The sequence below is a fragment of the Solanum dulcamara genome, chromosome 11 (assembly GCF_947179165.1).
Source record: "Solanum dulcamara chromosome 11, daSolDulc1.2, whole genome shotgun sequence".
NCBI lineage: Eukaryota > Viridiplantae > Streptophyta > Magnoliopsida > Solanales > Solanaceae > Solanum > Solanum dulcamara.
In genome coordinates, this window is record NC_077247.1 from 59,353,695 (window position 1) to 59,422,591 (window position 68,897).

The 68,897-nt window shown below is 33.3% G+C and overlaps 12 protein-coding genes and 1 pseudogene across 17 annotated transcripts in view; 3 read left to right on the forward strand and 10 right to left on the reverse strand.

Moving 5' to 3' along the window:
* Positions 1 to 5,983: 5,983 nt before the first annotated feature.
* Positions 5,984 to 9,085, reverse strand: LOC129875130 (PI-PLC X domain-containing protein At5g67130). Its single transcript, XM_055950562.1, has 8 exons — positions 8,792 to 9,085; positions 8,408 to 8,530; positions 8,181 to 8,318; positions 7,964 to 8,062; positions 7,557 to 7,860; positions 6,812 to 7,035; positions 6,417 to 6,503; positions 5,984 to 6,217 (listed from the first exon to the last, which is right to left on the reverse strand). The coding sequence occupies exons 1-8, from the start codon at positions 8,879 to 8,881 to the stop codon at positions 6,179 to 6,181; spliced, it is 1,104 nt and encodes a 367-aa protein (XP_055806537.1). The 5' UTR covers positions 8,882 to 9,085; the 3' UTR covers positions 5,984 to 6,178.
* A 4,071-nt stretch (positions 9,086 to 13,156) lies between these two features.
* Positions 13,157 to 13,991, reverse strand: LOC129874342 (uncharacterized). The gene is made up of 3 exons (XM_055949602.1): positions 13,816 to 13,991; positions 13,596 to 13,684; positions 13,157 to 13,498 (listed from the first exon to the last, which is right to left on the reverse strand). The coding sequence occupies exons 1-3, from the start codon at positions 13,837 to 13,839 to the stop codon at positions 13,345 to 13,347; spliced, it is 267 nt and encodes an 88-aa protein (XP_055805577.1). The 5' UTR covers positions 13,840 to 13,991; the 3' UTR covers positions 13,157 to 13,344.
* Positions 13,992 to 17,355: 3,364 nt separating this feature from the next.
* On the forward strand, positions 17,356 to 19,936 carry LOC129873021 (COBRA-like protein 4). The gene is made up of 6 exons (XM_055948006.1): positions 17,356 to 17,628; positions 17,742 to 17,821; positions 18,211 to 18,667; positions 18,743 to 18,890; positions 18,987 to 19,264; positions 19,653 to 19,936. The coding sequence occupies exons 1-6, from the start codon at positions 17,571 to 17,573 to the stop codon at positions 19,934 to 19,936; spliced, it is 1,305 nt and encodes a 434-aa protein (XP_055803981.1). The 5' UTR covers positions 17,356 to 17,570.
* Positions 18,768 to 24,860, reverse strand: LOC129873020 (protein COBRA-like). 4 transcript variants are annotated; one of them, XM_055948004.1, is made up of 8 exons: positions 24,559 to 24,854; positions 23,021 to 23,100; positions 22,057 to 22,513; positions 21,633 to 21,792; positions 21,267 to 21,544; positions 20,758 to 20,884; positions 20,205 to 20,274; positions 18,768 to 18,856 (listed from the first exon to the last, which is right to left on the reverse strand). In XM_055948004.1, the coding sequence occupies exons 1-8, from the start codon at positions 24,656 to 24,658 to the stop codon at positions 18,836 to 18,838; spliced, it is 1,293 nt and encodes a 430-aa protein (XP_055803979.1). In that variant the 5' UTR covers positions 24,659 to 24,854; the 3' UTR covers positions 18,768 to 18,835. The 4 variants fall into 4 exon arrangements, with proteins under 4 accessions (XP_055803979.1, XP_055803977.1, XP_055803980.1 ...); XM_055948002.1 differs by lacking the exon at positions 18,768 to 18,856 and having other exon boundaries at positions 19,995 to 20,274; positions 24,559 to 24,860; XM_055948005.1 differs by lacking the exon at positions 18,768 to 18,856 and having other exon boundaries at positions 19,995 to 20,274; positions 22,057 to 22,478; positions 24,559 to 24,577.
* Positions 24,861 to 26,807: 1,947 nt separating this feature from the next.
* LOC129874397 (uncharacterized) lies at positions 26,808 to 31,155 on the forward strand. Its single transcript, XM_055949679.1, has 6 exons — positions 26,808 to 27,133; positions 27,967 to 28,348; positions 28,722 to 28,918; positions 29,091 to 29,238; positions 29,851 to 30,004; positions 30,771 to 31,155. Exons 1-6 carry the CDS (start codon positions 27,075 to 27,077, stop codon positions 30,794 to 30,796), a joined length of 966 nt encoding a protein of 321 aa, XP_055805654.1. The 5' UTR covers positions 26,808 to 27,074; the 3' UTR covers positions 30,797 to 31,155.
* Positions 31,156 to 31,849: 694 nt separating this feature from the next.
* Positions 31,850 to 35,382, reverse strand: LOC129873955 (uncharacterized). 2 transcript variants are annotated; one of them, XM_055949156.1, is made up of 7 exons: positions 35,269 to 35,382; positions 35,054 to 35,175; positions 34,759 to 34,811; positions 34,467 to 34,530; positions 34,280 to 34,322; positions 34,133 to 34,180; positions 31,850 to 32,485 (listed from the first exon to the last, which is right to left on the reverse strand). In XM_055949156.1, exons 1-7 carry the CDS (start codon positions 35,350 to 35,352, stop codon positions 32,327 to 32,329), a joined length of 573 nt encoding a protein of 190 aa, XP_055805131.1. In that variant the 5' UTR covers positions 35,353 to 35,382; the 3' UTR covers positions 31,850 to 32,326. The 2 variants fall into 2 exon arrangements, with proteins under 2 accessions (XP_055805131.1, XP_055805132.1); XM_055949157.1 differs by having other exon boundaries at positions 35,093 to 35,175; positions 35,269 to 35,378.
* A 1,707-nt stretch (positions 35,383 to 37,089) lies between these two features.
* On the reverse strand, positions 37,090 to 40,208 carry LOC129873016 (receptor-like protein kinase FERONIA). The gene is made up of 2 exons (XM_055947996.1): positions 38,287 to 40,208; positions 37,090 to 37,989 (listed from the first exon to the last, which is right to left on the reverse strand). Exons 1-2 carry the CDS (start codon positions 40,145 to 40,147, stop codon positions 37,253 to 37,255), a joined length of 2,598 nt encoding a protein of 865 aa, XP_055803971.1. The 5' UTR covers positions 40,148 to 40,208; the 3' UTR covers positions 37,090 to 37,252.
* A 2,606-nt stretch (positions 40,209 to 42,814) lies between these two features.
* Positions 42,815 to 44,082, reverse strand: LOC129872759 (receptor-like protein kinase ANXUR2; annotated as a pseudogene).
* A 5,420-nt stretch (positions 44,083 to 49,502) lies between these two features.
* LOC129872266 (receptor-like protein kinase FERONIA) lies at positions 49,503 to 52,525 on the reverse strand. Its single transcript, XM_055947184.1, has 2 exons — positions 50,584 to 52,525; positions 49,503 to 50,395 (listed from the first exon to the last, which is right to left on the reverse strand). The coding sequence occupies exons 1-2, from the start codon at positions 52,469 to 52,471 to the stop codon at positions 49,659 to 49,661; spliced, it is 2,625 nt and encodes an 874-aa protein (XP_055803159.1). The 5' UTR covers positions 52,472 to 52,525; the 3' UTR covers positions 49,503 to 49,658.
* Positions 52,526 to 55,252: 2,727 nt separating this feature from the next.
* On the reverse strand, positions 55,253 to 55,612 carry LOC129872760 (uncharacterized). Its single transcript, XM_055947664.1, has one exon. The coding sequence runs from the start codon at positions 55,610 to 55,612 to the stop codon at positions 55,253 to 55,255; it is 360 nt and encodes a 119-aa protein (XP_055803639.1).
* A 3,414-nt stretch (positions 55,613 to 59,026) lies between these two features.
* Positions 59,027 to 64,059, reverse strand: LOC129873212 (uncharacterized). The gene is made up of 10 exons (XM_055948256.1): positions 63,837 to 64,059; positions 61,892 to 62,021; positions 61,515 to 61,653; positions 61,221 to 61,433; positions 61,002 to 61,140; positions 60,329 to 60,479; positions 60,143 to 60,252; positions 59,969 to 60,066; positions 59,784 to 59,853; positions 59,027 to 59,510 (listed from the first exon to the last, which is right to left on the reverse strand). Exons 1-10 carry the CDS (start codon positions 63,927 to 63,929, stop codon positions 59,421 to 59,423), a joined length of 1,233 nt encoding a protein of 410 aa, XP_055804231.1. The 5' UTR covers positions 63,930 to 64,059; the 3' UTR covers positions 59,027 to 59,420.
* A 2,253-nt stretch (positions 64,060 to 66,312) lies between these two features.
* LOC129873294 (60S ribosomal protein L39-3) lies at positions 66,313 to 67,177 on the forward strand. Of its 2 annotated transcripts, XR_008762704.1 has the most exons (3): positions 66,313 to 66,453; positions 66,546 to 66,794; positions 67,049 to 67,177. XR_008762704.1 is itself a non-coding variant. In XM_055948360.1 (2 exons), exons 1-2 carry the CDS (start codon positions 66,451 to 66,453, stop codon positions 66,696 to 66,698), a joined length of 156 nt encoding a protein of 51 aa, XP_055804335.1. In that variant the 5' UTR covers positions 66,313 to 66,450; the 3' UTR covers positions 66,699 to 66,979. The 2 variants fall into 2 exon arrangements, 1 of the variants encoding a protein (XP_055804335.1); XM_055948360.1 differs by lacking the exon at positions 67,049 to 67,177 and having other exon boundaries at positions 66,546 to 66,979.
* A 471-nt stretch (positions 67,178 to 67,648) lies between these two features.
* The window catches only part of LOC129873293 (protein SPIRAL1-like 1), a 2,180-nt gene continuing 931 nt past the window's right edge, over positions 67,649 to 68,897 (reverse strand). Inside the window, exons 2-3 of the mRNA XM_055948359.1 lie at positions 68,559 to 68,822; positions 67,649 to 67,969 (exon numbers count right to left, since the gene is read on the reverse strand). Coding sequence (XP_055804334.1) covers positions 67,886 to 67,969; positions 68,559 to 68,807 — 333 coding nt within the window. The 5' untranslated portion in view covers positions 68,808 to 68,822 and the 3' untranslated portion in view covers positions 67,649 to 67,885. The remainder of the gene's footprint in view (positions 67,970 to 68,558; positions 68,823 to 68,897) is intronic.

Genomic DNA, 68,897 nt, shown 5'->3' on the forward strand with positions numbered 1-68,897 from the left:
TTGAGGGATAATTGTAAATTGTTGTTGAGTACGATAGGTCATACATATATATGTGAAAGATCAACATCCAATCTTTTTGAATTATGTATTTAGTGTGAAAAAGAGGGTCGAGGCAGCATGTGATCCGGTGACTTCATGGCCACTATAAGAGATTAAGAAACTTAGCAATTGTGGGGTTTAAATTCCATAATGTATAATGTGTTATATATATATAGTTATATAAATGGATGTCAATGTCGGCCTCAAAAGTCCGACTGAGACAGTAGCAAGTAGAAAAAACGAGAAGCTGGTGAAGTACTGGAGCAAAATGCATGTTACCCCCTCGTGGGATTATCCCTATATATCCCATTGTCCTTTACTTTCTGTACGATTTTTATGTTTTATCACCCACAACATAACTCACACTTATTATTGCCTTGTTTTAATATATATATTTATTTTTATTTTTTTTGTCTCCTAGCCATATTTTTTTCAGTCCCCAATTAACATGATAATCTATTCCTCAACAAATATGTGTTCATCAAGCAAAGGACTTCAGTTTTTTTCATGATGGTATAATAAGTACTCCCTCCGTTCACAGATTTATATGATTTAGTTTGACTTGATACAGAGTGTAAGAAAGAAATACTAACTTATGGTCTAAAATAATTTATAGATGTTTGTGTAAATATAAATCAATACAATGGGTATATTTATATACATCGTAGTCTAAGATAAATAGAAAAATAATAAATACATGTATAGGAGATAAAATCCTATAGTCGGATAAGTAGATGAGTCCTATAAGTTGGCGAGGTTTGTGAATCTCCATTTTAAATTAAACATCAGTTGGTAACTTAGGTGGATCTATTAGGACTTAAACTTTATTGTTCTTGATTCTAGGACGATGCATTCTAAAGTTTTAGAAACTGAGTTCTAACTGTATTTCTTGTGCATATATATATTTATACAGTGAATGTTTTAGCACGTATATAGAGTCTGAGTCAAAATTACAGTATTCTACAAAACTTATATGTTCAAGCCTACATCAATCCCTGGTTGGTAACCTTATCAAAATGATAACTAACTTTATTGCTCTGTGAGTTTATATTATATGTAACTTAAACCCTTTCTTTTTTTAACGTTCAAAACATGTTATCACAAGTGCGGGGTGTATTGTACCTTCAAAATCAAATAGAGCTTGGTGATGAATGATGAATGATGATAGTTCCATTATTTATTTTTGTTTTTTGGTCTAGTTATTTTCACTTATCTTGTGAGAGGCCAATTCCAATGTTCACGTTTCTTTGTCTCATCTTTTGCACTTCATCTTGATATATATAGTATACATATTATATACGTGGCAACCTAGAATGTGGGGGACCTAAATATGAAGTTCTTATTGTTCTCAATAATCCAAAATTTATAACATGCAAGCAAACGACCTATTGAGGACTTTTACCTTTCCTAGCTTTGTCACTGTTCAAAGAAAACTGACCTATAAATATACAAGTGATCATAAGTCAACATTACTCTCTCAATATTCACGAGACCACATGGCTTACAATTCTCCTTTGCTTAGCTGTTTCCGTAATATGATCCAAATTAGATTCCCTTGAGGAAAACGAAGTAGAAATCTCCGTATTCAAACAAGTGAACTTATTATCATAGACGCTTAAATTTAGTACGTTTTGATGATTTGGCTAAATAGGTGGCTCGATTCAAATGCATAAATATGAATTAAATAGGCTATGTTAAATGAATCAGATAAGCAATTTCATGTTTTAATCCAGAATCCAGCCTAGAGCGGTACTCTCAGAATGAAGGAGCCTCTGATAATTGGTGGGGATGAGATCGATTTAATCTCTGATATGATAACATGTTGAAATGTGTGATTATCTAATCTAAAAGAAATTTTAGATAAAACAAATTTTTATTTACTTAATTATATTCTCGTCAGACTTGTACTAACAAAAAAGTAATTCTCGAAATTGGGAAAAGAAAATGTAATTTTCAATTGTGTGTATATATATATATATATATATATATATATGGAAAGCCATTATTCACTCTCTTCAGTTTTTAAGGAATTTCTGGGCTCAAAACATTCTTTACGCAATAAATATACAAATTAGGTAGTAGTAGTAGATTGCATGTGTTGCCATTGCACACTATAGTCAATGAACTTTAAAACAATAAAAAAGGACTCCACAAACGTCTAAGCAACCGGCTGCGAACTTGGAAAAAAAAGCGATATATGAATATTTGTTTTAGAATATGCTTTTTTCAAAAATTTTAAAGGTGCATATGATAATATATCGTATATACCAATAACATGAAGCCCACTATTCTCGCATAGAGAAAAAACGAACGAAGCAACGCTTAGAAAGGTTTGATCCACTTTATTTCTTAATTAATTAATACGAGTACTAATTAATGTTAGGTTAATCATGTTGATCTGATGCCTTATATTACTTTACTAGCTAGTATTATTTATTGATTTAAAAACATATCTGGATGATAGGAATTAATAATAGTGTATAAGTAGAACTTGTAGCATGTGTTAGATACCTGAAAACCCACCTAATCACATGCTCCACACCTTAATCAAGAATGAAGTTTCATCAGAAGTTTCTCTATGCTTAATTAATATATCTAGCAATAAGGGCTTAGAGTTTTGAATGGTTACATGTAATCTGATATCTATCGCTTTAATTATTAATTTGGATGTGTTAGAACTTTAAACATTTAGTATCAGAAGTTAAGTGCCAAATGACATTTTCAAGTAGCATTTCGACGAATTAATTGCATAAGCTATGTAATAGAGACAATGCAATAGTTTTGGGCCAAACAAAGAGTTATCAGTCGAGCAAGGGACAAAGGTCATCCTCACTGATCCAAAAATTCTAGTAAATGAAAGCTCATCCTAGCTAGCTCACAATAAATGATAGCATAATAATTTAATTTATATATATATAATTATATTTCGAATCAAATACAATTACATTGTCACTCTTTATCAAAATAATTTTTGGCTTGCTTAGACTATGAAAAGAGTTGGGTCTCCGCATAAATTGACGTGCTGAGAATATAATTAAATAATAAAAATGTGACTGACATCATAAGTAGTTTTAGATGAGCCATGGAGCAAAGCAACATGTTTATTGAATGTCCTTTAATTACCAAACTTCCGTAAATAACATTGCACAAAAATGCATACAAACTGGCCTCTTAGTCAACCTCCCACCCACCCACCACCAAAAGAAAATACAAAAAAAAGAAAAAAGAAAAAAGAGATTGGATCCTTTATATGCTTTTCTTTCATATTCTATTCTAAATTAACATCTTAATTGAATTAGTGAAATTTCAATTGGTTACGAGTTGTAATTTTATTAGTATAACACAAGTGCGTGATTCATAGTGTGATATCGATATACCTATAATTGCATGCACTCTCCCACTTCAAGCCTGTTAAATTTGATTATAGTTAGTGTTCCGCTAGAATTTATCAAACTTAATTTATGTAAAATAAACTTTATAAACTCTAGCCCTTCTTCTATACGTGAATACCATACACGAATTCTTGTATTAAAAAAAACTATAAAAGTAAAATCCCTCATTAATATTAATTCATGTTAGTTCTCCCATGAGATGGCGATTTATCAAAAATAATTTTTCTGCCTTATAAAAATAAAATTAAGGTTCATGTACAATATCCTTCCTCTAGCAGAACTCCCTTGTAGAATCAATTAGATATGTTGTTGTTGTTAGTATTCCCCACAACAATTCTAAGGTATCAAATCCTAATCAATCTATTTTATTCGTGAATCAGACAACTTTTTTCTTAAATTAGTGTTCAAATGAAAGTAGAAATATAGCTTTGTAGTTGGCGCTCATAATGAAAATCATAATTCTCCATCTCTATGTTGTTGGCATGTGATCTGGACGAATTGAAGGATAAAAGTATTGGATTTAAAATCTTAACACATCAATATAAAGTGCCTAAAAATAATACTCTTTGGCATATCATAGTTAATGCATCACTTTTTTAGAGTAGTAATTTTAAAAAGATAAAATAATATATATATATTAAAAGTAAAATAAATCACAATTTCCTATAATTAAAAGATTTAAGGGTCAAAAACACATGATCTAAACTATCCCATTTCATAGAGATTCATACCTGAATTTCTAAGAGTGTGAGTTTAATTTTCAACCAGAACTATCATCTAATAGTTAGCGAAACTCCTAGACGTTGACTAGACCAATTGTTTGTCTAGAAATGCTTCTAGGCATGTTTGTGCATAAAATTTTCGTCCACCTGGCATATATAACAACTGTATTTGCTGATATATTTATTTTTTAAAATAAATTTTTAATTGACTTCTTTAAAATCATAAACTCTCCCCTTTCAAGTTCTAGACATCGATACATTCTTTAAATTTATATGGTGATATTTTTAACCTTTAACCTTAATTTAATCAAAAAGTAATTTATTTAGATTTTCGATGGTGGTATTATTTTTCCACGTGAAATGCAATGTCGAAGAGTTTTTAAACAAAAGAGAGAGTGTACACACATCATCAGAAATTAATCGAGGTGTGTTTTGCTAACTATTAAATGATAGTTCAAGTAGGAAACTCACAATATTAATGATTCAGGTATGACACTCAAAAAAACTGAATAGCTTAAATGTATTTTTGATCCTTTAACTCTAATTAAAAATATTCAAAAGATATTTCAAATACCAGAAGAGAGGAAAAACCATTTGACTTCCGAATGGAGAAATGGTATCACATATTATAGGATACTATTAAATTAATTGGAGAAGAAGCAAAGAAAAAATGACAAAATTATAAATAAATAAATAAATAAATAATTGTGAGGAATGCGGTTCAAGTTATCCAAAGAAAAAGAGAAGTATATTATTGAAGACAAATGAACAACTGCCTTTCACTAATTCCTTGTAGTACGCTAGGAGGTGCAAATCATTGAGTAGTCCACCAACAAATGTTTCAATTTTGTAATCTAAAAATTGGGGGGAAAATGCTTCTATAATAACTTAGTAATTATTATAATAATATATAATTCATAATTCAAAACCCAAATTGCTGCATCCTGTACCCCATTCTTCACACAAAACAGTGTGCATAATATTTTGACATTATAAAAAAAAAAGTAAAAAAAGTTAGTGTTTGTAGTAATCTTAATTTTTTATCATGGATATCATAGTTTATGTCATGCCAGTTGTACGTGTCTCTATCTCTTTGAACATCAACAAAATACATCAGACCACTTAACTATTTCATGCACAAAAAGTATATTTGTTTAATAATGAGTTCCACCTTTTTTGTGTGTGTAACGATTGTCAGCTTTAATTTACAGCTCCTAATGACAAATTTGGTCACGTTAAAAAAATTGTTGATAACTAAAAACAAATACAAGTTGTCATCAATAATGTTGATGGTGAGCAGAACGTTGTTGAATCATAGAAACATCATAGTATTATGGTGTGATCATTGAGTATCAAAGATTGTGCATAATTGTAATCAGAGACTTTTTTATTCCAAACAAGAAATTGTATATCAATTACTATATAATGAACTACTGTGTAGGGTTGAATTTGCATGGGTCAAAATAAATTAAATTAATAAATAAATAGATTATTCATCTGTTCAAAAGTTACTTGAATTTAAATAGGTTGAAAGACAGTCTAAACTTAACTCATCCAATTCTGATTATGTTTTAATTGTTTTATTTATTTTTTCATATTTTATTTTTCGTTTTTATATTATGTCTATATATAACATATCAAAATATTTTGATAATATTTCTTATGAAATAATTTGGGCTAAATATTAGCGAAACTTTTGATTGGATGAAATGCCTAAGAAAGTTGGTCAGGTTATGATTTCTTGGCTAATTTTATCTATTCTAATTGATGGTAGTCTTTTAATATGTTTTAGAAAAGTATACAATGAAAACACCACGTATACCATAAGACTAACGGATAAAACAGACCTTTTTGTGTTCATTTATATTTCCTCTTCAAAGGTACAAAACCTTCAATTGTTGCTCATATCATATACAACAATTCCATGAACATCGAGAACTAACCATGCCCATTATTTTTTTTCTATAGATTAAAATTAAAAGAAAAGAAAAGTGTTTATTTTTTAAAGATTATTCATTTTCCTGGTCATGATCGAGAAGTGCAGCTTCCTGGGGTAGATCCCTTCTGCAGCAAATCAAGAATTGACATCAGTCACATATTTACTTAATATGACACATCCACTATATATACTCTTCATAAAATGAAATCTTCACTATAAACTCATCCAAAGACCATTTTTAGCTTGGCAACAAATTAAGTATAGGCATATATAGTTACAGAGTATATGCTAAATTAGTCACAATTAATTTTAGTGTTCACTCACCGCACAAGAATGTACGTCACCACACTGGCATAATAGCTGCCCATTGAGAGTATCTGTAGCTAAAAATGCACCTCCTCCTTCACTTCTCTGTATCATTCATTCCAAACAACAATTTTTTAGCGAAAAATGTCAATTCATGGCCTCTGAAATTACAATTAAGGGATAGACATGCAAGGTGTTACTTTATCGGTTTTTAATTTGTTTATCTTACTTTTCATTTTAACATGTTTCATAAAAAATACCTTCTTTTTTTTTTGTCAACTATTTGATTTTAACTTTTCACCTAATATGTTTTAAGAGCATTAGAGTCAAAAGTTTGTTTTATTTTTTTTAACATCGTATCAGATTAAAATCAGATAAATAAATTGAAACGAGAAATAGTAAAAAAAATATACCTTGTAAAAATCAACTGCAATGAAATTAGCCCAGCGATTGGCAGCAGCATCGTGACAACTCATTAGCATGTCAAGGAGGTCCCCTGAGTTTTGAACACAAGCTAATGGCTTCAATGGAAGTGACCTAAAGTAATTTACCAACACCAATGATTTACTTTTATCATTCATTGCTGATGACTCTGCCCTATTAGGGCAACTTCCTCTTTCCATTCCTCCATCCCCATCTGCACATTCCACAATATTTGTGGCATTTACGAGAAAAATCAGAGTATTAAGTTTGAACTATTAACATATTAGTCGTGTAAAAGTTAAAACTTTTATGTACAATCACAGTTTGAGGGGCTAAATCGACCTTTTATTCCCAGTAAACGGCTTAATCTGTCCATGTTAAAACGGGTTAAACCCAAAATGACTCATCAAATTATAGGATCAAAACACATTTTAACCAAATAAATGTTAAGTTGAATCATGTCTCATTAATTTATAATCATGAACTAATCTGACTTAAGTGACTAATTTGTAGGTAAACTACTTGAACTTGAATGACTTTATTGATATAAAACAAACATAAGGGAATTTGCTATAGTTTGATGACTATTTAAGTTGTTCATTTCAAAATATGGGACATGTTGAATCATGACGCATGGATTTATTCATTTTTAACAAGCTCATGTTTCACTTAATCCGTCCAATTGCCATCTATATAGGTAAATTATTCACGAAGCATGATTAGTGAGACACTTACATTGATTTTCGACCATGTAATTCCATTGGTAAGCAATCCCTTCACTCTGTTCTTTGGATTTGATGGAAGTAAAAACAATTAGTCTTTGGTTATTAGCCACCATGTCACTCACAAGGGGCCAGTCTTGACCACTTTGGGGCATTTTTGCCACAGGAAACCAATATTTCATTAGTCCTGCATCTGTAAACACTTTGGTCAAACCATTTGGGGTCTCTACATAATCTTCCAAGATTAAAGTCACAATTTCTGATGGATTTGCTGATAAAAAGTCTGCAATTTCCTTCAATGTGTCTATTGCTGGTTCCTACTCAGCCAAATTTCGTTGAAACAAGACACTAATTTAATCGATTGATGTAAATATGACCGGAAAAAAAACACGAAGGGTCGCGAAATGAAATAGAACTTACAAATGCAGTATAATCGTGACAGTGGCCTCCGAATGAGTGGCACAACCATATATTCCCATCGAAATCATAAGTATCAAGCATTAAACCCCGAACACCATTCTAAAAATTTAACAATGTTAAAGATATGATTAAGTAAATAAAATTCACTCGATTCGACTGTTATAGCAGCTAAAAACAATATTCAATTCAAGCAATTTTGAGTTAAAAGGAAATGTACATTGAGTTGTTGAGTAATAGTATCTTCTTGATTGGTGGGGGTTACTCTGGGTATCCCAGTGTGTGATGGCTCTCCCTCAATGGCAAAAGCATTATGGGTCGTCAGAAATGCATACTTGTTGAATGGTAGAGAACTATTCTGTAAGCCCAATTATAAAATCCAGTAAAATTCAATAGCCCAATTACAACATAAGCCCAATTATAAAATCCAAATGTTTACATACATACCACTAACTTAAACGGATTTGTGCCAGTTGATCTAACACATCTGTCGCCTTGAAAGGATAGAGTACAAGACAAACAATAAAGCCCAGGCCCACAATCTGCGTCTGATGAACATTTATCATCGAGCTGAATGAGACATTCCAACCCAAAAAAAAAGAAAAAGAAATAAGAAGTACGAAATTTAAATTTTGAATTCGTCTCTTAGTAAATGAATTAATTGGAATCAGAAGTTGAATGAAAAAAAGAAGCGGAAGCAGCGGCCTATGAGTACGATCGACCACACTCCCTGTCTTCGACTCAAACACATACAAATATAAAAATAAAATTAATTAATTTTTTTAATTATACCGACTCTAAATCTTGAATTTATAACCTGAGAAATTGTACCTTGCATGTTCCATTAGAGCAAGCGGCAGCGACAACGAAGAGTATGGAGAAAATGAGCAATAAAGGGGAAATGTTTTGTTGAAAACCCATAATTATGAAGATGAAAACAGAAGAGAGTGGTGAGAAAGAGTTTAATTATTAGAAGAAAAAAAGATGAAACAAGAAAGGGTATTTAAAGTATACTAAAATATCTCTAAGTTTGTTTTGAGGATTGGCTGAGATAACAAAGCCATAATTGTGGAGAAAGAAACTGACAGCAGAAAAAGCATAGGGATATGCTCTCTATACTATGATAGTGAAATGTGAAAATGAAAATGAAAGACTTTTCATGTTATTTATGTAACGCCACGAAAGCTTTAATTAATTACTTTTGGGATTGAAGAGATTATGGAAATTTCATAATTGGAGAATAATCTCAAGAGATTTACTACAATGATAAATGTTGACCAAAACAAAAAAGGATAGAGTTAATAAATGATATATATTACTCACTCTATCAAAATATTTGTCAAAGTTTTATTTTTTGCGAGTTAATTTGAGTTATTTTAGTAGGTATATTAAATTAAATTAATTTAATATTTTAAAATTAATATTAAATATTTAAAAATTATTCAAAAAATATTATAAGTTGTAATTTTTTATATATTAATATGATGGGAAAATATATATTAAAATATTAGTTAAAGTATATGTAATTTGACTTTTGAAAAATAAAATATGACAAATAATTAGAGACGGAGAGAATAGTGATTAGTGATACAGCCGACTCCAGGCTTGTTTGTTCAGCAACTCATCCTAACTTATTACTTTTAATAATAGTAATATTTAATTTGAGATGATGAAGAAGAGGAACCTTATTAACAATTAAGTACATTAAAATTGGCCACTTTCATCAGTGTTTTCACTTAGTAACAATACACACTGGGCGATTGAATTTAAATTACCTATTCAATTTATTTAGTCCGGTTAAGAAAAAAATATTTAAGGTCTGTTATTTCAGATTAAATTATTTCTTATTTAAGATGTAAGAATAAGTACATTTATCTGGCATGAAATCAGTTGAGGGAAATAATAGGGAGAGACTTGGGGCCTATACAAATTATTGGGTAATCATAAAATTATTACCAATTAAAGGAAAAATAAATAAATGAAAGATCGTTAAGTTTAGCATCCATAGTTTTGGCACTACTCATTATTCAAGGGAAAAAAACTATTCAGACTCAGTGTTTATATTAATCCAATGAATCTGTAGTGTATGTCATTTACATAAAATCTTATAATTTAATTATGATTAATTTAAAATATAACTTTTATTTTAATTAGGAAAAGGCATAAATCCCCCTTGAAGTTGTACCGAAAAGTCAGTTACAAACTTAAATTATCATGGCGATTTATTACACACCTAAATTACTTAAAAGTGAAACTATTACACACTTGAACGCATAACACCACTCTCATAGTATGTGATGTATTACACTCGCTGTCACGTGGCGCCACGTCAGAAATTATAATTTTTTATATTTTTTCTTTTCTTTTCTTTATTAATTAACTTTTTTTTATTAACTATATTTTATACTAATTAACTCCTAATTAATTATTAACTATTAACTATACATCCAATTTTTTTATTAACTATATTTTATACTAATTAACTCCTAATTAACTATTAACTATTAACTATACATCCAATTTTTTTATTAACTATATTTTATACTAATTAACTCCTAATTAACTATTAACTATTAACTATACTCCTAAATTATCATGGGTGATTTTTTTTATTTTTATTTTTACTTTATAGAATATCTGACAGCGTTTTTTTTTGTCACGTCAGTTGTAGAGGATAATAGCTTCACTTTTAGGTAGTTTCAGTGTGTAATAAATCGTCATAAAAGTTTATGTGTGTAACTTACTTTTCAATACAACTTCATAAGAAAATTTATGTCTATTCACTATTTTAATTCATCATTTACCTCTTTAAATGTGATTTAATGTGAACACGGCATGTCTATTTTTGTTTCCTTGTTTAAAGTCTTGCCTACTAACAATGAATGTATCACATGTTAATTGTAGAAAATATGTACAGTACATTAAAAGAGCGATTTGGACCGTCCAAGGAACATATCAACCCATTCATTCATCTTGGACTTTACGTTTTATTTTCCTCCGACTTTTCGTTCATCATTATATTCATTTTACTTTTAGTAGTCACCACTGATATAAAATTTTAAATTTTGTGATAGCAGATTGGTTGAACTGCTTTGTCCCAACATGAATTAATTACGAGGCTTTAATTAGGCGTTTGTACGACATTTGATGGAAATTGAAAAATATTTATTTGGAGGTTAAAAATAGCATTGCAAATACTTCCTCATATATATTAAAAACAGTTGTCCTAAAATAGTAATTAATTTAAACAATTAACAGAAAATTAATTATATTTTTTAACTTTATCATTAGCATTAATTATTCTAGTATTAAGAGGCACGTAAATAGATAAAGATCAAAGAATTAATAAGGGGTATATTAGTCAAATAACGTTCCTAATTAATGTTTTCTTAAGGGTTTTACAAAACCTTATCACGACAACTAAAATGAAATAAATGGAGTACTAATTTTAAGTATATTTACAAATAAGATTCCTCAATTTTATTTTATAAAAGTATTTGATTGAATACGAAATTTAAGAAAGGAAGAATACTTGTGGAACTTTTGTTAAAAATTCAATGAGATTTATGTGGCCAACAAATCATGTTGTTAAAGATTAAATGAGAAGTTTTTTAAAAATTAAATTATTATTAAAATATAGAAAGATGACACTTCATAGTTTATTTTTATTTGTCTATATTTGACTTAGCACACTCCTTAAAAAATAGTGAAAATTTCACAAATAGCTACTAGAAAAATTTTAATACGCCGAAATAGCTACGTAATAACATTTCGTAACTATAGCTATAACAACTTTTTATATAATTCGCATACCCGTTTGTATAATTCGCTGGCAATATACAAACATGATAAGTGTATAAAAATTCTATATTTATACATTTTTTAGGATTTTTTCAAAACTTATACAAATCAAATGTATAAATATTATAATTATATACATGATAGGGTAAGTATATACAAAATCTGGATATATTCAATTAGGAAATTCTGATAATAATAAATAAAATTATTAATTTATCATATCACTCTTTGAATACAACAACAACAAACCCAGTATAATCTCATAATGTGGGGTCTGGGAGGGTAGAGTGTACGCAGACCTAACCCCCACCTTGAAAGGTAGGGCGGCTGTTTCCGAAAGACCCTCGGCTTTAAGAAAGGACAAGATAAAAGGTCAGAGAGAGGCAAACATATAGAAAACAAGATGAAAACAGAAATAGCAAAAGGAAAAGTCGTGGTAGAGTGGTACGGGAAGAAAGAGGCATAACTACAATAAATAAATAAATAAGAAAAGATAAGATAGATAAGACAGTCAAAGTACAACGGCGCCACAACTATAAACAGCAATACAATGCAGAAATCAAAAGGCAATAAACAATGAGCAGAACTACAACTACTATGGTGCAAAGGATGAATCACTTAGCCTTTTATCCTAATCTGAGTCCTCCATAAAGGAAATTATAGTGCGCTAATGCGCCTACTAATAGGGTAGGATAACGCGACTATGTACTAACCTTCTACCCGAATGCGGGTCCTCCACACACTCCTATCTGAGGTCATGTCCTCGGTAAGCTGTAACTGCGCCATATCTTGTCTAATCACCTCTCCCCAATATTTCTTCGGCCTACCCCTACCTCTTCTGAAACCATCCATGGACAACCTCTCACACCTCCTCACTGGGGCATCTGTGTCTCTCCTCTTCACATGCCCAAACCACCTAAGTCGCATTTCCCGCATCTTGTCTTCCACTGAGGCCACTCCTACCTTGTCCCGAATAGCCTCATTGCTAATCCTGTCGCTCCTGGTATGCCCACACATCCATCTCAACATTCTCATCTCGGCTACTTTCATCTTTTGGACGTGAGAGACCTTAATTGGCCAACACTTCGCCCCATATAACATAGCCGGTCTAACAACCACTCTTTGAATATTATAATAAATTCAACATATGAGAAATCATTATATCACACTATGATAAATAATTTCTAGATTTTTTAAATTAAAAAATTTAAAATAAATATTTATTTTAATATAATAAATAAGTAAAAGTAAAAGAATAGAGTACCCAAAAAAAAAAATAGAACCAAGTGATCAGTACTCCCTCTTTATGGCCAAACGGGTGCAAGTCCATAAATTTATAAAGTGATTGTGACATCTCTTAAAAAAAATTACATCCTTATAGAAACACTGAAATTACATAGACCATCATGACTTTATATATATACCAGACAAAAATAAAAGAAAAAGGAACAAAGAAGTATGGACCAATGCTCGATTTTGGATTAATCGGTTCTCATATAAATATCAAACACGGAATAGCAAAATAAAATATCATGAGAAGCCGAAAGACAAGAAATATATATGGTTATTGGATTGAGATATGATCATTTGTTGTCGATATCAGAGAAGAAACGGTTGATAGATGGCATGATTTGCGGTGGACGAGTGCGTAGAAACTTTCGAAGGCTGTGTTTTGCATATTTCTCTCCTTCTTCTTCATTTTCAAGTACTCCCATGCTTCTATGAGCCTTATTGATCCTACAATTTTTATATACTAATTAAATTAATATTTTTCTTTCAAATTAATAATGACTCAACACACTTGACATGATTATAAGATTTGATTTTTTAATACCTGACATCAGGATTTAAGAGAACATTCCTTGTTAACTGGAAAACACACATTCCCGTTACAAATGTCATAGCCGCCATCAGTGGATATACCTGCATAGCAATAAGTTCAAAGTATTAATTCAATAATTAACAAAGGCTGAATCCATCAAATTTAAATCTTAAATAACTTGAAATATATATATACATACGTATTATAAAAGAGGGAATTAGTTGAGTATTACCTCGGGTCTAATCCAGCGCCCCATTTAGCGTAATGTTATGTTCTTGTATCAACTGGTTGGTACTGAGACTTGAAAAAAGAAAGAGCTTATAAGTGCTTGTAGTAGATTGATTATATATACGTTGAAGGTAGATGTCGTGTACGTTTGTCTTGTGTATTTCATTCGTTTATATAGCACTCCCTCAATCTACCTCTATTAATTACTAGTATTAATTTCTATACCATTGGAAAATTGGAAAGCAAGGATTGGCTGGATTAATTATGGACGTTTCCACCAATCCACATATGACAAGCTGAATGTGCAAGCTACCGAGGGCTTTGATTAATTACTCCATCATGTTTTATTATTATTTAATCCTCGTAGACCTGACACACTAAGTGTTTTATTAATGATGTTTTAAAACTCTAAATTTGATTATAATTATTTTATATAGTTATTTAATATTTAAGGGTAATTTGAAGAAAATAAATTCTTTTAATTTACTAAAAATGAATAAATAAAATAAAATATTTATTTATTCTTATTTTATATATTTGTCAAGTGAAATGATAGGAAGGGAATACACATCTTTCAGTGGGCTGGTTGATAACTAATTAGTTTTCTCTTGGAAAGCAATAAAACCAGGTGCGCCTGTAGCCTCTAGTTTTCAAGTTGACCTGCTAATTTAGCCATCTCATTTCTTGTTCTACAAGCCTCTTGACGACGACAATTCTATGATTAAAAAATTGCAAGTAATTTTTGGTTCATAAACTAGAAAGACTGCCGGTTCAAATCGATTTCAGAGACCATGAAACATAGCAATAATTTCACTGAAATTAGAGAAAATCTATGGGCACTGCATCCAAACGAGGGAATTTGATTTTTATTTATATTTTGACTTGGTACCAAAGCCAACTAGATACACCTTAATTAATAAGTCATATAAGGGTTCGAAATATAAAAAAAAAACATGAATAGATCAAAGAAGGTTCAACATCTACATAATTTTAATCATGTATAAATAGTGTAATTTTTCACATCATATAGATGAATATATATATTTTTTCTAATAAATATATTTCCCCCAAAAATTATATAGACTTTGTGTCAGATATATCATTATTAAAGTGAGTCAAACTGACCCGTGAGGGTCATATTGGAATAATTTTTAAACTGGGATGAAATCAATCGTTACGAAATTGTGTACTCAATAACCCCTTCCTTTGTTCAATTTTGGGTTGTTCTTATCTTGAGTTAATTAGATGAGTAAGAACAATTCATTAACATTCCTTCACCTGATCCTATTTAAATAAAGAAGCAGCATGAATAAGACGATCTATTGTGAGAAATTTTCTCTTCTACTTTTATTTAATTTTAGACTAAGAAAGTTAAAAGAGAAAATTACGCGAATTTGCAAACATATACTAGTTAATTAGCTAACTTAGCTATAGTTTGAATTAATTATGGCTCGCCGCTAACATTTAACTATAATTAGAGTTTGAGTTTTGTATATTTCGCACGATTATACAAACGTTGTGCGCAATTATACAAACATTGCGCGAGAATTGTATACCGAAATATACAAACACTATGAATTGTATAGCGAATTAGATAAACGTTGTGCACGAATTGTATAGTGAAATATACAAACGCTATAGAAAAACTGCGAATTGTATAGCGAATTATACAAACGCTGAGTGAATTATATAAACATTTCTATAGATATAGTTATAAAATGTAATTATCTAAACTATAGTTATAGAACATAATTAAGATATTTTTGAGTGGCTATATGCGAAAATTCTTCAAGTTAAAATTACAGAATAAATCCTTCGTTTGAGTAGTTTTGAACATTATTTAGATACCAGGCCCTATAGAATTGTCTTCAATCCAAACCAATATATTTGGGCCGGAAAGGGTGCCTCGTAAGTTAACAAACTGAAATATGGCCCAGTAATATCATGAGGCCTCCATCACCTAAGGGAAGATCTCCAGACCGTAGTCAATAAATTACTAAATACTAACTGTTCTCATGGAGAAAATTAACAACCCTCAAATCATATAGAAAAATTAGAAAGAACAACCAACTCACAAATATTCATCAATAAAATCTTTTTTCATCATATTTATTTATGATTGCATTTTATTTCCATCACTTTTAAATTTAGTGCAAACCGTCTTAATATAAGACATGTTGAAAATAATGCTGTATGTATCCGATCAAATGTATTTAGTAATCAATGCATAAAATGGAGTCAAACAAGAATATAACTTTGACGTCATAATTACAGAGCTCTACATCATTACTTCAAATTATGGTGAAAGAGTGTTTTTTAGAGAAAGAGGAATATGTATTGACGGTTTGTTGAGTGGAGTATTATAGAAGCGTTACGTTGATATTGATAGTCCCTTGCAACTCACTGCACACGCCAAACCACATGCAAACTCATATATATTCCGTAACTGGACTCGGAAGGACCTTAGCAACATATTCTTTTGTGTCTATATTTCCTTTTTTATCGCTTTTTCTTTTTCTTTATTACACATTTGATAGAACTACAATAAGAATTCATCTTTTTTTGCGCTACGGTATGACAAGCGAGGTCTGCTCAAGTCGTTGAGTATCTGCACCATTAATCGGTAGGTTGAGAGTTTGAGTCATACTGAAGAATAAGTGAAAACACTATTGATCATTTTTCTAGAGGTGAATGGGAAAAAAAGTATGTGTGGGGTGTAGTTGATGAATCATTGGAAACTAAAGAGACTTTGGGAACGTAACTTAGTTATTATATATGTCATGTGTAAGAAGGGGACTTGAGGTGAACTTTTGCAAGGTGTAACAACTTCTTCACTTTCTAATTTTGACTCACCACGTGAGATCTCTCTCTCTATATATATATTTCAAAATACTCAACAGGAGTATCTTTTTACATCATCAAAATACTCCCTCCGTGCACTTATATTTATCATTACGTTTCAATTTACGAGAGTCAATTTAAATAATCGTCAAAGTTACATTGAATTAGATTAGCTCAATTAATATTCGAAAAAATACTATAGTTTACGATCTTTCTCATATTAATAGGATGAAACATACATTCTACTCTCGAAAAGTCTAATTACATGACGAGTAAAAATGAAAGGAGGGAGTATATAACTTAAACTCGCCTAACTTATTATACCCAAGTATTCAACCATAAAGAAAACTACACTAACAAAACGATAGGATGATTAGACAATGGGGTTAGAAACTCTATTTCTATATATAGTCTTAACTGTATGTATAAGTCTAAAAGCTTCGATTTGCTTCTTAAACAAAGAGGTCATCTTTTCTTAGCAGGAAAATCACCGTTAGAATGTTATAATCACGTACATATCAAGGAAGTATTTCATTGAAAAATAATGAAAAAAAAAAAAAAGAGCTTGCTGCGTACATGTGACATATATATCACTTCCACTGACCAAATTAAATCCTTGCTTCAAGATTCAGAAAGTAGTACTCCAGCAACAATATAAATATTAGAGCTAAATGAACAAAAAAAAAATGGAACAAACGAACTGCACCATTTCTCCCTCATCTTGCTACGTACCAACAGCCAGTTGGTACATAAGAAATTACACATACTACGTACTTATATTAATTTTTCTCGTACGTCTACTCATATATAATTCCAACTATCCACCACTTATATTATTAATTATAACCATTTTGTAATAGATTGTGTTGTGAAGATCATATATATAGGCCTTTAATTTTTTTGTTTTGACAAATAAAAATGAGAAGTTTGATCGGAGTAGCTGGCTTCTTCTTAATTGCTCTCATTCCTCATGCAGGTCTTTTAAGTCTACAATACTCAATTTGTACTCAATTTTCCTTCTATTTTTTTTGTTTATTGCTTCTTTCTTTCCCCCTCAAACATAACATTTAATTTGTTTCATTGATGCAGTTGCATTTGATCCGTTAGATCCTAATGGGAATATCACTATCAAATGGGATGTTGTGTCTTGGACACCAGATGGCTATGTAGTAAGTTTCTGTTTTAATTGGACTTAATTTATATATACTTATAGTGTAAATTAGTGAATTTTAAAGTGTTGTAGACGTATGTGTTGCATGTTCTATTTTTCAACATTCTAATTCCATATATTATGACAAATATATGAGCGTGAATTATTCAAAAGTTGAACCCATTTGTTGTTTTGGAACTTAACAGTGAAGAGAATAAATATTTAAAATCACACCAGCTATGATTAATTAATCTTGCTCTAACATGTTGAAATACATGACGATTGTGTAAAAATATATCATCAGTGTATATAAGTTATAAGAATCTTTCGTTTTCTTAGCTTTTGCAAGTGGTTAATTAATTCCTAGCTAGATGACCATTTTTTACACATTATTGATGATACTTGTAGGCCACCGTAACGATGAACAATTTCCAAATGTACCGGCATATCATGACCCCAGGTTGGACCCTAGGATGGACATGGGCTAAGAAAGAAGTGATCTGGTCTATGGTGGGTGCACAAACCACTGAACAAGGTGACTGTTCTAAATTCAAAGGCAACATCCCTCATTGCTGCAAGAAGAATCCAACGGTAGTAGATTTACTCCCCGGAGTTCCTTATAACCAGCAATTCACCAATTGCTGTAAAGGAGGAGTCTTGGCTTCTTGGGGCCAAGATCCTCAATCTTCTGTCTCTGCCTTTCAAGTTAGCGTGGGCCAAGCCGGTACCTCGAACAAGACCGTTAAACTTCCTAAGAATTTCACTTTGCTTGGTCCTGGACCTGGATACACTTGTGGCCCTGCTAAGATCGTTCCACCTACCAAATTTTTCACACCTGATCTTCGACGCAAAACTCAGGCCTTGAGTAAGTCATGTTCATCAAGTTAATTTCACATATGATCATTGAACTTTATCCACTAATCACTGATCCTTTTTGCAGTGACATGGAATGTAACATGCACATACTCCCAATTTCTAGCACGAAAACACCCGAGTTGCTGTGTCTCCATGTCAAGTTTCTACAATGAAACCATCACTGCTTGTCCTTCTTGTGCTTGTGGTTGTGAGAACAAAAACAAATGTATCAAGTAAGTCTCTACCTACTTACAGACATATATTCGCAGAGCAAAAAGATTTGATTTCTCATATAGTACTGCACTTCTTATGACAAATATAATGTGTAGGAGCGACTCCAAACTACTGAGTGTGGTTGGGGTAAACACTCCAAGAAAAGACAATGCACCGTTGTTACAGTGCACACACCATATGTGCCCAATTCGAGTGCATTGGCATGTAAAGCTCAACTACAAGGACTATTGGCGAGTCAAGCTTACTGTGACCAACTTCAATTACAGGATCAATTACACACAATGGACTCTTGTTGTTCAGCATCCAAATCTTAACAATGTCACACAAGTTTTTAGCTTTGATTACAAGCCTCTAGTTCCTTATCAATCCGTCAGTAAGTACCTAATCTCTATTTAATCCAAACCAAAACATACAAAATCAAATTTACAGACTGCGAGTTATGTGAATTTGAAGAACTTAAGCTAATAATTTAAGAAAGTACATTAACTTTTACTTTTTTCGTATAATAAAATGAAAAAGGGGAGGTTGGGACATTTTGGACAGGTTGGATTATGACCCATTATTTATTTATGTTTTATGTATGACCCACTATTTGATCCATGATCCAAGCAAACTTTGAGAGGGTTGAATCATGACATTTATTTATTTGACCAGTTCTGACCTGCATAAGTTTGACCCAACTCGCCCATTCACTATCTCTAAACAAGATCATGATATGGGCAAACATATTGATCATGAGCCAATCTAAAATTCATATGCAGATGACACAGGAATGTTCTACGGCATGAAGTTCTACAATGACTTACTGATGGAAGCAGGGCCATCGGGGACTGTTCAATCAGAAGTGCTCCTCCAGAAGGACAAGGAAACTTTCTCCTTCAAGCAAGGATGGGCATTTCCCCGGAAAGTCTACTTCAATGGCGACGAGTGCATGCTTCCACCACCAGACACTTATCCATACTTACCCAACTTTGGCCATCATAACCCTGTTGTCTTAACAACATTGATATTTTCCCTGCTTTTCCTTTTTATTGTACTCTTTTGATCTATTCTCTAGTTTTGTCAGTCATTGAAAATTTTGAAGCTAAGCAACCACAAGCTTCCTATATATTAAATTCTTTGAAAGGACAAATTCGGTGTGTGCATAGGAATAACACACTGAATTCCACAGGGTCATTATAGGCATCGATATACGTATACTTCATTGTCATGAAACGCTCACAGAATGATGTTACATTGCTTAAGGAAGAGAGTTTACAGAATATAGCATTCACACAGTAATATTTAATTGAATACTGGAAAAGAAAGTGTACCTCAGCTGAGATATACAGCAAAATCGCATCACCATAGATCGAACAAAATGCAACTCCTTCTGCAAAGTATCTTTTTTACAATGTAGAAAGTCATTACAAGGCAATAGTGGAGAAAACAAGACTATCAAAGAATCTAATACAAGCAATACAACACTATGAACTTGACAAACCAACAAAATACAAAAAACATCTGACACAACTGCTAAAGGAGACTATGGTAACAGCCCTTTTAGGATGAAACTAATATATGCACACCACCAATGAGAACGCATGGCCATTGCGCAGCCATACCAACTCGCACGCCAATATTGGCAATAACACGAGTGTCAACCCAAAGATAACTAACTAAAACAGATATACTTTGCACTATACACAAATGATAATTCTTTAAATGTATGTAAGGACAACTGCCATCGAAGACGTCAGTGTCACCACTACTTTAATCAGAGAGACCTCCCATCGTGAACCAGCATTTGGCAAGTATGGATATGCATCAGGAGGAGGCATCACACAGTTATCAGCATTGAAATAAATTCTGTGAGGAAAAGCCCACCCCTTCTCAAATGTGAAAGTTGATGCATCCTTCCGGAATAGTAGCTCTGACTGGACATTTCCTGAAGGACCTGCTTGCATGAGCAGATCATTGTAGAATTTCACACCCCATAGCATAGCAGTGTCATCTGTAATAACATCCATAAGGTTAGTCGTATCATTTTCAATCTCTCAGCTGATCCTGTAGGTATATCTAGGTACCAAAAATTAAGTGTTGTAACAACCAAAAGTAATGACAATGTAGAGTAAATAAAAAATGGAGAAGCAGATCTCATTTTAGGACATTCCAATCTTCCAATTTTAGGTGCCTCAGAACAGCTCTTAGAAAGCCTTTTTCTTACATAAGGAAATAGTGGAATAAACATGAAATACTTCACTGCGTACCATATGTGAAATAAGCTATAGCAAGAATATTATTAGATGGACAGAAAAGCTGCTAATATATCTAATTCACAAATGAAACAGTGGCAGCTAAATGTCAGAGCATCTACAATCAGAATGAAGACTTACTGATTGATCCATAAGGAGTTAGTGACTTGTAATTAAAGCTGAATAACGTAGTGAGGTTGTCAAAGTTTGGATGTTGGACAACTAAGTTCCATTGTGTATAATTCATCCGGTAATTGAAGTTTGTTACAGTGATCTTCACTCTCCAATATTCCTTGTAATTGAGTTTCACATGCCAATGAATCCTAATTGGGCACATATGCTTTGTGCATTGTACCAAAGGAACGTAGTTGGTCTTCCCATGGTCTGATACAACTGAAGCTAGGTGTGGCGTTTCTGGACTGCAATGAAGCTTGAGAAGAAAGTAATTAATAAAAAACTTTAATAATAACAATGCTAAGAATTGGTGAAAAAATTTGCAAGTCATACTCTACACAACTCCCACGCTGAGTGCCATTACTCTGACAGCCACAAGTGCACGTTGGGCAGGGCACAATCGTGTCATTGTAGAAGGATGAGAGGGAGACACAACATGTAGGAGTCTTTTGAGCTAGGAACTGTGAGTAAGTGCATGTGACATTCCAAGTCACTGTCAAGGACAACATAAAAGGTTAGAACCCAATGTTCAATAAATTGCAACGTGTATCTTAATGAGCTTGACTAAAGTTTGTAAGGTTAAGATGTTCGGGCAGTTACATCTATGCTTCGAAAGGAAAAGAACAGCCTTCCCAGAGAAGGTTTTCCATATTATTAATTTACTTTTTGGCCGAGACGTCGAGGTGCTAAACTGTTAGGCACACAAGTTGCCAATCATAAGAAAGGAAAATGCATATACTTGAGCCAAGTAACTTACTCATAGCCTGTGTCACTCTTCGCCCATCTGCAGAGACGAACTTAGTCGGTTTTACAATTTTAGCGGGTCCACAAGTATAACCAGGCCCTGGAGCCTTTAACGTGAAGTTCTTAGGTACTCTCACTGTTTTATTGGTTGTTCCAGCAGCACCAACACTAACTTGAAATGAGCTAACAGCAGTAGCTGGATCTTGTCCCCATGAGTTGATCACTCCTCCCTTGCAGCAATTTGCAATCTGTTGGTTGTAAGGAGTTCCAGGCAGCATATCAACAACTGTTGGATCTTTCTTACAGCAATGTGGAATATTTTCTTTATATTTTGAACAATCTCCCTGCTCTGTTGTTTGACCTCCCATCATGGCCCATATGACTTCCTTCTTTGCCCATGTCCAGCCCAAAGTCCAGCCCGGTGCTTGAATATGCCTATATTGTTGAAAGTTGTACATTGTCACCACAGCCTATGAACTTCCAAACCGTTAATGATCAGAAGTTTCCAGTTTGAGAAATGCTTATCAGAAGAAAAAAAATTAAGAGAAGGGAGTCAAAAGGGACTGTCAAGCTTAAATGACCAAAACTATGTCCTGTATGCTGAAGCTATCCAGATGAATAAACTTCCAATCTAGATCTAGCTGCTGAAGAACATGAAACTAAGTTTTGTATTAACCCATAGAAAAAATTACTTAGAAACTGAATCTAAATTCAGGAAAAAATGACTTGGGATCCAAAAATAAACTGCATCCAAAAATGATTGCATCCATATTACTTAAATCCATTTAGCTAATATGCAAGCAAACTCAGAAAACTGAAAACTGGAAGAGCAACACGCATATATTCTTGGGAGTTGCAGAAGATGAAATATTTACTATATAGTTCGGCTTCGCCTATAGGGTGAAGGTGATCTATAGATCCATATAAGGCGGGTCTAGCTAGATTATCAATAGGTGATCAAGATTACTGTTACTTACCACATATCCATCAGGTGTCCAGTTGATCACATCCCATTTTATAGTAATGTTTCCATTTGGATCAAGTGGATCAAAGGCATCTGGTGAAAAAAGGAAAAAATAAAAAGTATTAGTTAAAAACCAGCTACTTCTTCCTACGCACAGTAATCTCTTTACAACGCAATAGCGGTGGGGAAGTGAAGACATGTTTCAGATATAATGATTAATATTGGTCCACAAAATAGACCAAGCAATGAATATGTTTCTCAATGAAAATATTTTTCCGAGAAGATTCTTCATACAATGCAGTGAACTCTTTTATAAGTCAATTCTGGTAGTAAATGCACAATTTAAGCTTAGAAATCTTAACCTTCATTTTAAATGCAACTTGTTATATAACTGTGGTACCTAAAGTTCTGCAATCTCACAATATGAATAACTACAAAGAGAAGAAAATTATTGTTTCAGATTGCTTAACAATTCTAGAGTAATTTCTAAGTTCATATCCAACAGATAAATGATTAAAGAACAGAAGCCCTATTTAAAGATGGGAGTCTACTATAATGATTTTCCTTCAATCTTATGTTTTGGAGAATGCAAATCTGCAAAGAAGAATCATTTTTTATATTTCACGACATCTTTTTAATCATATAACTTGACCATGATACCACAGAGGCTATAACAAGAACTATAACTTTTTCCATTATCCCGGTAAAGTAGTTTCTTAGTCACAACTCACAGGGAGGAAAGGAGCTAGCATCACATTGATTACCTCTCAAGGTTTAGATTAACCCAAGATTTTAAGTTGTTTATAGTGAAATTATCACCACAATTAAAATAGCTTCATTTCATGCTGTACATTCATTTTGTGCTAGAAAAGACACTAAAAATCTAATCTTGAAGCTCATTTTTTTCCAAGAATAGACCAAATCAACACCAAATGTCCTATTGCCTAACAGGATTTTGCTTGACTAGAAACAGAATACTGAAATTTCCAGTTCACAGAGTCCCTTGATACTTGATACTTGATATATATATATATATACATGTCCAGTCATAGCTAAGAGATATAATCGTTACCATAAAAAACAAATTTTTGATTCTTAAATCATAGATAAACAAGCTAATCTCTCAGAAAATAGCCAACAAAAGCAATTTTTGGCATTCAAGAAACAACCCCACATTAAGAGTAACAGGTTGATTTCTCATATTTCTCATTTGCTTAGTCAATAATAGTTGTTATCTTAAAAATTACTCTATAGTTTGCTCAACAACAACAACAAAAAAAAAAGTGACTTCCTAACATAATAATTACTCACTCCATTTCAATTTATTAATTTTAAATTTTTTTGTAGTCCGTTTAAAAAAAACACTTTTTTAAAATATGCTTAAAACCAAAAGATTAACCATACCATTCAAAAGCACTTATTTGATTTCTTAAACTTCGTGTCAACTTAAAATGAAGGAAGCATTAGTTGAGTAACAGCTGAGAATCAACTGTAACAGAAACCGACCTAAGCAAATAGTAAAATCCAAAAAAAATAGTCAAGATTACTAACCTGTTGAGTGGAAGCTGAAACAAGAAATCAAGAATAGTAAAAGTATGGTAGAAGCAAAAATTGTGAACAAGCTCATATTGGGGTTGTAGCAGCTGTACATTTTCTTGAACCTTCTTTTTGGTTTTTGGTTTTCTGTGTGCTACTACTGAAGGGGGGGGGGGGGGTGAAAATGGAGGACAAAGACTAAAGTGTCAAGTGGAAGAAGCTACAACTCTGATAAACTCGACTTTATTGAAGTGCTCGTAGATAGTGGCCACTACAATAAAATTACATATAGTAGTATGTTAGAAATAAAATAAAATAAATATTTGTGTTGATTTTCCCTTTTTATTAGTATGTAATCAACCACCAGCTTCAGTTTTAAAAATTCCATCTTCATATTGAAATATTTTGTTTTTCTTTGGGAGGCAGAGTTCCGGAATAAGAGAAATGAAAACATCAAAGTTCTTCAATTTTTATTTTTATTTTTTGCGTTCAAATTTAATGAAATAAATTGGGTATCTTGGGATATAGGCTACCTTTTCTTTTTCTTTTGGGGGTAGGGGAGTGTACATAGTGTTAATGAATTAGTAGACTAAAATTAATTAGGGGCCACATACCAAATGAAAAGCATTCTATTGTACTAATTATTTGCTATTTTTTAGTAAGAGAAAATAAAGATGCGCAAGCCAAATTTCAGAAATCTGGAGTCCAGTTCTTTCCCACCATCAAGAATAAGAAAACAGAGAATTCTTGGTTAATGTAACCACATTGTAGTCTCAAATTATCTTTTGTTGTATTTGTTGTTTTCTTTGACCGAAAGAAATTATCTAATGTAACCACATTGGAACCATGATACCCCTTAGTCTCAAATTATCTTTTGTTGTATTTCTTTTTTTTTTTGACAGAAAGAAATCATTTAATATTTTTTTTTGTTGGAATTTGAATTTGAAATCTTACAATAAGCTTTCAACACATCGTAGACGTTTGATCATATTTCATTATGAAAAAAAATATATATATATATTTTCGAAGTGAAAAAATGATATTTGAAAATTGGCCAAGCTTAATTTAGGAGGTTTTTGTTGTACTATTTTATTCGTATTTATGTGATAAAATAAAATACTTCTTCATTGAATATTCACTTTATATTTGTATCATGTGTTTATAGTTTTCAAAAACAATTACTACTAAAGATAAGATTAAAAAAAACAGCTTAAACTTTTAAAATGACAAATAATTTATGCCGAAAGGAATACCCAACTCTTTTTTTCGTTTTAATTTTATTCATTGAGTAACCACAACTCAAGGAAATAGATTCTATAAAACAATTATATTTGTTTAAATCTCTATACATTCTACAAAACAATATAAAATACATTCTAGAAAACAAAAAATTTGGCAGCCCACAGGCTTTCAACTCTATTGTTAATGAGGCTGGGATTAGCGCTAGCCCATACCAAAAGGCAAAAGATATCATTAGTTGTAAAGATGTATGGACATCATGCCCATGGCCCAGATCGATAAGAGTAGGACTTTCATTTCGTTAAAATTGTATAACACATAAAATTTCTCACTTTGTAAGAAATTTATTACATTGTTATTTTTTTTGTTTGGAGCATAATATTTTGGATTCATATTAGAGACCAATACTTGACAAGATAGGCCGAATAAATATTGGGGAGGAAATAACGCAGTTACAACTTATTTCATTTTGCCGTTACTTTAAAATATTATTTGAAGAAAAGTCTATAACAAGTAATCATCGAGATAACAAGACATGTGTAGTTATTATATCTGTTGGTTTCATAAAATCAAATCCATTTGGGTTAATATTTTGTAATTGACATAATACATAAATATGTCATTTAATTTGATCTCAATTATTATTTATGACCTTTAATTTATCGCGTGTACAAATACACAATTAAACTTGTATAAAATTAAAAAAATAGATACACGTATTCTACCCAACATGATACTTGTAGGACGCAGCATAGGATGCGAATTGACATATACAACACCACGTAGAATACATGCGTTTATTTATTCAATTTTATGTAAATTTAAGTTTCTATTTATAAACATTCAAAGTCGAAGAATATACATATTATAAAAGGGTAAGTTAAAAGAAAATATTCATATATTATGACTTATTTTTAAAAGCATTAATTCCAGATTTTAAGGAGCCGTAGATATCTATTTGAGTGATTTAATAATAAATTTTTTAATATATCTTTTTTTAAAAAAAAAAGAAGAGAAAAGGCCAATGCATAAAGACCTAACAACACCTCTCTTGTTTCCAATTGCAAATATTAATTTTACACCCAAAACGAATAAACCGATTTTAAAAAGTTGGTATTAGGAGGAGGAGAAGCATTATATTGACCATTTGGTCGGTGCTTTTCCTCCAAGAAACTTCTCCGATTACAATATTCTCTGTAGACTCCCATTTTCCAATTTGTTCGATGACTTGCTGTCTTTGATGTTAGCCGAGTTAGGGTTTTGAGAAGTTGTTTTTTCCCCTCTAATTTTAAATGGAGGTTGCTGGATCTACAAAGAAGTCATTTGAACAAACCGAGATTAACTGGGACAAGTAAGCTTCGTAACTTTTTTTTTTCTTTTTTGATGTTTTATTTTTTCGTATCTAATGATTGAATGATTATGTGTTTAATTATGTAAAATGATGATGGGTCTTGCAGGTTGTTATTAATGCGTGTTTGAATATGGAAATTAATATTCGTTTCCAGTAATTTAGGCTTAAGAATATAAGTAATTTCTAGATTAGGGTAGTTTTTCTTTCCTATTGTTGCGCCATGATTGGGTTGAAAATTAGCAGACATCTATATGCAATTATCTTGACAATTAAATATGTAAAGCAAAGGTTCCTAGTTGGGAAATTTATCTGAGAAAATTTTATAAAATGGGTGCTAATTGTGAGTTGGTTTAGCAAAATGATTTTTCCGGCTAAACCAGGGGGAGACTATAATACTTTGTTCCTACCCAATCCTTTGTACTATAAAAGTGACTTGCATTCAAAATATTATAGTATGAAGCTTAAACTGTATTCAATATTGATTCTTAGTTTCCATATTTATTTAGTAGACAAAAGTTGTAGCATATCTCATTAACCGAGACTTTGGAAAAATCATTAGAATGGAGAATTTTCGGCTTCTCTCTCCGATGGATGTCATGCCTCTAAAGTTCTGTACTCTCTAACATAGATTTAGGTTTCTCTATCTTATAGGATAATTATTTAAGGTCAAGTAGGATCCTTTCACGCTGCAGCTTAATCTTTTAACGATGTAGTGGCCTGAAGGGATAATTTCTTTGCTTGTATGCAAGCTTGCTTCATTTTGTTTTAATCTCTCTTTTTAAGTTTTCTTTTGAACTTCATGCTTCTCTTCATATTTTCCACCTCTTCTGCAGGCTTGATAAGACTAGGTTTTATGTCGTAGGAGCTGGGATATTTACGGGGCTTACTGTTGCACTATACCCCATTTCTGTTATCAAGACTAGAATGCAAGTCGCAACCAATAATGCTGCAAAAAACAGTGCATTTTCTGTTGTCAGGGGCCTAGTGCGAAACGATGGCATTCCTGGTTTATATAGAGGTTTTGGAACTGTCATTACAGGGGCGGTTCCTGCCAGGATTATATTTCTCACAGCACTTGAGACCACTAAGGTGGCTGCATTTAAGATGGTTGAACCGTTCAAGCTATCAGAACCTGTACAGGCAGCTATAGCAAATGGTGTTGCTGGCATGCTGGCATCTCTTTGTTCACAATCTGTCTTTGTTCCAATTGACGTAGTATGCCCTTTATCTGCTCATTCTTTTTTCATAATAGTGGCATAATAACTTGGATAAGTGGACTGTGAATTAGACAAAATTTATTCTCTAGAAATCCGCTTATAGCTAGACTAACTATCTGGTTAAAATTTGGAGAATATTTTCTTAAATTATCAGATTTCTCTTTGTTCTTTTTGTCATTTACTCAAATTTGCATTAGAATAAACTTGGCTGAATTGAGCATAGCAATATGATTATTTAAGTTGTGTTTCAGAGGTTTATGCTCTTCCTTATTTTATTGTTACTACCCTACATCCTACTTCAGCCAGCCACAATTTGTAGATGAGTTTTTTTCAAGTTCTGAAATTAATTTCATGAAATTTGATGAAAAAAGGTTAGTCAAAGGTTAATGGTGCAAGGATACTCAGGGCATGCAAGCTACAATGGAGGTTTGGATGTTGCTCGCAAAGTTCTGAAGTCGGAAGGTATTCGTGGACTATATAGAGGATTCAGTCTATCTGTTCTAACATACTCCCCATCCAGTGCTGTATGGTGGGCAAGTTATGGTTCGAGCCAGCGCTTTATATGGAGGTTAGATGATTATGCTGATCTTCCAAAAATCATTTACAGTGGACTTTGTGCCTTTTCTCCCATTTACATTCTTGTTATACCCTTGATTTGGGTTGCATCGTCAAGTATTATTCTACAGTTTTCTATTGATTAACCCTTTTGTGACTTATCAATTGCTTGTGGTGTCTATCAGCAAGCTCTTGGACAATGGAACTGAGCATGGTGGGCCTGCTCCCAGCCAGGGCAAAATAGTGGCAGTTCAAGCTGCTGGTGGGATCATTGCAGGTGCTACTGCGTCTTGCATAACAACCCCATTGGACACCATTAAAACTCGATTGCAGGTATTTCCTTTGCTTGCTGTTATGAACTCTGTAGCTTGTATCTTTCTTCAAAATGGCTACTGCTTTTTTCAAAATTTTCTCTATTGTTTACCCTTGATCGATTTATGTGCTCATCTTGGATCCTTCTCCTTTTCCCTTCTATGTTTTACTTGGGTGACTGTCTCCCTTCATTCCTGCTTTATGAAGGGTTATGTTGCTCGGACTCTTCAAAACTGTCGTTGGGTGCGTGTCGGCTCCAAAAGTAGTTGATTTCTGGAGGATCCGACATGGGTGTGGCAGCGTTTTGGAGAGTCCGAGCAACATATTGCTTACAACTATACTATGAACTTTGGTGTCTGCTCCCCTTTAGGTGGTTTAGGTGTTCTTTTTGTTTTCTACATGCAGATTGGTTGCACAGAATTGTGCATTAATAGCTGCTTTCTTCATCTGAATAGAAATTGTAGATATTCTCTTTTCCCTTTTTGTCTCTCCTTTGGTGGTCAGATACATAATTGTGTTAGGAAGAAATTCCTTTTAAAACTCTAGCTACACTAGTTTGTTGTCTTGCATGTCGTGTAATTAGTCTCAGCTTTGAGTCTTGTTATTAAGGACCTTCTTGTTCATGCATTACAGGTGATGGGACACGACAAGAGACCTACTGCACGGCAAGTAGTTAGGCAGCTAATTGCTGAGGATGGTTGGACGGGATTTTATAGGGGATTAGGTCCAAGATTTGTCAGCATGTCAGCGTGGGGAACCTCCATGATACTGGCCTATGAATATCTCAGTAGGGTCTTTAACCTCTTCTTCTCTTTTGTTTACTTTTAACTATTTCGTGAGCAATAAGTCATAATTTACCGGTAGTGTAAGTGTCATCTAATAAACCTAACGTGGTGCTGTTATAATTGTGTCCAATTGAATCAGACTGGCAGGTCTTCCACTTGATTTCAATCAATAACCTTGGCTTCTCATGGGATGCTTTTTGTTAGTTTATATGGGACCTTTATATTGACAGTATTCTGGTTTTGTGATTGATCTTGTTACGTCTCAAGTCACTAGTTGTCATAACTACTACATTTACCTATGAAATTGAGGAGGCTTTCCTGTACAATATGTTTCATTATCAGTTCTTTCAATGCTACAGTTCAACTGTGACCAATCTGTTTACCTATCTATTAGCTCTGGGTTAGTTATAAAGAGGTGCATGTCTGCTCCATCAGACTTCCCTAGATGCAAGCTGTTTTACGTGAATCAGACATTCACAAGTATGTCCATTGTAGCATAGTGAGCAAACAATAACATCCAGTTGATACTCAATTTGTGACAAATAACTTGGCATATTTCTAAGGGAGATAATCTCAGTCGGTCTAGTTCTTGATTCTAGGCAAAAAAATAACTTTCAACTGATGCTCCGTTTATGACAATATGATTGCCAATTAAAAAAGAGAGCTCAATTGTTAAAATTCTTGACTGTCTACTATATTATTTTCTTAACATGAAGATATGAAGGTTGTTCAATATTTTTTTCTAAAACTTGATTTTTTTTTTGGCAGAGCGCTTGTGTTCTGTAAACGAATAGATTGATAAAGCTAGCTGCCAGACGACTCTTGCAGCAGGTTTTTTTTATCTTACTGACATACAGTTTTGAGAGTTGGAGATATCAAGACCGTGGTAGCTCTGCTGATTAGCGGTCTGTATACAAATGACATTATGACAGTGATATATAAGTTGCTTGGAATCCAAGTACCTGGTCAAAACACAATTAATTTTCTTAGGGATTTCTCACAATGTTCTTAAATGATTTTTCCCGGATAAATGTTATATTCATTGGTTGTAGTGGGTCACTACAAAGAGGACGAAGGATGTATCCTTGAATAATTTTTGTCAGATAATAAATGTAATATTCATTCATATAGGAATAGATGAATGCTTGATCAACTTCTTTTTTTCAAGCCTTTATTTTTGTTGATTTGATTTCTTTCCAAAAGTTGAGATCCCTTCTTTTTATACTTGTCTAGGTATCCAGAATTGCCCTTCCGATTGTACTTGGTCCTGCATGTCAATCCATGTAATAGACATTATTTTTGTACTAGTCATTTACATATTTTTGTTAGTAATCCAATCCTTCCGCTTATAGATTGCAATTGTCATGACATCTATTCCATGAAAGAGGAGCATTACCTGTTTCGTATAAGTGGACACAGAGTTCCATGAGCCATAAAAATGAAAACTAGAACTCCCATTAATGTCGTTGCACTAACCGTGGAACAAGGTAAAACAATTTGGGCATGATTCTTGGTCTTATTTCAATCAGTTTTACATGATCCACTTTGCTTTTCTCAAATCATTTCTTGAACATTGCAGTATATTATCATTGGGTGCTTTAAGGACATACTGACATTGATAGCTGATCTCTAGTTCTTCCATTATAATCTCAACGTCCAGAACTACATTTAGTTAATGTTGGTGCACACTTAGTTTATCTTACAATCAGAATACTGAATAGAGAAGATTCAATCAGCATACAGGCTGCATCACACAAATACTGGAGTTGAAAACTCTCAGCCAGTCAATTAAGCCTTGATGTAAATTCACAGGCCATCGAGTTCCAAAAACCAAAGACCAATTAATATGAGTAAATTGACTAGCAAAACATCAATGCTCTTTACATCACATTATCACAAAGCAAGCTGTCTTTTAAGCTGAATCGCATATTCAGATGAAGTTTCAACAAGACTACCCCAACAGGAATTAAATTTAGGCTAAAGGATCTCTGCTGCAAAGCTTATAACTACTCACCTCATACTATAGCCTATTTTACATTTAATAGGCTTAGGAATCTATTTTAGCCTATATTACACTCCCAAAACTCTTCACTGGCTAAGAAAATCTGAAAGCGAAAAGGAATGGGATAGTGTGTTGATCTCAACCTTAGACCTATACTGTAAAAGGGAAGGTAAACCAAACAGCCTGTATCCATTGTAGCCAACAAATTTAACTTCTTTTCTCCAAAGCTGCCAATAGAAATGAGCTAGTGTGAATCAAACTAGGGGCCATGAAGGGAGATCTATAAAGCGCTATATGGGATTTATTCTCCAAAATGCACATCTCATTTAACTTGGACTTGATCTTCATCATCACCATCATCCTCATCATCACGGTTTACCTCGGCATATTCCTCAAGTGATGAAGCTGTAAACAGTTCACCAACCTTCATGTCATTTTGAGTTGGGTCTTTCTCTGAACTCTGAGACTTCCCTTTGTTCATCTGTTGCATACATATAAGATGCGCACTAAGAATCTCAGAAGCATCATGAAAGCAACATAAACAGACAACAGACACCAATGTGCTGAAACTCCGGCAAAACAAGATACTTTTACACTGCTTGGCACAGTAGAAATCACAAATGATAAAACGGGGAAATGAAGGAGTATTTACAACCTGGTAATACATATAGAAGATGGGAAGTTAAAAAAAAAAGAGGAGAATGTCATGAGGGCTTATACTATCAAATGGTACAATTAGATAGTAAATAAATATTAGAACGTGAGAAGTAAATCAACTGTCCCCCTCCCATTCATTGAACCAACCAATCGTTACGTATATACATTCACTTCTCAAAATCCATTTCATGGCTCATGGAGACGTACTCTTTAATGGGTATTATGCAATTAAAAGTAGTCAACGGGAAAATGTTCTGCACAGTGGCTGCTGATATCTGCCACATGTTCTTTTAAATTATTGGCGTCAGTTGGACACTACTTCAGAGTATCAAGGAAGCAGTTAAAAGTTGGCGCTTTTGGAAAGTCAACAGGGCCATCAAGAGTATCAGGAAAATGCTCCCAGCTAGCATATTCTGGTTTATTTTAACACAGGAATCTCAGATGTTTTGATGGCATTTCAGCTCCTACATACCCTTGAAAACTAGATGTCCACATTAACAAACCCAGTGGAAGCTAGATTTTAGTATCTTTTTAGTTGGAGTAATCTCTATTGAAACTATGTTACTCCCTTTCTAGACTTCATTGGCTCACTCTGCCTGGCTTAACAAACATTTTCATTTTTTGGTTAGATTCCAGTGTTTAGTATAGAAAAATGCTGTATTTGGAGCTAACACCCCATCTTTTGTACTTTTTGCATCTTCTTGATGCCAAGAAATACATCTTACTTCATCAAAAACATTTTGTTCAGCTTTAAATAAATTTCAAGCATAACTACTACTCCATATGTACACATAAACATGCAATCCAACATCCAGAGAACAAAAATATGCTTATGCCCGCAGACTATAAATGCACTAATCCTCTTCCAACTATTTTCAATCCACTTCAGGAGAAACAAATAGAAGATAATCGGGTAGATCCAAATGAGGTAAGAATAAAAATGACGATTAACTTTCATCTACATCTTTTGTTTTTGCAAGAACAAGGTGACGTACAATTTACATTTTAAAGTTGGTTTTCATCTAACGTGAATACATATTTGAGAGAAGACGGGCATCTAGGAGGATTATAACATTCAAAATTATGCTAAATATTATTTGCTCGGTTTCAATATGTTTGTCTGGTTTTGACTTGGCACAAAGTTTGAGAAAGTAAAGAAAACTTTTGAATCTTGTGGTCTTAAACTAAACATACGAAGAATGTACCAAACTAAAGATAGTCCAGGTGCACACAAGTTGCCTAGACACCATTGTTATTAAAAAAAACAAATAAGCAAGTGTAGAACGACTGATAATTGTCGAACACACTGAGTATGAGATTGGTTTTTGAAGCTAGTCATAAATGTTGTATTATTGAATAATTACCATTGTGGGTTGGGGTTTGGGTTGAGGGAGAGCTAGGAACAAGGACAAGACAGGTATCTCCCATAAAACATTTATCATAACGTTAATTCAGTAGAAAATTCTCTTACAGCACGTAGAAGTGACCGCCTATCCCGTTCTCGAGCATTCTTGATAGCCTGTAACCAACAATAAAACATTAGATTCATAGGTTGACAACTGACCTGCTGATCGTATAGATGACAGAAAAGCATAAGGATAAGGCTATGAAAACAAACCTCCTCAAGAGCCTTTTTCTCAGCCTCTACTTCTGAAACATCTCTACAAGAAACCAATACTAAGCATATGAGGTGTCTTCCACAAACAATGTTCATCATTTAAATTGAAGCAAAACCCTTATTAGAAGTGCAGAATAGAGATTCAATAATTTGAGAAGGGAAGGGGGAAAAGGAGGAATCTTTAAACCTTCCAACCACTTGACCAACACGACATGAACACTTGGCACATACTTTATGCTCCTTTGCACAGCCTGTGATTTTTCAAATTAATGCAAAAACATTAAACCAAAACTTCACAGATTTCAATAAAGCATAGAGGATTTCATTATGTTGTAACAACAACTACACCTCAGTCCCAAATAAGTTAGGGTAGGCTATATGAATCCTCATTTCACCATTTAAGCTCATATCATATCATTTCATTTCATTATACTGTAACGAACTAAAGTAAAGCATATGTAAAAGAAGTCAAAACTAACCATTGCAGAGATTGTGGTAAGCCTGACGCACGTTTCTTTTCGAACACTTCTGACTATTAGAATTTAAGAAATTATACAGAAACATAAGTCAGTGGCTGCTGAGTACCATGGTTCAATAATTTCAATTTCTATAGGAATTTTAATCAGCTACATAAGCGTTTAGCTAACCTTTTTTATCTTCTATAATTTCCCCTTAAAACAAACTAAAATTAGGCATTTTTAGTAATTGAAAAAACTCTTGATAACCAATTCAACCCAATTTTTTTGTGTTTTTTTTTGAGAAGCAAAAATGTACCACTTAGCAGGTTCCGAAAGGGCTTTGTATTTTCCATACTTGCGTTTCCAATCAATTTGATCTCTACAACGAAGACATACTCCTGTTATTTCTGAGAGAGGCCTAAATTTTCCACCAACTTCCTGCAAATAAAAGCAACAACAATCAATCGCTGGTTCAGACCCACTTCAAATCTTGAAAAAAGTTAAGTCACCGGAGAGTAAAAGTAGGCATACCGTTTCATTGATTTTAATACCGGCGTTAGGTTTCCAGGCGACTTTGTTCTGGTGCTTCGGCGGCCCTTTCCTTACGCCGCTCATCTTTTTCTCTTCTAAAAGAGTATTAAATTCCCTTCAATTTCTTGATGACTTATTTATTGTCTTGGGCTAATTTTGGATGTAGCCCATGGACTTGCCCGGCCCAAAATTCATCTACTTGGGACCATACAGCAAACAGCACAACATTTCTTCACTAAAATTGCATATTTTTTCCCATTTTTAATTTTTTGCTCTTTAGCAATAATACTAGACATAACTAAGTCATGACATGACTTATGAAATATTATGATACAAAAATTAAATATATGCCCTGCAAAAAAAATTATTTGATATAAAGGGCAAGTTTTTTTTCCCTCTTTTTTTCTTGTATAATTACAATTCTTGAAGTTGAGATTTTTTTGAATTCGGACGTTTCATGTATACACTCATGATAGTAATGTAATTTAATTTGTTATTGTAATTATTTACTTTATTTCTTTTGGTGATCGTATTTGTTTCAAATTATACACTTGTATCGATACTCAAAATATAAATTAATTATTTTAGTTTGGTCACTTTTTATAACAAGTTGTCAATGTCGATGTCTATGAGCTATAACACTCATAAAAGGTAGGTTGGGAAATAAATGGTCAATCGATTTTAAGTTGTATTAATTTTCTATTGTTTTGCCTCATTTAAGAACTGATTTGAAGAGCTAAGAAGTTCAACATTACAGGGCACATGGCTCTGTTCTTCATTTATTTGGGATAAATGGGAAAAGAAAAAATTGAAAGCTAAAATGTTTCTCCAAGTAGTGATGCAAGACGAAAAGGAGAAGATTAAAAGAGAGAGAAAACACAAAACTGCTACATTTCGGGTTTAATAGGTGAAAAACACCGCTTTAGGGTGTGTTAAAGAAATGTTTTTTTGAAAAGTAATTTTTTTTTTTTGTTGTTGTTGGTTTGTGGTGTTTGGTAGGTGAGTAAGAAATATTACTCCAACAATATTTATATGTAATCTAGCAAAATACTATAGAGTAGCGAATGGGGGTTCAAAGGTGGCGAGAATACGATAGTCAAGGGTGGGACCTTGGGAGTTGAATGAGTTGGGGTTTGAGGGTTCGGGAGCAGGATGGTCAAGGGGTGGGGTTGGATAGGTAGGAGGGTGACAATAAACTAGAAATACCATTTGAAAAATTTGTTTTTGCTACATCATTTTTAAAAAGCTTATGCATCTAAAAAAAATATTTTTGAAACTCGATAAATCATTTATTAGAATGAAAACCCCAAGAATTAACTTACATATAAAGAAAATTGCAAGGTTATGAAATGGGGGCCATGTCTGTACCCATTAAATTAAATTACAAACCAAAAAATAAAAAAGAGGAAATAAAAACTTGTTAATTGGGGAGGGTGTCAATCTTTTCTTGTAAGTGTCTACTTTTTGAATTGGGCCTAAATAGAGCCCGTTTGGATGGACTTATAAGTTGGAAATAGAGCCCGTTTGAATATGTTTATAAGTTGGAAATAAAGCAAGTTTGGATAAATCAATTTATAAGCCTTTTTTAGCTTATTGTGGTGTTTCTCTAATGCTAATTTTAAGCCATAAAATTCTTAAAGTGAGTCAAAAATGAAAAGTTAGGATTCCTAAAATTTTTTTCTAAGTGCTTAAAGCCATTTTCTTTGATCATGAAAATTATTTTTATATCTCTTATATTTTAACTAAATTCCCAAACTACCCTTTTTATTTTTTTAACCCTAAAATTCACATTATTTTCCTCATTTCTTCAGCATAAACACTTTTATCCAAACACTCAATTACTTATTTATAAAAATAACTTTAAGCACTTCAAAATTCTAAAAGAACTTCATACATAAAAGTTATTTTTTTAAGCCCATCCAAACGGGCTCATAATCATGAAAAACCTTATACATGTAACTTCGTTGTATCGATCATAACAATTTCATCGACCTAATGGATTCACAATCTCAGAGAAAATGGCGACATTCTTCAATTTGGCACTTTTACTGATCGACATGGATATACCATTGCTTGTCAACTTTCTTTTAACTTCACTTAAATCTGAGAAAATCTCATCCTCATTGGCTGTTATATTAGCATCATGACCATTAATAATCAAGGGAAAAGAAGGACCAGGGGGGTATGTGTATCCTTCCACCTCATGACCTCTATTATCAGCACCCTCTTGGAGCTGTAATGCAAATTCTAAAGTTCTTACAACATCACCCATCGATGGCCTTTGGACCCCTTCCTTTCTCAAACAATGATATGCCAATTCTGCAAACTTGCTTAAGCATTCTGGGGCAATTTGTCCTTTCAAGTTAGGATCAATGATTTGTTCAAAATTTCTTTTTTTACAACTCCTACAAGCCCACTCGGCCAAATTCACTTGCTCACATGGCAAGTTTGGATTTATTGCCGGTCTAGCGCATAACACTTCAAGTAGAACTACTCCAAAAGAATAAACATCTGATTTTACTGTCAATCGTTGACGCTTGTAGTATTCAGGATCTATGTACCCAAAACTTCCTTTCACTGCAGTGCTAACATGGGTAATATCTATCCCACCTAGTGAACCTACTTTGGACAATCCAAAATCAGACACCTTGGCGACCCATTTATCGTCCAATAGTATATTAGTTGACTTCACATCTCGATGAATGATTGTATGTTTGGTACCTATAACAGCAAAATAAACTCATTTTAAAGCAATTTACTCAAGTTTAAACAGGTTGGATTGTAACTTGCTTATTGGTTTGACCTAATGGATTAAACCTGAAATAACTAATCAAGCTATTGGATCAAAACATGTCAAAATGCAAATAGAACAAACAAAAACCAATTTGGGAGGTTGAGTCATGCTGTGCAACTTGACATTGATCGTTATTTGACCTATTCTAACCCAATTCCTTTTTTACCAAACAAATATTGTGCGAGTTAGATCATGACATGTTTATTAATTTATTGACTACTTACCTGAATGAAGGTAATATAATCCTTTAGCTGCACCAATGCAAATGTCAAGGCGTTTCTTCCATGGAAGAGGAGCATTGTCAGTATTGTACAAGTGATCACGAAGAGTTCCATTAGCCATGTAATCATAAACCAAGATCATCTCATTCTTGTCATCACAATAACCAATTAAGGACACTAGATGTCGATGCCTTAGCTTCGATGATAACATCTCAATCTCTGTTTGGAACTCGCGAACCCCTTGCTTTGATGAAGGATTTGATCTCTTGACTGCAACTGTGGTTGTACCATTGTCGAGGTACCCTTTATAAACATTACCAAAACCTCCATATCCAATCACAAATTTTTCATCAAAATTGTCCGTAGCATTTTTTATCTCTGCTATTAGAAAGTGTCGGCACTGATCAGATGGTAGTGATGATGAGCCTGAGCCGCCGGTCCTTTGGGTTGAGTCCGATGACTTTGTAACCCTTGTCTGGAGATCTTTTCCACTTTCCCACCTACGGAAAATTAAGAAACAGAGAATCGTAAACAGAACAATTCCGCTGATCACAGCCACTGCAGTGATAACAGTATTGATGTGCAATGATCTCTTCTTATTGTTGTTTGGTGGTGAATTAATCGGAACAAACAATTCAGGATTCGGCACAGAGAGGTTTCCATTTGAGTCGCTCAACTTGAAAATTTCTAAGCCATTTAATATAGCACTTTGATACCTAGAATCCGGAATAGAACCCAAATCAAGAGTCACGTTTTGCTTATTTCTTCCACCGTCTTGGTTTCTAACATTAACCACATAGTCTTTGTACACCGCGACTCTCCAGCCTCCACTCCATTGTATTACATCAGCCTTTCCCTCGGCTTCTTGGTTTCCGATCTTAATGGAAAAACTTCGAGCGTTTACTTCTTTAACTTCCGGCTGAATCTCACAAAAATGGAGCCTGAAAAGATAGAAGAAGCCAGAGTTTAGAGGGAATTCCCAATCCAGGCTTGGGATGAAATTGGTTATAATCCTAGAGGTTGTGTAAACTATCTTCGGCACAGTATAAGGCGGGGTTTCACGAGTGTAACTGATGTTGACATCAAAATGATGAGTTTGATAGCCATATCCAACAACAAATTCGTCGTCTGAATTCCATACACGATACATCCCTGTATCCTCTGTACTATCGACTGAATTGCCTCCCACGTTCAGCCTGTACAAAGTTTCAAGAGCAGTGCTGTTATCGATGTTAAATGGATTATCATACCCAATCAATTTGACGTCTCCATGGATGTAAAGATCAGTTGGCATGGAAAGTATCTCAATCCCATTAACAAAAGCATAAGAGTTTGGTGCAGGAGAAAAAGTTAATTTGAGTATCTGAGTTTCATCAACATTGATGACATATTCTTTTTGAATTCCTTTACCCAAAGTGGTACTTGTGAGGAAAGCGCTGAAGTTACTCAGGAGGATAAAATGATTAGCAGTGACGGAGAAAAAAGATTCAGCTTTGTTCAAGCCAGGGTAATTGGCGGGGTAGAAATAGAGACGGAGGAATTTTGTGCCAGGGGAAACGCGAAAAGTGTAGGTGAATTGAGATTTTATTATACGGGCACCAGTTGTATAAGGAACTTTATTGACCGAAGAGTCTTGTTCAGAAGCTATGGTTGTTGTGGATATGCTTGAAAAGTTGGAAGGTAAGAAATTTGGGAAGTGCGTATCAGTATCCCATCGACGGCCATCGGTTTCATCGATGATGGCTGATGGTGCACCACAGTTGAGCAAGACATAGACTGTGGCATTGTACGTGGTAGAAATAGTGGCCGTTATGAGTTGTAAGAGGAGAAAGGAAAATAGAGCAATGGTTCCCATGGAGTTCATGGTATGAAATAACTGTGCGTTTGTGTTGGGAGATATTAGTTGTTCGAAGGAAGGAACGAACAATTATGCACAACCATTGCCAAGACTTGAGTGTTGACTCTCAAGTCATTTTCTCTTGTGGTTCATATGCCAACGTTGACCCAGACTTCTTCTTAGTCATTGCTAGTAATTGTTTTATTAGTATTAAATAATTTCAGATACTATACCAACTTTTCTTATTCTGAATTTTTGTAACCAAATTAATTTTTAACACTCTTTTGCGCTGTGACATAGTTGAAATTTCGAAATTAAATAGTAACTTCGAACATAGACGCTTTAAGTTTTATTAAAATAAAATTATATTATGTAAAATTAGGAAAAAAATACTATAAATTACAATAATTAAAAACTTAAAATACTTAAAAGATATATAAAATATTTGATCAAAGAAAACTTGATTAACCCTTGAAATATCATATAAATTAGGACGAAATGATGAAATCATAAAACAAGATGAAAAGAAGGAAGTCCACAAAGGACTCGTATAGTTACACACCACCAAAGGACGTAATGTGGTGGATGGATTGATCCTCTCTTACTCGAATAAGTCATACCAATTTAGGTTAGTCAAGATCCAATGTTGATATTAAAATATATGAAAAATTCTTTTTTTTTACTTCTAATATTCTGAGTTTTTGGCTAAAAAGATCCTTAAACTAAACCTAAAACTTAAGCTACACCCTTAAACAATTATAATGAACAAGAAACATCCTTCAAATATTCAAAACATTGCAACTACATCCTTAAACAATTATAATGAACAAGAAACATCCTTCAAATATTCAAAACATTGCAACTCTCATCCTTTCTTCTGACTCTGTTAAAGAACTAACGGAACTATCATGTGCAACTCACATGATACCAAAAGCTCCAATTAAAATTGTTCTTCAACGCATACCCACCCTTCCCTACGACTTCAACGGAATTTCTTCTTAAAGTAATACCAACAAATTGTCTCTCATGAAATATCCCGAAGTTCAACACTAGTTGAAGGAAACACAATCCTCCTCTCTGCTATCTTTTGTTTTTCTTTTATTTTTCCGTTTCAATTTTCTTGACCTATTTTTTTTTTAATTCATTTTAAAAAGAATGACTTTGGAATTTTTAGTTAGTCTTTAATTAATTTCAATTTTGCACATAACATGTTTAAGACGACAAAATTAAATGATATTTTGGTACATTAATAATTTGACATATGGTTAATTTAAGATTACAAGATTCAAAATTCTTAATTATTTTCCATCTTTCAAATCGCTCTCATAATCTTTAGTATTTCATAAGCAGTTCTTTCACCCCATACTTATTGGCTAGGGGCCTAGGAGGAGTTTAATGAACATGGAGGTTAGATCAATTTGGAAACATGGAATAAATTTATTTTGCACCTATTTTATATTTCAAAAATTAGTTAATTTAGGGTACAATACATAATTCATTTAGGTTCCATAAGAACAGTAAATATCTTGAACATCGATAAAAATTCCTCTAAGAATCGGCTTCATTCGTATTACTATGGTATGGCAACTGGTTCCAGTGCTTCAATCGTCACCACGCTATTACCACCATCATGCCAATCTCATTCTTATCGTTTCCATTGACCTCAACAGTGTTGTCGATAACCAAATTTATGAACGGATCGAACCCACGAAGAGTCCCCACAACTTGGCGGTTGGCATTCCACTTGATTTGAAGCTGCTTGTCCATATACTTTTTGAGATCTGGAGGTTGACCCGATCTGCTCATTTTTTTTTCTTCTTTTTGTCTTTTGAGAGTGAAGCAATGGAGGAGCTGAAAAATTTTCTGATTCTGAGCGGTTGCTTATGAAAACAACTTAGAATATTAGTTTGTGCTCATTGGTGCAAATATTCACGTGAGTTGTTTCGTTATTTTTTTAACGGTGTCAAACAAAAGGCTGAAAGTTGCCAAGTATTAAATACTTCAAGGATGTTTTTTTGCTAATTATGATAGTTTAAGGATGTAGATTAAATTTTGAGTATAGTTTCGAAGTGTTTTTGGCCAAAAACTCCTTCTAATACAATGGAAGCTATTTGAATGGCAAATCTCAAACTTGGAATATTATCTACAGAGTTATAGGGTAATCAAATATACAAAATACAATAGATATATCTAGCAAATACTTTCGAACGTCGAAGCAATTTTAAAGTCGATAAAGAACCATTAATTAATCACCATGTTTATTGCACTAGTGCCTTAAATATCCTACGGGCTACCATGCATTGTGTGTCCTTTCTCACTGTCTATTCTTACAGTATTGATGATGTCTGCTACCCAAAATAAATTTGGCCCACACTCAAGTTGCATTGTAGTAGTATCATATTGAATCTTCTTCCTCTGATTTTTATGTTTTGACCAACACTCGAATATATTTACTCCGTTATTTTTACTTATCTAGTATATTAAAAATATAATTAAATTTTATCGTATCAAGAGAAAAATATATTATTTTCGCGTTTTATTCTTAACATTAATGAAGAAATCTAGGCCACCTAATGAATACAAGAACTAGTGCTAGTAACAGTGCAATAGAAACAAGACAAAATTTTATTGTGAAAAACTTCCTTGCTCAAAGGAAAAAAAACACGACCTACACCTCGAAGGATATCCAGCAGACTCTACTAACTACAAAGAGCGGTTTTAGATTACAACTCAATAATCAAAGGGACTAACTCTAGTACCTCAACCATGACGATTAACTATAATCGCTACCTAAACTCTCCCAAGAAGTCAAAATCACTTCTTGTTGCAAGCCTAACTTATTGTTAATTGGGGTGGGGTGTCTCTCTTTTCAGTGCCTACTTTTTGAGTTGGACCCTAACTTGATCACATAATCCGGAAAAACCTTATACATGTAACTTCATTGTATCGATCATAACAATTTCATCGACCCAATGGATTCACAATCTCAGAGAAAATGGCAAAATTCTTCAATTTGGCACTTTTACTGATCGACATGGATATACCATTGCTTGTGAACTTTCTTTCAACTTCACTTAAATCTGAGAAAATCTCATCTTCATTGACTGTTATATTAGCATCATGACCATTAATAATCAAGGGAAAAGAAGGACCAGGGGGGTATGTGTATCCTTCCACCTCATGACCTCTATTATCAGCACCCTCTTGGAGCTGTAATGCAAATTCTAAAGTTTTTACAACATCACCCATTGATGGCCTTTGGACCCCTTCCTTTCTCAAACAATGATATGCCAATTCTGCAAACTTGCTTAAGCATTTTGGGGCAATTTGTCCTTTCAAGTTAGGATCAATGATTTGTTCAAGATTTCTTTTTTTACGACTCCTACAAGCCCACTCAGCCAAATTCACTTGCTCAATTGGCATGCTTGGATTTATTGCCGGTCTAGCGCATAACACTTCAAGTAGAACCACTCCAAAAGAATAAACATCTGATTTTACTGTCAATCGTTGACGCTAGTATTCAGGATCTATGTACGCAAAACTTTCTTTCACTACAGTGCTAACATGGGTAATAGCTGTCCCACCTAGTGAACCTACTTTGGACAATCCAAAATCAAACACCTTGGCCACCCATTTATCGTCCAATAGGATGTTAGTTGACTTCACATCTCGATGAATGATTGTATGTTTGGTACCTACAACGACAAAATGAACTCATTTTAAAGCAATTCACTTAAATTTAAACAAATTGGATTTTACATTGCTTGTTGGCTTGACACATTAATGGATTAAACCTGAAATGACCCATCAAGTTACTGAATCTAAACAGATATGCTTGAAAAATTCGAAAGCAAGAGATTTGGATCGTGGGTATCAGTATCCCATTGACGGCCATCTGATTCATCTGTGGTGCCTGATGGTGCGCCACAACTTAGCAAGAAAGAGTCTGGCGTGAGAGCCATAGTGACTATCATGAGATGTAATAGCAAAAAGGAAATCAGAGCATTGGATAACATGTCTTTATTTGGAAAATTACTGTTTTTGGTTTGCATATATCAACAATTATACTGAACAATTGCCAAAAACTTGAGTATCGACTCTCAAGTCATTTTTTTTAAATTTCTATGGTTGAAAGCCGACATTGACCGATACCTTCTCCTTAGTCATTGTTCGTTTTGTTTACTTTATTGTTCAAGTTTTCTACAAAAACAAAGTGTAACAAATTGTTATAATCAATTAAAATGCATTTATAGGATAAAATTTATTTGATATTATGAGTGTATACGACTAAATCCTTAACCCTTTTCTAATTCGTCATATTAAAATCGTTTGCAAATTCATTTCAAGAAAGGACTTGAATTCTTAGCGAGCTGTTGAAGTAGTTGTTTAAGTTTCGACTGTTTCGTGAAGGAACTTACGTTTAAAGATTCAAATAAAAGGGTTTTCCGGTATATAGTTCAAATGATTGAGCAAGTAATACGGAGTTCATCCGCAAATGCATCCATAATGAATGAACAAAAAGGCAAGATTTCTGTTTAGTCTTTGTCTGTTTTCTTTCTTTTGCCCTTCATAGTAGTGTCAAAGATTGTTCTTTTTTGCTTTTTGGGTTTGACTCTTGAGGGGAAAAGTTCAAAGTTGGGCATAGAAGTTGAAAAATAGCACTTCTGGTTCATTTCTACCACTGCCACTCTGCCAGGCTAATTTTTAAGTGTTTGTCGAGAAGGACTTGAGGGGGAGATATCATGAAGTTAATTGCCGTGGCAACTGGGCAAACAATTAATGGGTTTAGCTTGATTGAACGATCCAGATTAATCATCCAAGAGTTGATCCGTCTCAACTAACTGGTTTTATGATCCTTTACAAAAAAAATTTAAGTAATATGTTTTTTTTTATAAGAAATTATTTATATTTACAAATAAGTGATTTGAAAGTAAACACACAAAATACAGGGACGATATACGTACCCATTAAATTACAAAAAGAAAACAACGAAATAAAAAAAAATAATTAGTTGCGTCTTTTCTTGCCAGGCATATGCAAAACGATTTTTCTTAATAAGTACTCCTTCTAGTTCATATTAAAGAAAATGGTTCAAGTTTTTTTCTTAGGCAAAATAAATGAATTGTTCAAAAGTTTAAGAGAATTGTTGAGATTTTTTTCAATGTTTATCCTTCATTTAATGAGGTTCTTAATTATTTACATTTTTAGAAAAATAATTTAAAATAATCAAAAGAATAATAATAAAAAAATAATCTTTACTTTGTGTTCTTAAATATTATAATATTTCTTTAACAGATGTGACATACTCAAACAATACACGTAATATGGATTAAATTACTAATATAACGATGGTGCCTTTCAATTTCATAGTCTTGTTATGTCCCGCCTTTTTCCGGACCTTTAAATGATTCTATTTTGCTATTTGGACATGACTTTTCAACACTTCACGGCCCATTTAGACATGATTCCTGTTCACCGGTCGATTTTTGGATCGATATTGATCAAAATTCAAATTTAATTAATTTAATCAGTTTTAAAATTATTAAAATTAAATCAAATATAATGTTTATTTATCGATTTAATTGTTATTGATTTCAATTTGGTTTAATTATTCGGATATTAATCATACACGAATTTTTTTAAAAAAAAAAATCAAAGGAGAGAAAAAAGACAACATTCATTCAAAAAGAAATGAATTTTCTTCATATCATTTTGAATCTTATAATTTATATACCATAATTCCAATTATGTTTAACTTTTTGATGATACGGTTAGCTAATCCAATGTACTAAACAATATAAATTTACTGAATAATGCATAAATTACCGATATTATTGCACAAATAAAAAAAAGCATCATACCTTATCATTATATATATATATATATATATATATATATATATATATATATATATATATATATATTATCTTTGGCTTTTTTGTACAAAACAAAACCAAATATTTATTATCAATTTTTAAAAATGTAAAACCAAATCAAACCAAACCAAATAAAAATCGATTTATTTAATTGATTTTATTTGATTTTTACCCAAAATCGTGAACACACCCATGTTCGATTATAGGGTCATAATCCTAAGTAAATATCGGTAGAATAAAGGCAAAATTTTAAAAATATACAATTAGCTAACTTACATTGCAAAAATATAGCCCAAAACTTACATTACAAATCTTTAGCCCAAAACACAATTCAGTATACAATATTATACATCTGGTATACAAAAATATACAAAACTTATATAAATATATGTTAAAAATTGATATACAATATTATGTACCCAATATAAAATATTATACAAAATTATAAGAGATATTTATACACTCATATATAATAACATACAATATTATACAAAAAAATAAACTTCGTCTTCTTCCTTGAATCCAAGACTGGATTCATTCAAAAATACCTCAAAAACTACGTCATCACCCAAAATTTCATATTTAGAATCATCAATAAGTAATTGAATTTTTGCAATAATACCCACTCAAAATAGAACTTATTTGACAGAAATTCAATCTTCAAACTTTGAACCTTTGAGTTTCAACAATGATTGCCTATTGCTTTTAAAAAATATCCATAATACTTCATAGTAGCTCCAATAATGAAGTAAAATAATAAACTAATATGTAAATTTCTCTAAAATAGTAGGTCATTATCTATCACGCAATTATATATACATAAGTATGACACCATTCGTCTCAATTATGGGACCATTAAAACAAGTTGGTTATATTCGAGTGCGGTTGTTGCCCTATGTTGAAATCATGAATTATTTTCTATTGATACTTGTAGTTTCCCTCTGAATATTTTTTTCTTTTATAAAACCAAAAAAGGCAGCTGGGTGTATTTGCTTTTCCATCAAAATTAATGAGAATTTATTGTTACTTTGTTAGTAATGGTGAAGTTTCATTATAAAGGAAAACATGAAATTGGATCAATTTAGACCAGCATTAAAAATCTTCATTAAATTATACAATATAGCATTATGAACTGCACCATAATTTAATTATCTTTATGTAGTGTAGTGTTCAAGTTGCCTTATATTCTATTAAATTTCTTATTTAAAATTTAAATACTAAAACAGTGTAATACTTAACTAGAACAGCCTTTAAAAATTATGTGAAAAGAAAATCTTACACCAATGATGAATATCAGTTAAACTCTTAAAATTATGTGGTTAATTCATTTTGAAGGACTGAAAAATCAGTGATCCAAAATTTGACCTAGTGAAAGAAAGGTAGGGAAATTAAAGATTAGGAATTATTGCACAAGAAAATGGGGACCCTATATGTACTTATTAGGAAAATACAAAAAGAAAAAGGAAACAACAGAATATGAAAGGTGAAGAGAAGTTGTTTATTGGGTGTCCATTTTTTTCTGTAGCCCATGCAAACGATTTTTCTTACTAATAAAGATGCTACCTGCCTTTCATTTTCATAGTCTTTGTTATGTTCCACTCAATAATTATATTCCACTGGAGCAGTAGGCCATATGAGTATAGACATACGTGATGAAAGGTTTTGGGTTATTCTCTTTTGAATTTGGATGATTCTTTGTTAAATTTTGACCTGACTTTTCAACACTAACGAAAAATGAGAAGGAGAAAAAAAGGGTATATACTTTTGAATGTTTATTAACCAATGAAATGAGATGTTTGCATGTTCTCTTAGTTAATAATTAGTGGAGGTTAGTTGCCATATTAGAATTAGTAAGTTAAGATTTAGCCTCCCTTATCTGTATTTTGTTATTTATTTTATTTGTATTATATTAAAGTACGAAGATCCTCAGCGGAAAAAAAAAAGAAGAAAAATAGATAGTATGTTCTCTTACGACATTAACTTTTTCATTTCTTCTTGATAATTTTCTGAAGAAATTGTGGATTCCTCCATATCCATATTTGTATTCTTGTGTACGAGTGACCACACATCAAATAAGAATCTTGAATTTTAATTTATTTTTTTAAAAAATTATTATTATTATTATTATTATTATTATTATTATTATTATCAAGACGACTAGTCAAGTCTTTGTGTTTTAGCATTGTTAAGAGGTAAGTGAAATAGGAAAGATTGTTTTCTTGATGTGATTGTTTTGTTTTCTTCGTAGGGCTGTATGAATGGAACTTCACTACTCTATCCAAGAATTTATACTTCTGAACATTATTCCCTTCCATCCATCGTTATTATTAAGGACATAAATTCAACAAAAACATATCAATTGGGACATTTGTGGAAATTCCGTGACAAGTTCATATGGAGGTTGTGTTAACTCATAAATTCATTTAATTTGTTTTATATTTGTATCTCATGATAAAATTATGATTATTAATCTTCATAAGTTGAGCACATGATATCCAAATCATTTTGATCTCCAATCTATATATTAATCAAATTGATCACATACATTTGTCTTTTTATTCTCTTATGAATAATTATTTACACAACTTTATTTTAATAATATTGATTGTAATTTATGAATCAGTATTTAATATTAGTACTATTATATTTATAGGCATGAAGTCCCGGAGTAAGATGTCAACCATGAAGGAAATTAATTTAATTGCTGTGGCGACCAACTCCTAGTAGTAGTGATATGCTTTTCAATTACCTCAATTAAAGAGTTAACTTATTGAACCACTGAAAAACCAATTAAGGATTGAAGAGTTGACCTAGTCAAAGAATGACAGAGAAATTAAATATGCAAATATTAGGAAATTATTGCACTAAAAGTGGGAACCATATATGTACCCAGGAAAATACAAAAAGAAAAAGAAAAAAAAAACTTGTTAATTGGGGTGTGTATCTTTTCTTGTAGGCCATGCAAAAAAGATTTTTCTTACTATAACGATGTCATTTTCGTAAGTCTTTGTTATGATCCGCTCAATAATTCCGCTAGCCATATAAGACTAAGGACATACGTGAAATGAAATTTGGATGATTCTTTGTTATCTTTTGGACTGGCTTTTCAACACTAAAGGAAAAATGAGAAAATTATCTACTTTTGCATGAAATGTATAACCAAATGATATCATAAGATGTATGTTCTCAATTTTTCTTTTAATAATTTTGTGAAAAGGTTGTGGATCCCTCCATGTTCAAATAAGAGTCGTGTATTTCAGGTAAGCAAACAAATAATTACATGATGTAAAGTAATTAACAATTCCATTCCTAGCTTGGTTTGATTTGTTTTATTTATCAAAATTTGAGAGGGTACGTATATGCAAACCAAACAAAAAGAGGAAGCAAATTAAGCTACTCATTTACTATATATAATGGGCCATAAAATAGCAACATTTTAGTGTCCCCATTCCATTGCAAGAATCTTCTCCACAGGGCAGTATATATAAATGGAACTTTATTAGTCTACACAACAAAATATAGTGAAGCTATTTTATATCTTATATACTTGTGAATATTCAGTACAATCGATCGATATATATTAATAAGGACATAAATTCAACAAAGGAAAAAGAAAACAGAGAAGAACTAATATATAACTTATCATACTAATTGTAACAATCTCATCGACCCGATGGATTTAAAATCTCAGAGAAAATAGTTTCAGTCTTCAATTTTTCATCACTAGTGCTTGTCATGGATGTACCACTGCTTGTCAATTTTCCTCCAACTTCATTTGAACCTGAAAATGCCTCGAATCCTTCATCTGTAGATATATCGGTATGGCCATTCATAATCAAGGGGTAAGACGGGCTCGTCGGGTAAGTATTCCCTTCCATTTTGTGATCTCTATTATCTGCTGCATCTTGAAGCTTTAATACAAATTCTAAATTCCACACAACATCACCCATTGATGGCCTTTGGGAACCTTGATCCCTCAAGCAATTATATGCTGCTTCTGCATACTTGTTTAAGCACTCTGGGGCAATTTGTCCATTCAAACTCGGATCAATTATTTGTTCAAGATTTCCTTTTTTACAACACCTACAAGCCCAATCAGCCAAATTCACTTGCCCTTTCGGCATGCCTGGAATTAATGCTGGCCTAGCGCACAACACTTCGAATAACACCACCCCAAAAGAATACACATCAGATTTTTCTGTTAATTGTTGTCGCTTATAGTATTCAGGATCTACATATCCAAAGCTTCCTTTTACAGCAGTGCTAACATGGGTATTTCCTGACCCACCAAGTGGACCGATTTTGGATAATCCAAAATCTGAAACCTTAGCAACCCATTTATCATCCAATAAAATGTTGGTTGACTTGACATCTCGATGAATAATGGTATGCTTTGCACCTGTGAAATTAAATTTAAGGATTATGAATTTTATCGACTATAAATTACAATAACTTTTCATTAATCATGTTAAAATAATTAAACATTAATCTATTATAAAAGTAAATCACTAAACTTTACCCCATCTAATAACACGGTCACAAAGCAACTGTAAATATCTCGTATAAAGTTTGAGATTAACTGTATACCTGTATGGAGATAATGCAATCCTTTTGCTGCGCCAATGCAAATCTCAAGGCGTTTCTTCCATGGAAGTGAAGCGTTATCAGTTTTGTACAAGTGATCACGAAGAGTTCCATGAGCCATGTAATCATAAACCAAGATCATCTCATTGTTATCATCACAATAACCAATTAAGGACACCAGATGCAGATGCCTAAGCTTTGACAACATGTGAATTTCTGTTTCGAACTCGCGGACTCCTTGCTTTGATGAAGGATTCAATCTCTTGACTGCAACTATGGTTGCGCCGTTGTCTATGTACCCCTTGTACACATTACCGAAACCTCCATAGCCAACCACAAATTTTTCATCAAAATTGCCTGTTGCGGTTTTTATCTCTTCTAGTAAAAAGTGTCGGCACAGGTTGGATGGTAGCAATGATGAGCCTGAGCCGCCGGTCCTTTGGGTTGAGTCCGATGTAATTGACAAAGGGATCCACGATGACTTTGTGACGCTTGTATGGAGATCTTTTCCCCTTTTCCACCGCCGGAAAATTAAGAAACAGAGAATCGAAAACAGAGCAATTCCGCTGATCACAGCCACTGCAGTGATAACAGGAATGATGTGTGATGATCTCTTCTTATTGTTGTTTGGTGGTGGATTAATCGGAACGAACAATTCAGGATTCGGCACGGAGAGGTTTCCATTTGAGTCGTTCAACTTGAAAATTTCTAAGCCATTTAAGATAGCATTTTGATACATAGAATTCGGGTTAGGAAGGAGCTGAAGCGTCACGTTTTGCTTATTTCTTCCACCATCTTGGTTTCTAACATTAACCACATAGTCTTTGTACACCGCGACTCTCCAGCCTCCACTCCATTGTATTACATCAGCCTCTCGCTCGGCTTCTTGGTTTCCGATATGAATGGAAAAACTTCGACCGTTTATTTCTTGAACTTCCGGCTGAATCTCACAAAAATGGAGCCTGAAAAGATAGTAGAAGCCAGAGTTTAGAGGGAATTCCCATTCCAGGCTTCGGCTGAAATTGGCCATAGTCCTAGAGGTTGTGTAAACTATCCTCGGCGCAGTATAAGGCGGGGTTTCGCGAGCGTAATTGATGTTGACATCAAAATGAGGAGTTTGATAGCCATGTCCAACAACAAATTCGTCGTCTGAATTCCATACACGATACATCCCTGTATCCTCTGTCCTATCGACTAAATTGCCTCCCACGTTCAGCCTGTACAAAGTTTCAAGAGCAGTGCTGTTATCGATGTTAAATGGATTATCATGCCCAGTCAATTTGACGTCTCCATGGATGTAAAGATCAGTTGGCATGGAAAGTATCTCAATCCCATTAACAAAAGCATAAGAGTTTGGTGCAGGAGAAAAAGTTAATTTGAGTATCTGAGTTTCATCAACATTGATGACAAATTCTTTTTGAATTCCTTTACCCAAAGTGGTACTTGTGAGGAAAGCGCTGAAGTTACTCAAGAGGGTTAAATGATTAGCAGTGACGGAGAAAAAAGATTCAGCTTTGTTCAAGCCAGGGTAATCGGCGGGGTAGAAATAGAGACGGAGGAATTTTGTGCCCGGGGGAACGCGAAAAGTGTAGGTGAATTGAGATTTCATTATACGGACACCAGTTGTATAAGGAACTTTATTGACCGAAGAATCTTGTTCAGAAGCTATGGTTGTTGTGGATATGCTTGAAAAGTTGGAAGGTAAGAAATTTGGGAAGTGCGTATCAGTATCCCATCGACGGCCATCGGTTTCATCGTTGATGGCTGATGGTGCACCACAGTTGAGCAAGACATAAACTGTGGCGTTGTACGGTGGAGTGATAGAAATAGTGGCCGTTATGAGTTGTAAGAGGAGAAAGGAAAATAGAGCAATGGTTCCCATGGAGTTCATGGTATGAAATAATTGTGCGTTTGTGTTAGGAAATATTAGTTGTTCGAAGGAACGAACGAACAATTAATTATAAACCATTGCCAAGACTTGAGTGTTGACTCTCAAGTCATTTTCTCGTGGTTCATATGCCGACGTTGACCCAGACTTCTTCTTAGTCATTGCTAGTAATTGTTTTATTAGTATTAAATAATTTCAGATACTATACTAACTTTTCTTATTCTGATTTTTCTATCAAAATTAATTTTTAACACTTCTTTGTTCAATCTCAGTCACATAGTTGAAATTTCGAAATTAAATAGTAACTTCGGACTTAGAAGCTTTAAGTTTTATTGATATAAATTTATATATATTTAAAAATTAGATAAAAAATACTATAAATCATAATAATTAACAATTTAAAATACGATATATACAAAAATTCTATTAAAGAAAACTTGATTAACCTTGAAAAATCATATAAATTAGGAGACAAGCACGTTTGGATTGACTTTAAGTTGGTCAAAATCAAATTAAAGTCCCTTTTCAGCTTTTGGACGTGTTTGCCTAATGCTAACTTTAAGCCAGAAAGTTCTTAAATCAGTCAAAAATGAAAAGTTAGGATTCCTAACTTTTTTTTTTCTAAGTGTTTAAAGTCATTTTCTTTGACCATGGAAATTACTTTTATATCCCTTATATTTTAATTAAATTTCCAAACTACCCTTTTTATTACTTTTAAGCACTTTTATCCAAATACTCAACTGCTTATTTATAAAAATAACTTTCAGCAAAACACTTCATACATAAAAGTTACTTTTTTTAAGCTCATCAAAATGGGCTCTATAAAACCGGATGAAAAGAAGAAAGTCCACAAAGGAGGCTGCAACTCGTATGGTTACGCAAGGACTGTGGTGGAAGGGTTACTTTTCTCTTATTCAAAAATTTTGATTTTGAGCTCTTAGAATGATTTTTTATATATATATGGAGCACTATCTTTGAAAGAACACTATCTGATTTAAATTTGAATTAATCGAGATTCAATGCTTTCTCAAAATCATATGAGAAATTCGTTTCTTAATTCTAATACAACGGAAGCTACTTGAATGGCAAATCTCAGAACTTGGAATATTATCTACAGAGTTATAGGGTAATCAAATACACAAAATACAATTAGATATATCTAGCAAATAAGTTCAAACATCGAAGCTATTTTAAAGCCGATAAAGAACCATTAATTAATCACCATGTTTATTGCACTAGTTAAATATCCTACCGGCTACCACGCATTGTGTGTCCCTTCTCACTCTGTCTATTCTTACAGTATTGATGATGTCTGCTACCAAAAAATAAATTTGGCCCACACTCAAGTTGCATTGCAGTAGTAGGTGTATAATCTTGAATCTTCTTCCTCTGTTTTTTATGTTTTGACCAACACTCGAATATATTTGATCCGTTATATTAAAAATATAATTTAATTTTATCGTATCAAAAGAAAAATATATTATTTTCACATTTTATTTTTAATATTAATTAATTATTTAAAAATAAATAATTAATAATAAAAATAAAATATATTTTTCTCTTGATATACTATAAAGTAACAAATAAATATGAAAATAGTAAAGAAATAAATTGAATGGAGGGAGTAGTATATAATTAGACTCCCAGTTGAACTGTTACGAGATATATGGAGGATATAAAATAAAGTTTGAAGCGTGTCGAGGTGAGAAAATCAACCTTTTAGATTCGCTTATGTATTAGGGTTTGTTGGTCGGTTCGATTCGGTTTTAAGTATTATCAGTTTGGTTTATTGATGTTTGTTTATAAATAAGCTAAATTGATAACCTAATTAATAAGATATTTGTTATCGATTTTTGATTTATCTATTTTTAGTCTTTAACAGTTCGATTTTCGATTTAACTAATAAGAAATACTCTTAAAACAAATATACAATTCCTGGAGATACCGACTTGCCGTTATAGCAACTTGCAACTTGCAAAATCTTACCGCTGAACACTGAACCTAAAGCGGCAAAGCCCAAAGGGTAAATACTAAATATTAAATAGTATTATATAGTGATTAAATGATTATATATTTATATTAATTTTTTTGTTTGATAGTTGTGTATAAGTAAAACACTAAAAATTAAATTAGTAAATTATTAGTTTTAATGTGTTATCGGTTTATCAATATTAAAAAATCAATATTGAATCAATAGCCCAATAATTTTTTTTATAAAACCATTAAATAACTATTAACCCAATAACTCAATATCAATATACCAACAACACTTTTTTCGGTTCGATTTATTGATCGATTTGATTTTTGCACATCCCTACTATGTAGGTAACTAAGACCATCTCCAACCCATCTCTATTTTACTCCTCTATATTTGGAAAGTAAAATAAAGAATAGGCACTCCAATTATCCTTTATTTACTCTCTACACTCCAAATATCGAGAGTTGACTAGTAGTATTAACACTCTCTATTTCTTTTTTAAAACAAATAAGTGTAAATAATCTTAGTTATTGTAAATACGTTTTCAGCATAGGCGAATTGAGGATTTTTTGCTCAACCAAAATAATGAAAATCATACTAACACATATATTGGAGTTTTCAAAACAACCGTAATTGAACTGGAGACATACTAAAGAATTGTGTTCAGATAAAACACCATCCATTTGCTAAAAAAGTCAAGCATTTAGTACTTGAGAGACATTGACACACTACAAATACAAAATGTAAAACAAGTAGTATATATCTTCAAGAAGAGAAGATATTATTGGTTCAAGTAAAGCAAACAGCTAGTTGATGCCCTTGGAGATTTCACGATTGCAGCGGGTACCATAGTTGCAGCGGGTTGCCTTAACGTTCCGATTATTGATGCAATTACCGTAAATTTTTTCATTACATATCTGTGGTCTGCTCCCCGTCGCCTGAAAAGTTAGCTTTTGTGTTGGTCTAGCATTACCAGCAAGAATCCTAGTGCTTGTTTCTGATTCCATCAGGAATTCATCAACATCTGGAAGACAACCACCTATGCTGCTGCTTGTCCCATTACATTCTAATGCCGCAATTACTTCTTGCACCTTTGTTATGGTAATGGTAATTAGAAGCAGCACAAGCAGCATCGTCGTCTTCTTGTACCATTCTCTTCTTCCCATGGTATTAATTAGTATATGGGATTTTGTTTTTTCAAGAATTGATTGAGTTACTAATCCTTTTTCACGTTGGTGTTGTTTAAATAGACAGACTCCTTCCTAATAGATGTGAGCTGATACAGTTAATGCCCACCTGCTGAGATAAAAAATGATTGGACACCCTTCCTCTTTAGTTGACTTGATAGTCTTTGCTGGTCCTACCTTCATTTAATGGAAACCCCAGCTATGTATGGTCAATCTCAACCACCAATGGCGTCGGCTTAAAAGTGTAGACGGTTGGATTTGGATCTCGAGTGGGTACAATGAATTCAACCAGAGGCTGATTCAGAAAATTGAAAGTATCGAAATCATTACTAACTTTAATATAAATATGTTAATTAACAAATTCAAATAATATAGACATGTCAATTACTTACTGCAAAGTTTGGGGTAACTACTAAAATTTGGTTGTAACTACTAAAATGCCAAAAAATTAAAATGTGCGAAATCAAAACTAGGCAACCTCATTGTATCTCCACCCGTACACCTCAAATCAACTAGTGAAATCACTTTATCTTTGTTTCTAGGGGTAATCATAAAAAATATATATAAGTTAACGGATATCCATGGACCCCTACCCTACACTGCCTGTGAATTCAACTAAACTCATTCACTTTCAACTACATTTGTAATTACATAAATATATATAGATTGACAACTAATTATAAATCAAAAATCCTCCACTGTAATAAGTATATATGCCATAAGAGGATTAAACACACTAACTATAAATTTTAGATTCGCTTAAGTAAGTAACGTGACAATCGACCTCTTTAACTTTTGGCTTCAATGCACTTGGAATAGTCGAACTTCTTACACAACTTTTATACTTATTTGAACATTTTTTTTTTAACCTTATTTAACTTAACACATACTATACTTGGTAAGGTCAAAGTTATGCCGAACCAACATTTAGGCTTGACAAAATTTCAGAAAATGAGAAAAGTATAAGCCACGTCCTCTTTGAGCTTGCTTGTACCAGAAATGCAAAACAGACATTAAGAACCATATGTTAATACATTTCTACCCTGTAATTTATTGCTGGTTTTTTAATAATAAGAAAATAACAGAAAAAGATTTTGACATAAAAATATTGCACGTTGTCAAAGGGAATTATTTTATTAATAATTCACAGACATACATTTATAGCTATAATTTCTAACTCGAAAATAAAAAAATATGCTACTAAACTTATGTAAAATTCAAATAACAAACAAAAAGAAACTAACTCCAAAATTCAAGCCACACATGACTCTAAGAAAAATAATTTAAAAGTCCAAAAAAGTTAGCTACTCATAAACTGAATTTCTGTAAAAGAAATGAAGACAATGTAGCAAGTTATTTTATTTTTGCAATATTCTGAAACATATCTTCAACATTTATGTTGTCTGAAAGTGATGATTTTGGTGAGTATTAGAAGGTTTCAAACGATTTGTTGCGGATGCTTTCAATCGTGTAAGGCCGGCCGCTACAAGTTGGTGGAAATAATCTTTTCAGCATAGACAAATTCAGTATTTTTTTTTATTTCAACCAAAATAATGAAAATCATACTGATGCTTTGGAGTTCTCAAACCAACCGTAATTGAACTGGAGACACATATACTAAAGCATTGTGTTCAGATAAAACACCATCCATTTGCTACAAAAGTCAAGCATTTAGTACTTGAGAGACATTCACATACTACAAATACAAAATGTAAAACCAGTAGTATATATCTTCAAGGAGAGAAGATATTATTGGTTCAAGTAGAGCAAACAGCTAGTTGATGCCCTTGGAGACTTGTACATATTGACGAGGATATTACTTTACGTTTGCAGCGGGTACCATGGGTGCAGTAGGTTGCCTTAACGTTCCGATTACTGATGCAATTACCGGAAATGTTTTCATTGCATATCTGTCATCTGCTCCCCGTCGCCTTAAACGTTAGCTTTTGTGTTGGTCTAGCATTACCAACAGGAATCCTAGTGCTTGTTTCTGATTCCATCAGGAATTCATCAACATCTGGAAGACAAGCACCTATGCTGATGCTTGTCCCACTACATTCTAATGCCGCAATTACTTCTTGCACCTTTATTATGGTAATGGTAATTAGAAGCAGCACAAGCAGCAGCATCGTCTTCTTGTACCATTCTCTTCTTCTCATGGTATTAGTATGTTGGTTTTTGTTTTTTCAAGAATTGATTGATTAACTAATCCTTTCTCACTTTGTTGTTGTTTAAAGAGATAAGTGTTCAAAACGCATCTAAGTTATCCTCTTTTTTTGAGTTTCATACCTAAACTATTGAAAGTGTGAGTTTCAAACTAATAAGTGATAGTTTAGATATAAAACTCACGCTCTCTATATTGTTTAGGTATGAAACTCAAAAAAAAAATAGTTTAAATATATTTTTAACACTTATCTCTTGTTTGAATAGACATACTCCTTCCTAATAGATGTGAGCAATATACAATTAACGCCCACCTGCTTGGATAAGAAATGAATGGACACCCTTCTTCTTTAGTTGTCTTGATAGCCTTTGCTTGTGCTATGTGGCTATGTCCTGCCTTCATTTAGTGAAAACCCCATCATCCACCAGCTATGTATGGACAACCTCAACCACCTATTGCGTCGTCTTAAATGCGTAGGAGGTTGGATTTGGATCTGGAATGGGTATAATGAGTTCAACTTTCTCCCTTCTTAGTCAAGCTTTGAAGTCCTACTTTATTTAGATTTATAGGCGAATCCAAAAATTGAAAGTATCGGAATCATTAATTTTAACTTAGATTTATTAATATATTTTTTCAACTTATATAGACATTAATTACTTACTACAAAGCTTCTATGGAAACTAAGTTGGATTGTAACTACTAAAATGTCAAAAAAATAAAATGTGGGAAATCTAACCCAGGAATGATCATAAAAAAATATTACACGATTTAAGATCTTTAGTCAATTACTTACTGCAAAGCTTGGGGTGCAACTCTATGAAAACTAAAATTGGGTTGTAACTTGTAAAATATTGAAAAATTAAAATGTGGAAAACCAAATCAACCACTGGAACCCTACTAGTAGTAGTAGGTCCGCCTATGAATTCAATTAAACTCAATTGACTTGCAATTACATCTACAATCCATATGCAAAAAACACTATTATATGTATATTGATTGACCAACGGACTATAAATCAAAAACCCGCCACTGTTATAACCTTGGACCTGTTTGACCATGGATCTGGACTAAGATCGACCTTCTTAACAAAATTAATCATAGTCTGGTTGGACACAGTTTTTACAGCAACAGATATTGCAGGATAATGATGAGCCGAAATTGAGAGACTCACCAAAAGGTGACAATTGTGCCGAATATAACACCTTCGCTTAACGAGAATTGACAAAAAATTGAAAAAGAGCGAATTTATTCCAACACAAACAGAATTAAGTAACCCTCTGAAAATTAACCGTCTTTAACCAAGGGAAAACAAAATAGACCCTATTAGGAATCCTTCTGCTATGGATATCCTAACAAGTGAATTTGTAGGAAAACAAATCTATTTCCAAATACTGGAGTCAACTTGATAGTACAGAGCAAAAACAGTCATCACAATAGACATACAGCCCCAAATCTTGACGGACAAAAGAAAAATGGCTACTGTAAGTTAACAAATAGCATATTTATGCCCAAAGAAAAAAAGAGGACCAAAATTTCAAGCTGAAAATGATGTGACCAATTTCTCCCATGTAGGCCCAATTAAATCCAATCTCTAAAATTAAATAGTGTCACAAAGAACCAATTTTAGCGGATCGCTAATCCTTGCATTGCCTGTGTGCCATCTTCTGTAATCTTGTTGGCTTGAACTGTGCTGATAACACCCGCAATGTTGCCCTGTAAAGAGTTGAAAATAGTCAAAATCATACAAAGCATATGATCCCATTAGGCCATTACAATTAAGAATGAACATGTATGAGCATCAGAATAGATGAAGTGTTGTGTGGAAACAACGTGATGCACCAAATTATATTGAGTTTTGGGCAGAAGAAATGTAAGAGCATGCTTTGGAGGCGTCTGGGAGGGGCGGGTGGGGATGTAACACCTCTAATAACTCACATAAACCAGATTGATTATTGTTAGCGCTAGGTAGAAAAAGAACTTATTTACCCTCCAAGTCACTAGTTTCGTGCGAAGCTCTTGCCACTGATGCACACCAAACACACGCTCAGTACATCGGCTACACAATGACACAACCAAAGAATTAGTACACTAAGAATCACAGGAAAAAAAAATCAAGAGTTCTCCCGCTGACAGAAGAGACAGTAAAAATAGGCTGACTACAGAAAGCACACCTCACTATTACTACTTGATTCATTTGATCAATCTTGCAATCAAGTAACTTAGCTGTAATCGCCTTAACAACCCAAGATTCTACCTCAATGTCGTCGATCTGAAAAGAACAAAAAAGAAAATGAGCTACATGCAGAGCAGAAACATCAACAAACAAAATAAAATAGGAAATATACCTGCAATGCCTCCTTGATGACAGAATAAGGAATTTGACTAGATTCATTCAAGCCAAGATCTACCAACGACATCAACCTCATCTTCGATATACAGTCATCATGGACAAGTCCTACAACATCAACCAAAAGATTCAGGCCATATAGCCCCTTCTAAATTGAAGGCTTGATCGGTACAGAGTACATTACCATAGCTTTTTAATAATGCTGAATTTGCTGCCTCAAAATCCAAGTAAGCATTCAGCCTCTGAGTGAGAAAGATCTTCAGAAGTTGATATACTGGAGCATATTGAGCATCTTTCTCCAACTGGGCTACAGCAGGCATATCTAGCAAGTCACACTGCCATATTGAAAAGATAGAAGTCAACTATGGAACACAAGTACACACAAGGCACACTACATCAATTCTTTTCTGATACTTCTTCATTCTGATCATATAGTGGTCTAATCTACAGTAATATCTAAAATTTTCTCTATAAGCTTCACTTCCTCTCACAGCAGACAAGCAATAGCAAATTAAAACAACTACATCCAGAGTCATTCTGCTTTTTCAGTCAAGCACTCTGGTTAACTGTGATACGTGGAATGGTGATACCACAGAACACAATTGCATTGACATGCACACCTAAGAGATCAAATGTCAGCGAGAAAGCATGGAACATTAAGAATATAAAATGAAACCATCAGATCAGTTATTTGACAAGGCCTTTCACTGATCTAAATTACTGTGGGCAGCTTTTCTGTTGTGTTTTTATTTTTGGATAAGTCCATGTGTGCAGTTTATGCAATTTAAGAGCAAGTCACAAATCTATTGTCCATTTCAGTTGTTTTAGTGAAAGTTCACTTTAAAATATAGAAATACCTTGAACATAACAGGTGATCTGACAAAATCGATAATTGCACGGGCAGCTTCTTCCTTTGCCTCATTCATATTAGAAGCATCTTCAGACGAAAAGGTTTCCAGATACTTTGTTAGAAACATGAAAGAATCTTTTGTAGAGCTGCAAATATGCACGAGTATGAGAAAAAGGCACCATCATCAGCATAAATGGTCCAAAAACAGAAGTACCTCCCCTCTTACCCCTTGTTTTCCTTTAAAATGTTGGAGATCGCAAGAAACAGCTCTCTCTGATCTTTGACACCAAGATTCCATTCCTTCAAGAAGTTATCCATCTTTTTGATGGATGGCAAAATATGTTCAGTAACATTTCCATGAGAGGCCAAATTAAGGGACTTCAAGTAAACGAAGAAACGGCTGTATGGATTCTCCAACAGGTTGTAGAGATTGAACAAGCTGAAAACAGATTAGAAAAAATGTGATGAGACAACCAAAAAAATTAGAGGAAATCAAAGTGATTAACACAAAGTGAGATACATTTTCAAGCGCAGTGCGGGTTTATCATTGGGTTGTTGAATGATTTTAGTAGATATGAGATCTGCCATCTCATGTACTAGGTCCAAGCTCTCAGGCTTCTTGACAAGGTTGCAAATGATAGTGAAAATGCACTCAAGATCTGAGCAGAAGCCAATAAAAGTTTATTAGGTAATCACGGAAGCAAAAAAAAGAGGGATGAACAGAAAAAAAGGGAGAAAAACACAAGATGACAATTGACAATAACTCACTAAAATATCAGACAATCAAATAATTACTTTTTTACATGGATGAAAGAAGAAAAACCCCCGAGTATGGAAAAGAGCAGGATGTATCATTTATCAGCAGTTGATTAGAATGAGGCACAAATATAGTTTTACCTTTTTCAGATGCTTTAGAAAATATTAAATCTGCAGAAGCGAGCATCAGCTTAGCCAAATCCAACCACCTTCCCGCAATCATGCATTCCTGGGCCTCGACACACAATCTATTAACTTGAGGTTCTGCAATCTATAAATGGATCACCGATTTAGAACTTGTACAACAACCAAAAAGGTCCAATCAAAAAAATCTTACACCAATCTGTTTGTATGGAATTCATATGGCACTTACTGAACCACATGAGTTTTTGTTTTTCTTTCTCTTAAATATTTCAACAGAATGCACCAACAAAATAACTAGTAGTTTGACTACAATCAGCAAAGATTGTAAAGAATAACCATGACTCTGCATTTGGCATCAGCTCGGGTTGTTTCCATAGGAAGCTATATATGAATGCTATTGTGATTTTGGATGGACTTTTGAGGATTTCTTTTGAATCTTTTAAACACTATCTTTTACATTTAACTCTTCTCTTTTCTTTTTTTTGATTATGAACTCTTTTCTTATTTGTTAGTAAGCAAGAGACTATATGTCTTTTCACTTAAAGAGTTCTTCCAAGTCAAGATGTACCTCTTGAATCGTTAAATTTTATTTTTTTATACCCGTAAAATCCCAAAGGACAAGTGGCGCACAGTGAAACTTGGTGGATAATGGATCCGTCCCTAGATACTTCACTTCTCCACTTACATACCATGCTTTTGTTTGCGACAATATTCAACACTTGGCATGTACCTAACCCACAAATCACATATTGTGCTCTTACCACTAGACCAAAGCCCTTGGGGATGAATTTGTTGTGAATCTTCCAACTATATTTATAAAACTAGTGGACATGTTGTGATTTTTTGTGCGTGGTTGTTGTTGATCCCCTTTCCAAGAACTCAAATGAGATGGGAGAAAAACATGAACATAGACTCCTGATAAGCATGTAATACTGGAGAGAATAGCAGTAGCATAACACTGCTGGACAAATGAGGAGGGACGTTACATTACATAAGTAAACCCCTAAAATTTACTAAGGATGAAGTTACCGGCGTACTTTGACAACCATGACCCACTACAACAGTTCAAAAGCTACATTGTTTCTAATCTCTAATAGGGACAACAATATCTGGCAAAAATAAACTGAAAAAATACTAGAAAAAGAGCAGGCTTGGAATGCAAATTCAAGTCATGTTTTTTCCTCTCCACCCGGATCAACCCACTGATTTGATTGTTGTATTTTCTGGTACATCATGATGGATTGGATAAGTCTTCCTAGTGGGTATCCTTAATTCTCTCATCTCTTGAACCTATTCATCACAGACCCAAAACCAAAATAACCCCTAATTTTTCTCAGTTACCGAGAGATGGAATTGTTCATTGAGATCCGAGTCATTAACACTAGGTCAAAACGATAAATGCAAATCTCAAAAGACGAATTAGAAACAACAGATCAATCAGATTCTAGCTTTCATTTTCTTTTTAATAAGACAGAATCAGACATCAGGCATTCTAACCATAAATCAGACCAGATATGCTTTCTTATGCATCCTCTATAGACATCCCATATACGGTTGGTCAATTGAGGAGTTTCGCATAGGGACAGTCAAATTTTATATCCATATATAAACTCCTCAATGAAATTCTTATGATTCCTATATATTCATTCCACATAATTTGTTGGGAGAATAATAAATAAACTTCTAGTTCATCCCCAAACTACTCCTGCTTGCCTATATGAATACTCTATATCCATTCATCTTTATTCTGGTCAATTTCATTCAGCGGATTGGGAAAACTACAACAGCCGAGTCAATATTCTTAAGAGTAAACATCGAACAGTATTTCCAAGAAAACATCAAACTTTTGAGAGTGTATCGTAAAATTAAGTAAAAGAGACAATGCGCATTCAGTAAAAATAAATACGTTAACAGAAAGGTGAAAGCAACTGGATAAGATTACCTCGGCGCCGGCGTCCGCCCATGACATCTCCGCTGTAAACCGGACGACGGAGAGGACGGGATCTTCCTCTGAAGTAGGAACAACCGTCGTCATTTTACACCGTCGCAAAATTTCCCAAGAGAGAGAGTACAGCAAGCAGCGCAGCAGAGAACTCTCTTGGTCGTGAGAGAAGAAAAAACCCTAGATAGGGATTAAGTTGGAGAGTCGCCAATAAGACCAAGGGTAATCTGGTAAAACTATCTTGGTGCTGTTCCTTTTTAAAGTTTTTTTTTTAATTTTATTTGGGTAAACAAGTCTGTAATATTTGTTTTTAGAAACTCTTTTTTGAGAAAACATACAAACAAAATTAAGAATAAAATCCATTTCCTTTTTTTTTGTTAACGTAGATTAACTTATATTAGATCAAAGAACAAGTACATGGGAGTTAGTATTCCCAACATTGGGATACAGAAATTGAGTACTAGTATCTATTCTATCCTTTAGAGCTACAAGGATGATTAGCATTAGTTGTACTTAGATGGCTGACATTACAAAAACTTTCAAAGCAAAAAACTTGTGAACTGAAAAGTGAAACTATGCAGCTTGGACTATAGTTCTTGATTTTTTAACCCCTCCTTGATCTGCTTCTAGGAGATCCGTAACAAAAATAGGGGATTGTTGAAATACCCTGATACTGCTAACATTCATTGAAGAATCAAAATGTGCCAATTTGTCAGCCACTGCATTTTGCTCCTTGTACACATGAGTAAGTGGTAGATCATTTAGGTGGCTGAGGAGATGCCTGCAATCATCAAGAATCGACATGTAGGTGTTAGAAATGATTGGAATAAGTTGAAGAAATTGTTGGGCATCTATATTTATTTGTAGTGAAGTAAAATTATGAGCTATTGCGAGTTCTAGTCCACGTAGCAGTGCCACTACTTCTGTTTCCAGTGGTGAATTTGCATTCACTTCACCTGCAAAGCCTATTATCCAATTTCCTACAACATCACGAATGACACCACTAATTCCTTGAGTTTGGTTCTTAGGATTGAAAGCACCATCAATGTTTAGCTTAACGAAACCTATTGGTGGAGGAATTCAAGCCAGAGTGATAGTCATAGGAGTAGTTTTGTTGTAGCAATTGGTCCCTAGATGGTAGTTTTCTAATGCCAAGTTATGAATTACAGAGGCGTTGGGTTGGGAATGTTTGTAAGAAAAAAAGTTATCATTTCGAGATTTTCAAATATGTCATAGAGTAAAAGAAATTATGAGTGATGTAGGCATATCATTGTAATGTGTGAGAGCACTCTTAGTGAAGAGATGTTTGAGGAAAAGATGGGGACCATTGATATCAAAATCAGTATGTGAGAGATTATGGTTTATTTTCAAATCAGTCAGGCAATTAACAGCATTCGAACAATGGAAAAAAAATGATGAATGGATTCTGGCTCACCTAATATGCACACTTTACATGTATTTGAAGGAAGAATTTGAATTTGATGAAGATATTTATTTGTGGGAAGTCTATTGTGTGCACACAACCAAATAAAAGTCTTGATTTTAGGAGGAATGCTTAACTGCCAGATCTAGTTGAAATTGAGATTTGTGAGTTGCTTCTCCCCTAAAGAAGAGTAGCATGATTTAACAGTGAACTTACCATTAGAAGTAAGACCCCATGTTAAATGATCATGATCATTCGGATAAAGAGGTAAGTAAGTTGCAATAATTTGTCTATGAATATAGCTCGGAAGTACAAAAGATAAAGGTGAAAATGACCAAGAGTTATTAGTTAGAATTGAGTAAACAGTAGTTTCTTCCTCTCCTTTGTTGAGAGGGCCCTGGATGAGTTGTTGAATAAGAATATTCAGTGTCATCCAAGGTTGGTTCCAGAGATTAATATGCTGGCCATTATAAATTTTTCAAACTCTACCGGATTGGCAAAAACTCCACCCTAGAAGAAGATGTTTCCAAGTCGTTGAATGAGGTACCTTTGGTCCTCCAAACAAAGGCATATTTTTTTGTAAAAGAATAGATGCCCAAAGTGTGTTGGGATTTTGGAAAAGGCATAATTGTGTTTGTTGTTATGACATTTCACAAAACATACTTATTATAAAATGATAATACAAACTTATGAATATTGTTAATAATTTTTGAACTTATGGTTATAAATCATATTTTTTTTTAAAAACCAAATATTTTTTTCAAAATCTATGATCACATATATGATAAAACTTCACCCAAATAATTTATCAAAAATATTTGTTAAAAATTTTTGGTCAAACGCTAGCTAATTACTGCAAATAAAAAAATCTAATGAGCTGAAGTAATTCCATAACTTTAATCACACAAGCTCGTATATCTTTTTTTCTTTTTCCCTAACTTCCATCCGTTACCATATGAAGAATCAAATAGAAACGAACGCAATCCATCTTGAGACTGGACATTCCCTTTCGAATAACTGTATAAAGAGGGTATATCTGAGTAATATTATTGATTGTTTTCCCATGGTACAAGGGCAATTTAGCCTTTTTACCCTATTTTATTAATAAGGCAGCAAGTCTGTGAGTAGGGTTTTCAATTCCGCCGCTCTCAAGTCTGTCCCGTAGGCCAAGTTGGTTGAGCAGAACCGAAAATGGTACGCCAGTGCTCTTTCCCCCTTCTATTTCCCTGTATTTGTAGTTTATGGCTGTTTGATTTAATTTTTTTGTGTGTTTGTTTCAATTTCAGCCTTCGCACAAGACATTCATGATAAAGAAGAAGCTGGCGAAGAAGCAGAGGCAAAACAGGCCTATTCCTTATTGGATCCGCATGCGCACTGACAACACCATCCGCTACAACGCTAAGCGCAGGCACTGGCGCCGCACCAAGCTTGGATTCTAAGGATACATTTCAGGACCAGGGGCTTCGGATTTAGTTTTAATATTCAGAATTAGGACTTCAATTTTGGATTTGTCATAACAATGATTTATGTGCAAGGTTTGCACCAAGTTTTACTGTGATTTTTGCTACTTAAATTAAAAGTGGAAATCAAATTTCGTTTCTCTCGTGGTTACTTTGGTGATATGCTACAAGTTTACTTGTAGATTCAAACTACTTTGATTATATGTACGAGGGAAATGCTACATGATTATCAACTATTAGTTATTCATTATTACTTGAAACGGTTTTTGTACATTATCTTCCATCATAAAATTTGCTTGATCGTTCATGAATTTTGGTTGTGTTGGCAGTTGGATGAAGAGGTGCTGCTAAACAGTGGAGGAAAGGTCAATAACGTATTTTTTTGTTTTGATCAACATGTATTGGGATTTGACATTTTCTTGGAGATTAAGGCAAATAATCAGATATTATTTCATCTAGGTGCTTCCTTCCTTATTTTAGGAATCTTGTGAGGTTTGAAACAGTTGTCAGATCATCACAACTGTATCGTATCATTTTGATGCAACTACTGGTTTTACCTTACTTTTTGTTCAGTTTTTGGTCGAGACATGTCAGACATTGTTCATGGACCTATCAAACAAAAGTAGGAAGAACAGTTGGTGATAAAGGGATACCAGTTGTTTGTCCAGAACACTAAAACTTTTCATTCAAGATGACTTATACTGCAAAAGCATAATTTGATGATCAACATTGTCCTTGAAGAACAATATGAAAGATATAACAATGACATGATTTTCACCATATTGAGTGGTATTCTGGATCACTCAAATTAAAATTTCCTCATTATGGGTAGATGAAAGTGTTGATATTCATCATAAGTTTGTTGCTGCTGTTAACATACAGCATGGTATTTGACATCGGCAAAGATAGAGTTCAACTTAATCGAACAAATATAAAATGTTCTTATATCACATTCAACAGATTAAACTATAAAACAAGTGTGTTTTTACTCCCATGATACAGAAATAATGGTACAGCATTCAGCACTTACATAGCAGTTTGAATCCTGTGTCAATTAGACACTATTACAATTATGAAAAAAGTTCCAAATTTGCAGTAAATGAAATCCATTCATACTTCCAACATAACTGGGAAAGCAAACTTTTGAAACTTGACGTCCAGTGACATCACTTGCTGCTGCCATCACCAAATAAATATCCCAGGGAAGAACCACCACCAGGTGCGGCTTGGACCTTGGTCGAACGCCTTTCCTGCAATCATTCCAGGACAAAGATTGGTAACACTTAAATCTTCAAGCAAGCCTAAAAGGTGCTGATATTTATAATATTCTTTCATTGGCAGGAAAATCAAAGCCTAAATGCAGACTGGTCATGCCTATTGAGGCAGTTAGAAACATCTTACAGTATATAAAGTTACGAAGTTTGAGAAATTGAGTATTATGATCTCAAAACAAGAGATCTGAGAAGAAGAAAAAAATGCAGATACATGCACCAACGATAGAAGAATGGTTCAAAATTAAGAAAAAACGTGTGGTTAGTAAAGCAGATTGTTGAAGATATAATTAGGTAAATGAAAGTGTCATCTCTTAAACAACTTAAGCTTTTAGATGGGATCACACAATTCAATATAATATCAAAGAATCCAGAGAACCTGGGCATTCGATTATCTCAGCAACCCATTATCAAAAAAGATATTCATGCTCTCTCACAATTTAAGCTTTTATATAAAATGATTACAGAATTCAACATAGGTACAACTTTGCAAACTTTAGAAAGCACTCCAAGTTCAAGAAAATGGCACAAGGAATCATAAGAAGTTGCTAGCAAGTAGCAAGCATACCGTTAGAAAGTTGCCGCAGTTCTGGCCATCAGCACGAAAATAGTTGTTTGTGTTGCTACTGTGAATGCCTGCTGGAACATTCTTGGTGTTATCCACAGGTTGTGCAACAGCAGCTGGCTTTGAGGCAGGCTCATTAGTTGGAGCCTTTTCCTGGTTGCGAGCAGTCTGAGAATTGTTAGCAGGCTCTCCACTTCCAAACAGGTAGCCCAAAGAACTCTGACCGCCCCCAGCACTCACTCCGCGGCCCATCCTAATGATTGATTTCTCTACGAAAAAATCAAGTATGACATGTTTATTAAACTGTAAAATAGAGCAATTCAACGGTATTTTAAAACTAGT

Bases quoted from the DNA above. Each gene is read 5' to 3' on its own strand.
- LOC129872266 (XM_055947184.1), bottom strand. From the start codon at position 52,471: ATGAACTCCATGGGAACCATTGCTCTATTTTCCTTTCTCCTCTTACAA. The intron at 50,396-50,583 runs GTATACAGTTAA...TTAATTTCACAG, and splicing joins ATTGCATTATCTCCATACAG to GTGCAAAGCATACCATTATT.
- LOC129873021 (XM_055948006.1), top strand. From the start codon at position 17,571: ATGAGAAGTTTGATCGGAGTAGCTGGCTTCTTCTTAATTGCTCTCATT. The intron at 17,629-17,741 runs GTCTTTTAAGTC...TCATTGATGCAG, and splicing joins TGCTCTCATTCCTCATGCAG to TTGCATTTGATCCGTTAGAT. The intron at 18,891-18,986 runs GTAAGTCTCTAC...TATAATGTGTAG, and splicing joins AACAAAAACAAATGTATCAA to GAGCGACTCCAAACTACTGA.
- LOC129874342 (XM_055949602.1), bottom strand. From the start codon at position 13,839: ATGGGGCGCTGGATTAGACCCGAG. The intron at 13,685-13,815 runs GTAATACTCAAC...ATTGCTATGCAG, and splicing joins GGCGCTGGATTAGACCCGAG to GTATATCCACTGATGGCGGC. The intron at 13,499-13,595 runs GTATTAAAAAAT...TAAAAATTGTAG, and splicing joins CTCTTAAATCCTGATGTCAG to GATCAATAAGGCTCATAGAA.
- LOC129875130 (XM_055950562.1), bottom strand. From the start codon at position 8,881: ATGGGTTTTCAACAAAACATTTCCCCTTTATTGCTCATTTTCTCCATA. The intron at 8,531-8,791 runs GTACAATTTCTC...TGTCTCATTCAG, and splicing joins GCTCTAATGGAACATGCAAG to CTCGATGATAAATGTTCATC. The intron at 6,504-6,811 runs GTATATTTTTTT...TGAATGATACAG, and splicing joins TTGCAGTTGATTTTTACAAG to AGAAGTGAAGGAGGAGGTGC.
- LOC129873212 (XM_055948256.1), bottom strand. From the start codon at position 63,929: ATGACGACGGTTGTTCCTACTTCAGAGGAAGATCCCGTCCTCTCCGTC. The intron at 62,022-63,836 runs GTAATCTTATCC...ATCCATTTATAG, and splicing joins GGGCGGACGCCGGCGCCGAG to ATTGCAGAACCTCAAGTTAA. The intron at 60,067-60,142 runs GTATATTTCCTA...TGTTCTTTTCAG, and splicing joins TCATCAAGGAGGCATTGCAG to ATCGACGACATTGAGGTAGA.
- LOC129873020 (XM_055948002.1), bottom strand. From the start codon at position 24,658: ATGTACAGCTGCTACAACCCCAATATGAGCTTGTTCACAATTTTTGCT. The intron at 21,545-21,632 runs GTATGACTTGCA...GCTTCATTGCAG, and splicing joins CAGCGTGGGAGTTGTGTAGA to TCCAGAAACGCCACACCTAG. The intron at 20,275-20,757 runs GTGGGCTTTTCC...ATTGTAAAAAAG, and splicing joins ACTTTCACATTTGAGAAGGG to ATACTTTGCAGAAGGAGTTG.
- LOC129873955 (XM_055949156.1), bottom strand. From the start codon at position 35,352: ATGAGCGGCGTAAGGAAAGGGCCGCCGAAGCACCAGAACAAAGTCGCC. The intron at 34,181-34,279 runs GTTTGTTTTCAT...TGTTGGTTACAG, and splicing joins AGAAAAAGGCTCTTGAGGAG to GCTATCAAGAATGCTCGAGA. The intron at 32,486-34,132 runs GTAAGAGAATTT...TGTATGCAACAG, and splicing joins GGCGGTCACTTCTACGTGCT to ATGAACAAAGGGAAGTCTCA.
- LOC129872760 (XM_055947664.1), bottom strand. From the start codon at position 55,612: ATGGGAAGAAGAGAATGGTACAAGAAGACGACGATGCTGCTTGTGCTG.
- LOC129874397 (XM_055949679.1), top strand. From the start codon at position 27,075: ATGGAGGTTGCTGGATCTACAAAGAAGTCATTTGAACAAACCGAGATT. The intron at 27,134-27,966 runs GTAAGCTTCGTA...CCTCTTCTGCAG, and splicing joins ACCGAGATTAACTGGGACAA to GCTTGATAAGACTAGGTTTT. The intron at 28,919-29,090 runs GTTAGATGATTA...GGTGTCTATCAG, and splicing joins AGCCAGCGCTTTATATGGAG to CAAGCTCTTGGACAATGGAA.
- LOC129873016 (XM_055947996.1), bottom strand. From the start codon at position 40,147: ATGAACTCCATGGGAACCATTGCTCTATTTTCCTTTCTCCTCTTACAA. The intron at 37,990-38,286 runs GTAAGTAGTCAA...TTGCTGTTATAG, and splicing joins ATTATATTACCTTCATTCAG to GTACCAAACATACAATCATT.